Consider the following 72,089-nt stretch of genomic DNA (forward strand, 5'->3'; position numbering starts at 1 on the left):
TTGTTGTCATATAACAGCTCTCAGTAATCTTTACTGGAGTGGCCATGTGCCACAATTAATGACATGCATTTTCTACCTCAAGGTCTTTACTATAGCCTCATGTGATTCTCCCTGCATCATGGCATCACAAATAGAAATGAAACTCACATTTTAACACTCATGACTTCTTAGCAAAGATTATGAGTAGCATGAGATCTCAAACTGCACAGAGACACACCTGTCTACTTTCTGTGACACTTAGGTTCTGGGACATGCAACTAAAGTTTATAACTATAAAGGAAGATGAGATGTACTATTAACCTATTATATAGTATAATCCATATCTCCAAAATTTCTTCAGAAACAGCTGCCTACCACATTTTTGCATTGAACAGAAATCCCTGGCTTTGTTTTGATTACTGAGGCTCTAAACACCTCCAAGTATTGACACATCAGTCCCTTCTGCATAAGCAGCACTATCAGAAACATCATCTCTTTGAGGGAAGATTGCCATACTGTTCTGTGCTTCATCAAAAGAAGTGTGGCCACAGGTCAAGGCAGGTGATTCTTAGTGCAGAAAAAAGCCACAAATATGAGTGGAGGGATGGAACACCTCTCCTGTCAGGAAAGGCTGAGAGACTTCGAGTTATTTAGCCTGGCGAAGAGAAGACTCTGGAGAGAACTTCCTTTGTATGTTCTTCAGTACTTAACAGGGGTCTGTAAGAAAGATGGAAAAAGACTTTCCATCAGGGCCTGGTTTTGACCTAGACAAGACATAAGGAAGAAGGCTTTTTGACAGTGAAGACTGTAAAATACTGCAAGGTGGTTGTTCGAGAGGCAGTGGATGCCCCATCTCTGGAAACATTCAAGGTCAGGTTGGATATGGCTCTAAGCAACCTGATCTAGTTGGAGATGTCTCTGCTGATTGCAGGAGGGAGTCTGAACTAGATGAATTTTAAGGGTCATACTCTATAGATCTTACGTATTTTCTTCTCAAAATCTACAGCAATCCTATACTGACAGTGGTGGGCCATGGTCAGAATACAGATAATCTTCAAACAAAGGATAATAACATTCAATACAGGAACTATTAGTATTACAATATTTTTATTCTAATTCTAAGCATTTTAATTCTAAGCATTTAAGAGCTATCATGCCACGTCTGTCAAAATACTCCAGTTAATGTTACTCTTTTCACTCATCATGCTTGCAAAATAAACTATAAATGAATCTCCACTGCTGTAGATGATTATTTATGAAAATTCATTCTGTAACAACTTGACAATGTCTTTCTTCACTGAGAATGCTGCTTCAACTCACCTAACACCTAAAGCATCTTCTTCTATTTTTATGCAATCCCATGGACTTCTGTGATAAAAGAAACATGTTCCACAATGGATCACGTGATAAAACACCTTTCCACATATGCTTGCTGCTACTATTGTCATACACAGACTTTCTTTTATTCAGGTGCTGGACAGGATTTATTTTGGGTAATGATATTAAATCAAATGATGGTTTATTCTCTTGATTGTACAATTAATGCATAGTTTACACTGTTACATTTATTACTTCTGGATTTTATCTCACCTTTCACAGCTGCTAAGTTGTGAGAGAGGTATCATGATGTCTTGTTTATGTTTCTTGATGGCATACTTTATATTCTGGTTGCTGCTACCAAACTGTGTCTTTCAGAGTCATACACTACTTACAGAAATACAGACCAAACAAGCACTCAGTAGTATAAATGTGAACATTGTAGCTAAACTAGTCAGTTGGCAAAATTAATTTAAAAACCTTATATAGACAATGTGACTACACTCCCTGTCAGCTCTGGGGAAAGAAATGTAAAAGGCTCTGCAGTCTTGAATCCAGGATTGTTATGGAACCTGGAGAACGAAGAAAGCAAGAAAAAAATAGCAGTAAGATCTATTTCTCATAAAAAGAATCAAAGTTTTGTCTCCTTAACCCTTTAGAGGTACAAGGCAATAGCAGATTAAAATAATATGTTCTACCTGGTCAGAGAAAAGGTAGCTAGGAAGTACAAATATTAGGCCAGGTAAAATTAAGGATAGACTGATAATAGACATATCACTGGATAAAAAATAAGCTTAATTGAAACCTACAGTTTAAAAGGTTAATCAGAGATAACCAGAGCATTGTGTAGTAAGAACAAAAAATATGAAAGATGTACCTGAATTTATTCCAGATTTGTGTGTATTCCAAATGCAATTAAACAAGCTACAGACCTACACTGAGAACTACACTAGTGCCAACTGTGCACATTTAATACTGGCCTTCTAAACTCAAGGAAAGAAAATTTCACCAAGGTGAAATGTGATGTAAGAAAAAGTGTTCAAGTCTTACACTTTTATTTAATAACCAATTTAAATACAAACTTGTTAGTTACTTATGTTCTTAGGATGTTCTACAAACCTTCAGTTATTTTCTGAGGAGCAAGACTTGCTGCCTCCCATCCCTTCTAAGTTGGCTCTCAAGGATCTTCTTGCCATGCAACCACTCTCACTTTCAAAGAGACCTCACAGGTTTTGCAATCTGCTCCAGATTTAACCAGTTACTACAATTTAAGCTACCACATTAGTCTCCATGACTCAACAATAAATGAAGCACTATTAAACCTAATTGATACTTTTAGGTACTACAGGTAGACAATCAGGAAGAAGACATTGTTTTATAGCGTTTTCTAGCAACTTATTTTCTCTGTTACTCATACTCACATAATTTCCATAAATTGGCTACTGAAACTAAAGACCTTAACCTCGGTTCTAAAAGTTCAAAAGAAGTAATGAATCCAAAATGAGATTAGATGGCTAGTCAATAGCAAGGAGTCAACATGTCAATGTTCTTGTAAGGGGTATTTGCTATTATTTGCTTTAGCTTATTATAATATTGCTTATTATCCCTGTCATTCCAGATTTCTATGTAAGCACGAAACAAAAACGTCACTCTCCTACCAGGATTTGTAGGATTTTGTATTTCTCAATTTTCAACTCATCCAATTCAACAGAATACTTATAGTTTTTCAAAATTCTTGAACTCCTTTCACAGAGATATAGGCCATTGCTTGGAAAATGCTTTTAAAATGTATTACATCAGAGAAGTATTATTACAGACTGCTCACTGAGTGAAATTGGAAAGCAGGAAGACAGAGTAGCCACAAGTAAAATGAACGGACAGGGTACAAATGAGCACAAATGACATATTTTTTGGTCCTGAGCAGACTTGTCTGTGATATAAAAATAACCTTTCTTGATTGCTTCTACTTAGAAATAAAACAATTTGATTAGCTGTTCTAAGAATAATAAATATTATCAGAGTATAAATATTATTCAGATGCCTTCATGATAGTATCACATAAAGCTTCAGCCTAAATAGACTGTAAAAAAAGCTTCCAATTAAGAATCTAATATAATTGATACCCAAAACCAACAGAAAGAGCTACACAAGTTTCTGAGAAACTATTAGACCAATGACACTTGAAATCTACATTAATAAGGAATTTCAAAATTTCTGACAAAACTTTGTATTTTCTTCAGTAACTGTCAGTTTCCAATTAACATTCCAACATTCAAAAGTGTACTTTTATTTACTTAAAACAATTATGGAAATTTAAATGACTCAGCTGTATGTTTAATATTACACATGATGCTACTTTAATCTACTGAAAAACATTTTTATTAAGCTATATTATTTATGATAAAACAGGTAGATGCTGAGACAGTGAATGTCCTAACTTCATTTGATGGCAAATAAGTGAAAATTGACCAGCAAAGCCTGATGGCCAGAAGCACAACAGTGACCATGTTTTTTTTTCACAAAATGTCTTCTAAGGAAATACAAAGTAATGAAGAAAGAAAAACAGTATCAATAAAATTCTAAGTAGAGAACCTTTCAAAATTGTCTAAGAAGCTCTCTTTTAAGCAGACCACAAAAATGACACATCTAAGAATAGGCAGTCATCTATCTTTTATTTCTACACTAGTGCCTTTATGTAAATGAATAACAGGAAGTGAAAAAAGAGAGAGGCAGCCTTCTCCGTACTTTTTGATGTTCTTCTTCCTACTTAGATCTCCAGGAGAAATGATAATACTGTTGCTTCTGAGTGAAAAGTGCATACCTTTAAAAACCTGACGAGTTAATCAAGGTAAGTTAATTTGCAATATTTGCAGTCACATAACTCTACATAATAAGCTCTAAGTTACATGAACATCACAAACTAGTTTTGAACAGAGGTGGATCACAGACATTTACTCAAAATACTCTCTTCAAAGTTTTCTTTCATTTTTATTTGGTTTTAATAATATTGTCAGCCATTGCCAATTAATAAGTACCTTCCTACTGTACTCTTGAGTATTTTTGACCAACTTTTCTGCTAATGAGGAACATTCTAATGCAAATGTGTTAAAATTGAAAAGGCCTTACTTTTACTGGTTTGCCTAGTTTGATCTTCCCAGTATAAAAATTCTTTGCAACTCCGCTAATGGCTTAATTAAATACAGTAAAACAACAGCACTGGAAGAAACTCTTCTAGCCAATGTGGATGTTCAACACCCCAGAATAACACAGTCGTATGTCTACAATTTCTGTAAGGATAGCTAACATGTCTGTAAAGACTAAGCTGCACATTCATCAATGACTTATTCTGTGCTTGTGGTTTATCTTAAAAATCAGTCTAGGAAATGGCAAATGTTTATACCGAGATAATCAGAGCATTGTGTAGTAAGAATAAAAAATATGAAAAATGTACCTGAATTTATTCCAGATTTGTGTGTATTCCAAATGCAATTAAACAAGCTACAGAGCCAACAAAAAACATTAAACATAACCATTGCTGCAAATAAGAACTCCCAGTAAACTCTACTTCTATGTTTAAGACATTAAACATATAGCAACTGCATATGCTCACCTCCTCAAGCAAGTCTGCAAACTCATTTATGTTCTAATTCCTATGCTACAAGGTGTTCAGAACGTATTGTGGCAACTGGATGTTTGTTAACTGGATCCAGGACAAACTGAAGATTTTTCAAGGCTCAAATCAGAAAAACACAGCACAGAATTTGATTTCAAAACTCAAGTCTTAACATTTCTCCCACAGAAAAATCCCACAGAGGGTGCTGTGCTGTTTAATTACCAGCTCTTTCAAAGCTGGCTAATGTAAAAGCCATCCCAAAAAAACAAAGTAATTTATTAGACTTCCAACTGAGCATTCTCTTCCTCCCATCCTCAGTGTCTTTGATCATTCATGGTGGCCAGTAACAGAAAAACAAGTTTTTTAGAGCTTTTTAAGATGAAAAATGAGGACAAAGAAAAGTTAAAATGACATTTCCAAAAATATCTCTTTACCTTGGCACTACAGACAGCTACATTAGCAGGCAGCTGGGAAAACTGCTTCAACTCAAACACATCGTGCACCGCCCATCGGCTCAAGTGATTTTCAGCCTTGCTGGATCCAACCACATTCTGATTTGAATGAATATATGCCACTTCTTGAACGCCATCTGATACATCATGAGAAAAATACAAGGATGTTATTCCAAAACACTGAAGATACACATCTGCACAGAAGGATACTGTAATTTAAAAAAAATTACACTGAAGTTGTAAAATTTCTTACTATTTCACTCAGCACCAAGTTACTCAGTCATGTGAAATTAACAACAATCATTAGACTTATTTGTATTTATCCAGATAGTTTATTACTACTTCAGTTTTAGTGTGGTTATTTTCAGATGGACAAAGACATTCCAAAGCATCTATGACTTAACAGCTGCAACATCAGTGGTTAAAATTAAGTTTAGGAATCAAGTCTTTAAACACATGGTGTTTAAAACTCCCAAACCACATTTTTTTCTGTGCACTTTATTTAATAGGCCTGTCAAGACTTGTAAGATTTTACAAATATTTAGTTTGTGAATTTTTAATAAATCTTCAATCTCAGCATATTTCAAGAGATTGTAAGAGTTTAACCAAGAATTACAAAGCAGCCTATCACCCTGTAAGACAAAAAAGTAAGACTAATAAAGAGAAAGATACACAAAGACATTTCTGAAAAACAACTTAGCAGAGCATTTACTACATCTTATAACAAAAAAAAATGTACAGCAACAAGAACTTAAAATCTGCTGACAATGGTAAATTAGACATATGTTATTACTTTAGCTGAAATAAAATTGAACAAATTAACTTAATAGTTACCTAAATATTTGTCCATTGATTCCATTCTTTCTTCTTGATGCTCAAATACAGTTTTACTTGCGTAAGTGCTATGCACAGCATAATTGCCTGACTTCATTTGTGCAACAGACATGTCTTGAATAGGACACAGCATTTTAGACCCAAACTGAATTCTACTACTCTGTTTACTCCTATAGCTTTTCTTCCTGGCATGAATTTTCTCAACTGGAAAATTATCTTCAGAGGATGAGAATTCATCTATATTCTGGGAATCACTTTCCCTTCCTTTTCTACAGGGCTTCTTTGCTTGTGGTAGAGATTTCTTCCACTTGGGAAAACTTGATTCAGAATTATGGGGAAGTTCAATATCATCAGACTCATCGCTTACATCACTCGTTCCTTTCAAATCTATGTCATTCTTGACATCTTCAAAAGACATGGCGAAGTTTGACTCATTACTGTGGAATCCAAATTGTCTACTGTTTCCCTTAAATACAAACCCAGCTTTCTCTTTTGCTAACTCTTCACAATTTTCAGATGTTGACCTATGTATTTCAATTTCTTTAGTAAGCACTGGTTGCTGGCACACTTGAACTTGGGTAGGAAAGATGACATCATCATCTGCTTCAGAACTACTTTCAGTTTCCATGACTATGTCACATTGCTTTAAAATGCTTTGATTCTCATTTTTTATGTTGCCTTCCTCCTCAGAGCCTGATAAACCAAGCCACTCTGTACTATGCATACTTTCTTTATCACTTCCATTTGGAGACAGAACACCTTTCCCATGCTCCAAAACAGGCACACTGGTTTGACATTTCTGAAAACCATCATGCTTGCTATTTACATTTTTTCTTATAGTGTGAGCATCAGAACTTGAATGATTAGAGTCATAATTGTGATCCCCTTCTCTAGTAGTCTCAATTTCTCTCTGCAACAACTTAGAGAATCCACACTGCATTAAGGAAAGCTGTCCTTTTGTTACATTTTCATTGCATGGCTTCCTTCTGTCAGATTTTTTCACAGAACTCTCCAGAATATCATCATCACTCAAATCATCCCAAAAATCAGTTTCTTCTCTTTTTAAGTGCGCCTGAATGTTTTGGGGATCTCCATCTTCTTGACAGTCTGGTTGTTCATACTAAAAAAAAAAACAAAAACAAAAAAACATCTGCAAAGTTACTTAATATTTATAGTACACTCAACATGCCTAATTTCAAAGCAGTGTAAAACAGTGGATTTTCATTGTTAAGTAAAAAATACACAAAGTAGTATTACAAAATGCAAAATAATTCATAATGAGAAATTATTGAAGTCTTATTTTTAGCAGAAAAACAGTGAAAATAACCAAAGTTTATGTACTTAAGACAATATATGCTGTACACTGCTGAAACAACTTATGCCTTCCCAATCCACATCCATATTTTTTAAGTTTATACTAATCTCATTGCTACTTTTTGTCTTTCAAGGGTGCTTTGGAAGGTGACTTCATGATTCAAGCTTTAATATTGTGTGTAATGACATTCATAATAAAAATAATTCTAAGGTAGTGGTTTACCTCCTTGTATATGAATGCTAGCATTCCACTCTAAAATTCATCAAGGCCTACTGTAATCAAACAAAATTATGCCCAGGCAATCTTAAAATGTTTTTAAGATAAAAGTCCAGAACACCGCTCCAGAACTGCATACTACTGAGGTAAGAATTATGACAGCCTGTAAATTGAAGTCAAAACCATAAATACCAAAATTCTGTACTCAGAGACATTTTAAAATTAATATTTTAATCCTGATATAATTCTGCTCATCAAAAAGCATTTAATATAAGCTTAAAAAGTTGCTGTTTGTCAGCAAGCCATATGTGAGATCATGACCACCCAGTTATGTATTATGAATATGAGACTGAGATTAATGTAAGGGCACATTAAATACTGACATATACTCACAGAAATCTCCAACAGGCATAAGAGACAGTGGCTAATTTGTAATATAATTCAGTGCAATCTAATCTAATGATACCTTTACTCAAAGTATCTGAACATGGCACTCAGTCAAAACATTCCTACAAATGCAATGCTCCTATTAAAACTGGCCTTTGTTGAAAAAAAATTAAAAAAAAAAATCTTATTCCAGAAGGAAACCATTAGATAATTACATACATTAAAAAAAAAAAAACCAAAACAAAAAAAAGACAGTATTGAACAGACCACTGGTTTGGTGGGAATCACTCTGATTGTCTGACTACAATAACTAAATAGCCAACGTCTTCAAGAGTTCCACAAAACCTGAAGCTTTCAATCATCTAAATCCCTAGTACTCCTTTCCACAATTCCCTAAACAAAATCTTCTTAACAACACAGTAAAAGTATCATCAGCCTAATGATACATTGCCCACATTTGCCACTGCAATATTGGGAACTGGAGGCCTGTCATGCTCTGGTCTACAGTCCACAAGGACATCTCACCTTTTCTGAGCTGCACGAATGATTCTCTTCCTTCAGCCATGTAGTTGCTGTCATGACTCCTGCTTCTACCCGTCCTTCCCTCTAAGACAATCAAACAGTTAACATAAACAGTTTCAGTTTTTATTACACACAAAGACAAGCACAGGAAAAAGAAGTTTCCTTTGTTTTCCAGAAGTGTAAGTGTCCCGTTCTCAGCTGTTTTTGAAGGCCTGGAAAGGCTCGGGGAGGCCTTGGGACAGCCCGTGCTCCAAAAGACGAAAAGAGTCTTCAGGTTTTTTCTCGGTCTTCAGTGTTTATTAGTTTTTATCTACAAGATTTTCTCTTGGCCCGTCAGAGGTCTGCACAGGACGTCAGCCATGGACACACTGCCCACTCTCGGGGCGGTCACTTATCTTTATACCCAAAACTACGTATAAGATATTTACCTATTTTCCCTTATTGACAAGTGCACTTTTAGTAAGAACCAATCCCAAAGTGCCACCACCACCACAGAAGATGGAGGCCAAGAAGAAGAAGAAGGACAGGACACGCCCCAATTCCTCCATCTTGCTTCTCTAGACCCCCCTGTACCAAAATCCTAAAACCTGTGTCTCACACTATAATGAACCTATCCCTTCACCCTTCATCCCCGTGTGATCCTCCCATCCTCATACAGGTGTTGTCTCCTGTGCAGGATCAAAGTCCAGCCACCAGACACTTCTGGCAGCATTCCAGGACCTCCGAGCCCCCCAAGGGTTATCTCGGTGTCTCTGCACATCAGGGCTGATGTGCTGAGATCCCACATGTAAGTACCAGAAGTAAAATCAGCATGGTCCAGACTAAATTCTTAGCAGAGGAAAAACAACAAAATAAAGGGAAGCATGGAAAGAAAAAGAAACATGGAATAAAGTTGCAGTAAATTTGAAGATGTAAGCTAGCTGCAGCAAACTTCTTTTAACAGTTATTGACATCTCAAAAAGTACTCTAAAGAGGTTAATGTGGTCATAAAAAATATTTTTATGATACAAATTCTGGCTTAAAAGTTCAATATGAGTTTCTGATGAATAAGAGGTATCTGTGCACAAAGCCGCATGAAAGGATCAAAAAATAAGTTATGTAGTTTTTAATGCAAAAAATATATATAGTAGGAAATTTATAAAAATTATAAACCAAGTTTTACCATTCTTGGATTTAGAGAAATTTATCTGGTCCATATCAGAACAAGAAATTAGCATTTCTATTTCATTTAAGTCATTGCCCAGATAAGTATTGGTTAAGTATCATCATTCTGTTTTATAGTGTTTCCATTCAAAACAATGACCGAGAAGTCTCACAAGAAAGGAAAAATGTACAACTAATATCCAAAAGTAAAAGGGACTTCATACCTCCAGTATGTCTTTGGTAAGACAGGACCCATGAGTCCTAAGTTTGAAAAGGTTATGAATCCCAAAAAGCTCTCCTTGATGTTCCTTTGATCCTTGCACTGCCTCAAAATACCGCCTGGCATTTTCAGTTCCAATCACTGCACAGTGAAGTTGCTAAAAGAGAACAACACAAGAGATTTCAGAAGGGTTTGCTACAACAACACGTCAAAATTTCCAGGCACCCACATTATATACACAGCTTTAGCTGGAACAAGCAGAAATTCCTAAGCAAGGATATTTTAATTTCCCCAGCAGAAGTTGGTATAATAGATTGTGGTATAATATGAACCTGCTTGGCGTTACCGAATTAAAAAAAAAAAAAAAATTTTTGAAGACTTTTACTGCATAGTTGCCTATTATCAGACACCTACTATACATGTTACTGGCACTCCTCTGTATCTTGACAGCTCAGCTTCCACTATACTAAATTATTAGCAATCTTTTCACCTTCCCTTGCACTGTATATTTACTTGCTAAGGGAAAGCAATCCAAGTATAGCTGACAAAAACCCAACCCCTCAGACTTATAATTACTCTTGTTTATTACTGCATATTCAACTTGAAAAATACAAGTCAATTTGAAAAAAAAAGAAAAAGAAAAATATTTATACATCCTTTGAAGACTTATACATGCTTTTTGAAAATCCAAACAGACAATATCCAGGTCTTCTTTTTCTACGAGATCATCAACTTTTCTTCTATAGCATCAGCAAGACTTCTCCTTTCCTTTCTCCAGACTTTCATGAGAAAAAGCTGTGTGAATCAGATTGCTGCAGATACTTACTATAACTATCACAGTTGTACTTCATAAACCTTCAAATAAAAACAGTTCTCTATATAACCTGAATAATGTACATTGCATAATTAAACAGTGAATAGTTAAAGAAAAACACTTGAATAGAAATGTTATTCTGTTCCACTCTTTAACAGCTACTAAGCTTGGCTTAGTATGTTAAGGTAACATCACATACCATAAACACAAAGTAAACTACAGTTTTACTACAGGCTAGATTAGCTTTCAGTCCCTGAAAAAAGATTACCTTTCAATCCCTGAAACTGCTAGGAAGAACTCCCAATTTAAACAGTTTGTGAGCTTTACCTGCTTATAAACTTGTCGCAAGTACATCATCTCTTCCACAGTTCCCAAGGATATCAATCTAAACACTTTAACAGCTCTGTGTTGGCCAATTCTATAAGCTCTGCAAGGACATGGCACATTAAAAACATTTGAAGAAATGAGAGCTCTCAGGGGCAGCAATAAACAGTAAACAAACTAAATATATGAAAGCATTCTAATAAAACAGTACTATTCAAAATCATGTATATGTTGATTGGGCTGTTTTCCTTACCTTTCCGAATTTTCCACAGTAACTGATTTCCTTTTCCTTTACCTTTAATATTTCATATTTCTCCCAGGCCTACCCAGTTTAAAAAGCCTTCTCCTCATTTTATATCACAAGAACTGTCTCCCACCTCTCCACAAAACACATCCACTCTGTTTATCTAGGGTTTGCTGAGGGTTTTTTTCCCCTTTGTGTCTCCACCTACTTTTGCTCAAAGTATTCTCCTATTTCCATTATACAGAATTAATTCATAGATTACTTGGAGCAGTCGGTTCTTTCTTAACTTCATAAATTACTTTACAAGATACAACATCATAAAAACAGCTAATGAACTGGCACTGTGTTCTATTCAAATGGTAAATTCTGAGACGTCTAATAGACTATATTCCACAAAATTCACAGGAGGCTAAAACAATTAATAGTAGTAATGTGATCTTACAAAGATTCTTTAAAGATAGTCCCCAATACATGTTTCTGACGTATTTCTCTAGAACAGGTGCACATAAACACATCCTAATAATCAGAAAGACACTTAAAACCAGATTACATAATTGCATGAGATAACAGAAATAAGTGTATTTCTGCTCATGAAAATATATAAATCTACTGAATTTTTAATATTCTTTTATAGGTTTTTAGTATTCTTTACTTCAGTTACTAAAAGGTCTGCCTTGAACTCCTAGGGAAATACCAAGAGTCAACAAGACTGGAAAGAAAAATCTGCATCACTGTAAATACTCCAACACCATATAATATCAGAGATAGATATAAGTGCTAAAAAGACACTAATCTCCACAATTGTGAAGCAGAAGAGAACATAAGGAGCCCCTGTCTTTTATGGTTTGGGAATTCAAAACACCACTTAAACTGGGGTCAACTGCAATGTATTCTTCAAGAAAAATGTCATCTACACACACATATATATTCTAGGGATCACAAAATAGTTATAATAACCACAAGGAGTTTTTTGTTGAGTGTTTGTTTGGCCTACTGCTGCTGCAAAAAAAAGAAGAAATAAAAGAAAATATATTGTAAAATTTAGGTTAAAATAATCACATCAGCGTTAAAAACTAATTTAGTAGGACTTTTCGTATTGTCTTGTAGATTAATCAGACAAAGTAAAAATTTCTTACTTGAGAAAAAAATTTAGTTGGACAATCATGTTACAGAATCAATGGAAGAGTGCAACATGGATCAAGTTCTGTATTTTGAGAGTGTACCTGTCAATTGCTTGAAGATCATTTGCTGGATTCCATGTAGGATCAAACAGTATAACAACATTGGCACCAACAAAATTAAGACCCAGTCCACCAGCCCTAAAAACATAAAAATGAAAAACCAAAACTCTATGATAGTAAGAAAAAAACGTGCAACTAGATTATTCTGTATTAGGTCCATACTTGCCTACTCTTCCCCAACTTAAAAAAAAGAACACATGAAAGATACTGAAAAAAGTGCAGTACAGCTTTGTGTTACTGTTGTACTAACAACCGCCAAGTACTCAAATAACCACTGCCATTAATTTCCCATTAAGTCCTACACAGGGCAACACCCCCTAATATTATAATGAAATTCACAACCAGTTTAATGCCAGTTAATATTATGGAAGTAGGAAAATTACAGGTGAAATTTTACTTCAGCTAATCCCAGTACATAGTTTTTGACAATAATGCTGCGCAACTTTCACTAAAGTGGTCACAATCTCAGGTAAGCCATACCTGTAAGCATTAACAACTAACACAAGTGTATTTGTACAATAAGTTATTCAGCTGTTAAAAACCCAGTTGGCCACACTGCATATGAGCAACATTCATAACAGTCATTAAAGCGAAAAAAGTCACAGTGAGAAATTTATCTGCTCTGCGGTTTAGAAGTCACAGAGGTACCACCTGCATCATCTCAGAACGCTCAACAGCTAAAGAGTGTTTTCAGGTAAAACTTGCAAGCCGAGAAGAAATTGAGCATACATCTAACCTGATGCAGCTAACTCCTGAACCCGGCAAAACTGCTCAGTTACTCAGAGTTTAGCACGTGCTTAGATGAATGATTTGATAGGAGCAAAAGTGAGGAAAATACCACTTCTCATCCAGTTGCAAAGCAAGCAAATACTGAATTTTTTTTTGACTGGCTCAACCAACTATCATACAAAAGACATACGTTCCTACACAAGCACAAGCTAAATACTATCATTAAATAAACTATTAAAACAATTATTCACATTATCATAGGCATCACTAATTCCAAGTGCGCTATTTTTCTAAAACAGGTACTGCAAAATTGAAAAAGTAAATCCCATTAACTTATCAAGCACCTAGTTTAACAGATTACTTTAAATTTTGCTTGTTTGAAGGAGATAAGAAATACAAGAAAGGTAAAGTTTTCTGGTGTAAGAGTGAATGGAGACAGAAACCAAAAACTTAGGGAGCCCCACCACCTTCTGGTTTTCATGGAATCCATGTCAATGTAAATGCAACTGCAGCCTTTCCTTTCTAAGTATGGTGTAGCTTTGGGTTAGTTGTAACTGGAAAGGGAGGGGATATAGAAACTTGCCAATATTAATGGATGTTTCCACAGAACTCACATTCTCAAACTGTGAATTACTGAATAACAATATTTGGTTGGGTTTTTCTTTCAGAATACATTATGGTATTTTTCAAATTTAGTGCGCTTATTTTTAATGAAAAACCTCTTTTTTCATTAAAACTTTTTTCATTAGTAAGACTTCAGCCTTTCCTGTTTCCGAACCAACCCTGCAGTTGGACTGAAACATAAGTGAAGATGTAAAACCAACTGTCCACAAAAATTAACAAAACAGGATATCTAGATTTATACTAATTTTACCTTTCAGTGTTTTTAGGTATGACCCAAAAATTCAGTTAGTCCAAAACAGAAAAGAATGGCTCTTATATCCTTCATAGACAGAACAAATGCAGAAGTTTGCGCATTGTAAGTTATGTACTCCATTTTACCTCTCATTTTAACTAGCAGCTAGTCATTACTGCAATTTGGTCCACGCAAATTAGTATGATATGGCTTAAATAAAGAGTTTTACTAAGAAGAACAGTTTTCAGAAGATGATCTTACTTAAATCTGCACAACTCAGTACCTCAAAAGGTACAGAACAATACTACATTAGGAAAGGTTTTATAAAAGTTTTGATTATGTAATTCTGTTTACCAAGCTGGGTTTTCTAGGGTTTCTATGCTCTTTGTTGCAGAGAGATTTTTGTGGCTGAAAGTTCTTTGGATGTCATCACAGGCACACTGAAAGTTGTTCAAAACATCGCTGTGAAAAAATTAAAGCTAAATCTAAAAGTAAAAAGTAACTAACAGCAGTCCAGTAATGGACAGTAATAGAGAATGCTGCAGGTAGAATGGAAGTGGATATGTAACCTTACATGATAAAAACTACCTACAAATTTCTCTAGACACTTCTTTTTACATAAAAAGAAAGCTGAGAAGCAGAAATGGATTTTCATTAAGAGTTAATTCTGACAGAACCAATCTAGAGAACGACTAGCACCAAAAAATCCAGAAACAGTGACTTAAAGGCAGACATAGTCATTGCTTTTATTTACTCCAGAAAACTACGATGGAACAGAACTGTGCTGACTTTGGTACTGTACATAAACAGTTTCCCTTCTTTTGGCTAAGCAGCACCACTGGAACTGAAAGCCTTGACATTCACCTATCAAGTTACAGCAACTCCAGCAATTATTTTAATGTTTCTAAGCACACCTAAAAATCCTCTTTTCTAAATAATCACATATTTTCCCAGCAACACCAGTGCAAGACTGAAGTATTCTTACGAAGTATTACTTAATGAGAGTTAGAAGTTCCAACAGGTATATACCTATTTTTCCCTAGTGCTCAATCTGAAATTCATGATCTAATGGCTTGATGAAATGTACAAGCTCTGAAGAAAACAATTACACTCCCTCTCAACACCTATAAAATACATTTATCCATAAAGCTGTATTAGTCACAGCTGACAATAAAAGCATTAGGGATAGCCATGTGACTATGCTTGGTACCAATATTAACTTCAAGATTTGAGGTCAAAGCTACAGATGCACAAAAGTTTATTTTTTATTCTTTATTATTTTATTTTCTTTTTTAAGATCCCATTTCTCAAAAAATTTCAGTGATCAATTAAAACCAGGATTTTCAAAGCTCTATGGGCTATATTATATATTATTTCAGGCAGAAACAGCATTTGAAAGAAAAGGAATATAAAATACAAACACCACAAATGTAATAGTGAAATCATCAGTGCTGCACTGTAATTCTGTGATTGGTGTTTTATGTTTTGTAAGCTGCATATTAATTGTGCCAGTGAACATAATGGCAGTCTCAACATTACTATGTAGAGAATTCATCCGTTGCAGAAAGCACTTACACACCCAAAAGACCAAGCAAGTATTTTCAGTGAAAATCAACATTTGGTTCTCTGAGCAATGAGACCTCCAGAACAGACATATATTGACTACACAGACCAGTCAGCCAGACACTTTGCAAGAAAGTACAGAGAGAAGAGTATGAACCAATTCTGTCAACGTACTCTGCAATGAATAATATAGAATAATATAGAATATACTCTAAATTTACTCTATATTATTACTTTATATGTGCCTGAAATCTGAGTAAGAGGAAAGATCAATCTCTTGTACAGCAGAAAGGATAAATCACTTTCTAATTTCCAAAGCATTACAAATGTAAAGATGCTTCCATTACTGTGCATCAAGCAAGGAAAAATATCACTTCCTGTTATCTGTAATAAACTAGGCAAAAAATTACACCCTCTGTTTCGTTTATAACATACTAGCTATACTGACTGTAATTATGGTTTGTTCCTTCCAGTTGTCTCATAAGATAAGTAAAACTACAAACAGAATCAAGCCTTTTCTCCAGCACCTTCAGCAGGCAGAGTCTCTACACACAAGCTCTCAAAACAGAGAGGAGAAAGCCCATCTCTGTTTAGTTAACCTTCATTCTTATTTTGATTTAAATTAATGAAAGAGAACTAACAGCTCCATGAGTACAGTACCGACTGAAGCAAAAATTAGTCCTTTAGGATGCTACAGCTTCTGAAATTTCCCTCTGTCTTCAGGGACAAGGGCTATGGACTCACAAAGGTCTTAGAGAAGCTCATGTCCGATTTCACAGTTGACAGAGATTACAGGCCAATGGACACGACCAGTATCACAAATCTCTTCAATGACCAGTATCACAAATCTCTTCACAACGCTATACACAAGCACCAGAGTATCTGAAGACTGCTCGGACATCCACTTGCAACAGCCTTTAAAATGATGTCTGCTCTAGTTATACTGAGGTAGTTTGGATCCTCCTAACTCCAACATACCCACTTCCAGTAAAAACTACAGTGAACAGGTACTCATATTTCATTAAGTTTCACTGAGTTTTCCCCTCTGGATAGGAGACAAAAGGAGCAAAGCTTTTCTTTGCTCCTTTTCTGCCCTTCCCCAGTAAAAAATTTCATTCAAGATGAAGCAAGGAAGTAACCTGAATAAAACAAATAAATAGTCATTGTAGTAACAATAACTTTAGTTGAACAAAACAATCTATTTCAAAACAATTTGCTATTCATCATAAATTGATAGGCAAATCTGATAGGTACATTTCAAAAAGACAAAAGATCTTGCTGAAACATTTTAAATAGACATGCTAGCTAATTAACATGATTAATAAATTGCAGTAATAGTGAATTTTTCAGCTCAATATGGCATTTCATGTTCATACTCACTTGTTAGTTCTACTAGTGCAAAACAAGAAAATGAGTGTCTACAATAAAATTAAAAGCCTTTTGTAGATAATGGCATAATAATAATTTTTTTAATAATAGTGTATAAAACTGTGTCTTCAATCCTGCAACAACTTTAAACTAGAATCCAGAAGACCCACTTCCTTCTGATCTTAAAAATCCTCATGAAGCGGGAGGGAGGGAGGCAGGCAGGGAGGCAGGGGCCTAAATATTTTAAGAAGCTTCCGACCAAAGCAACAAGTCTATACTTACTCTCATCTTCTCAAAAAGTAATCCCTCACAAGCTCAGCAAGAGAAATGCAGAGTAACTGATTTACTAACACTAGACAGACATATTGAAACAAGCTACAAGTTAAATTTTCTTACATTGTAGATACAAGACATAAGTTAATTTCCTGAAGGCTGTTGAACTCTCTCACTATTTTGATCCTATCTTCTGATTTTGTATTTCCATCAAGTCTTCGGTAATCTAGCCCAGATGCCATGCAGTACTGTTCTAGCACATCAAGCAACTGCGTGGAAAAATGAAGAAAAAAGGAAAATAAAAAGTTAAGTACTTAATAGTATCTTTTAAATTAAACATGATCACAGGGACCATGTTTATAAAATATATTTTTAGTACACCACCCATTGCTAATTACAGTAAATCTCTGACACTTTGGTATCAACATTCCTGATTCTCTTTAGCCGTGATTCCACAGCACTCAAGGTGTTTAATATTGGTGTGCTGTGGTCTGACTCCATCATCCCACTCTAGCTGCCTGTTTCATCCTGTCACTCAATCCAACCCAGCCAGCAGGCAGTCCATTTAAGCAGCTTCCTCCCATCTTAGCAAGCTGCAATTACTTGAAATACAGTAAATGAGCATTACAGAGGCACAGAGTGCACAGTCAGAGTTCAGGGGTATGGAGTGAAAGACACTGCAATAACCAGCAGTCAGTCTGGTACTGGACACCATAACACATAACCTAAGAGATACATGAGTAATCTACTGCTGCATCTAAACATTAAACTTGCATTCTTTCTTAAAGTCAAAAAAAAAAAAAAGGTATTTAAGACTCCTGAACTACCATTCAAATGACTATGCTTTAAAATACTTTTTAGTGCTATCATTACAAATATTTAAATAAAAGCTCCAATACAACAGAGTGAGCTATTTCAGGAAAGACATTACTCCCTAATAAGGAAACCAAGGAGCAAGTACCTTAAAAGTAAAATGTACATATAAGTCTCACTCCAACTAGAGAGTTTTAACTTCAAACCAACTAGTGCAGCAAGAATTTCAGTTTCATTGCTGATGATGAAAAGTCAGCAGAATGAGGAAACTTAACTTTCAGTGCTAACACAAAGGTTTTATGATATGGCAGTCATACTGAGCTATGACAGTGCTGTAACTCAAGACATACCAGCTGAACTTAGCTATCTGCACCTGAAGTAATACAACTATTTCAAAGAGGTCTAGGGACAGCAGAAGAGCTACACCTGTTTTGCTGTTACCATTTTTATCATGAGGTAACATAATGTTTCAATATCCTTGCGGAGTATGGCACACTGTCCTCGTAATTACTCCTAACAGTAGAAGCAATAAGGAAATGTGGTTGACAAGTTGTCAACTTTCAGATTCACCCTTCAGAACTTACTGCTGCAGTTAATTGATAAAAATCACATGGAGCTCACCTTTGTGGAAAAGGAGAAAAGAAGAACTTTATCCTTATTTTTTCGGAAGTGATTTAAAAGCTGCTGAAGGACCTGTAAATAAAGCACAGCAGAAAAATGAAGACATTTTTATCTAAAATCTAAATTTTTATCAGGTCATCTTACACACACTTAACTCATGTTTTCAACCTCCAAACAGACTACACTGAACTTAATTATTTGCAAAGCCAGCAGAACCATAACAAAAATCATTACTAACATAATAAATGGGCCAAAGGTAACGGAGATGCTGGAACTTTGCATTTTTCAATGATGTACATGGAAATCCTACTGTGACAAGGTCATCAGACCACTAAAAGGTAGATTCAGAAGCTACTTGTGTAAGTGCATAGACTGCAACAAAAAGTTACTTATGTCACACACTAGCTCAGATTCAGAGTTTTTTCATTTAAAAAATGCACACATTTAACCTGAAAACTCCAAGGTCTGCTTAAACTTTCTGTCCTACATCTGAGTTCAGAGCTTCTTGGAACTTGTCTTCTTAAAATAATCAGTGAGATGTATGCCCCTCCCCGCTCCCACTCTCATCTGTTGCTCTGTTTACAGTAGGATCCAGCTTCCCAGACTCTGCGCAGACCTTGAAATGCCAATAATCCGCCCACACACAATGTTCTTCTGGTGGGGAAGCAAATAATCCAGAGCCTTGTGTATAATAGTGATACTGTTATTTTCAAAAGAACTATGTCCACATCTGGCAATGGCAGCTCCAGAGCACTGTGCTGAAGCCATACACAATGGGAAAAGAGGAATTTTCTGCATCGTGACTGAGGCTTTTTTCCACTGGACAATAAATATTTTTGAAATTGTATTTATTCAGTGATAAATAGATAAACTGTTAATCAAGAATTATTTCACTACAAGCCTAAGAAATCTTTGACAATCAAATAAAGATTAATGTTTGTATTAATGTTACAAGTTTGGACAATATCCACAATATAAAATGGTAATAATATGTCACTCCTGAACTCCTTACTAAATGTCAGCCATCTTGTTACAATTGAAAACAGGGTACAAATGACAGATTTTTTTGGCCTCATTTCATTGTACATGAACATATAATCCAGGATTTATTTTACTAGGGAAAAAAATACTCAACAGGCCATTTAGCAGAGCTGTACTATACAAATTTGCATTTTATTTGGCCACATTAAGAAAAGAAACAGAAGTGACATTCTTTTAAACTAGAAGGAATTGGCTTCTGTGTTATTGTTGTTATTATTAAAGTACAGGTCAAATAGTGAATTTCCTATAGGAGAATACAAAAATAAATCCACACAATTCGCTTAAATGAAATGGATCAATTTCATCCCATTGGGAATTTAGGTATTCTGGAGTAAGAAACAACTCTAACAGCGAAAAGCAATGAATGTTTTTGCACCAAAGAGAAGTAAATTCTACACTTGCTCACCAGAATATTGTCCTGTATGTTTTTCGCCCAAAACAGAAACACTCGATCATACTCAAGCAGAAGTCACATGTTCTTTGTAAGAGTCCCCATGGATTTAAACATACATCTCCCCATTGCTACACATTTTGAGTCATCTGTATGTGATGAAATTTTACCTCTTGCTTTTGAGAACTTTTTTCTATAGAGATGTTCAAGCTAGCCTACAGTATTTTTTAAACCTTCAAAGCCAGCCCTGTCTGGATCCGAGTTATGTTTAATGGTAGAGATTACCATTTCTTGCAAAGTACTCCAATAGACTTCCATTTTCTTACTGAATGATAATATCCCAAGCAAAAATAATTAAATCAATACAACAGTTATTCCTAAGATATTTGTATTAAGAACAGTATTCTGAAATGCCACAAATAGCTCTCCGTGGAAATGTATGCAGTTAAAAAATAAATCTTTAAAAAAAAAAATTTCAACTGCACAGACTTTAATAACCCTTTACACCTAGAAAGCTCATAGCGTCTCTGTGGCACAATTTTAACAAAACTGTAGAAATAATCAGACAAGGTAGTCTGAATGAGAATTACTGCAGGATTGTAAATCTATCCTCATTCATCTTCTTCCAACCAGTCCCCAATACTTCCGTGTGGACAATCTGAAATCATTGCATTTCAAAAGCAATGAACCACTAGTCCTTCAACTTTGCAGGTCCCCACTATTTTACATCATCATGATAGAAAAACAGTGGTTTCCAAATAAAGCAGATCACTCCTTTCACTCAGTTCTCATATACTCAACTACTTCTATTTTAAAATCTAAGCATGAAATTTACCATGTAATAAAATATGTCAGCAAAGCTTGCAAACTGTACAATCTGCAGTACAAGTGAAAAGGAGGGGATAATTTCACAAAAAAAGCTGAAGCTTTTAATCACTGCATATTACCCACCTCCCACTCTAACACAGATACATTAGTGTCCTTGTTATACCGGATTAGGTACACCATCAATGACTATACAAGTTGTACATTTGGACTGTAGGAATTGTTTTTTCCAGGCTCTTGGTGTAATTCCAAATTCAGAACAGAAAACCTGGGGTGGCATGTTAATGCTACAGTTTGCAAAACACAGAGAGATGACTCACAACAACAGGTAGGACACAAACACTACATAAAGGCCATTCTTTACCCATTGCATACAAGCAGATCTAGTTTTACTGGTGGAAGTAATTCATATCCCATAACAGAATGTCTTACTATGTGTTTTATCTCTGTTTGGCTGGAGAACAAATAGGCTGAGTAATGGAACCTTTTCAACTCTGCAAAACAGTTACAGCTGCTTAGCTAATAAACTTCATTTAAAAAAAAAAATCACAGCCTTTCCCCCCTCCCTGAATAAATTTTTTAAAAATACCACAAACAATTCCTTTGCAACTATGCTTATCTACAAAAGAATAATCACCTGTACCAAAACTTCTGTGCCGTCTGTAGTGAATTTTAAGTAAAAAGATAAAGTAATGCTTATTCAGTCTACATTACCAGATGAAAGTTACAAAAGAATGTCACTTAGTTTGTAGAATCCATTTATGAAACTAATTATGAATTTATTTATTTAGGAAATGCAAACTACTACAGTGCAACAAGGTTACTAAAAACATTTTACTATCATTTGTCTTAGTTATTTCCAAATAAACACGTTAAAAATTCATAAAGCCATTTCCAAGCTTTAATACTAGTTGACTCATCTGTGATTATTTTCTTATGCTACGACAACTTTCTAAATTACATACTTCCTGAATGATTTTGCTTTCACAGTATAAAATGCAAAATCATCACAAATAGTTTCCATTCTATAATTTAGGAAAAAAAAAAAGAAGCAAGTCATGACACCAAAAAGGTATGAACCAGTTTTTGGCACCATGAAGTCAAGATTAATGGACCCAAAAGCCAGCTTATTTTCAATAATAGCTATATAACCCATTATCTTCTTTCCAGGCACAAAGATTTTCGAATCATACAACAGTTTGGGTTAAAGATCATTTTGTTTCAAACCATGCCACTACGGGTAGGGATGCCACCTACTAGATTAAAAGTTCCATCCTAACTGGTCTGGAACACTTCCAGGGACAGGGCATACACAGCTTCTACAGGCAACCTGCTCCAGTGCCTCGCTACTCTCACAGAGAAGACTTTCATCCTATAATCCAATCTAAACTTACTCTCTTTCATTTTGAAGCCGTTATCCCTTTTCCTATCATTGTAAAAAGTCCCCCTCCAGATTTCTTTAGATTTCCCTCATTAGTGAAAGGCAGCAATAAGATTCCTCAAGAGCCTTCTCCAGATTCAGCAACCTCAATTCCCTCAGCCTTTCCTCAGAGAAGAGGTGTTCCATCCATGTAATAATCTTCATGGCCCCTCTGGACTTGTTCCAAAATATATTTTTTGTGCTGAGAAAGCTGGATACAGTACACTGCATGAGTGGAGCAGAAGAGGAAAATCACCTCCCTTGCCCTGCTGGCCACACCTCCTTCGATGCATTCCAGGACACCTTTGGCTTTCTGGGCTGTACAGAATAATCCTTTAGGCACACCTGCACCACTTCAGGCAGCCACTGGACAAAATAAACTCTGGCCAGAAACAGGACCGCATCTTACCACAACATCATTTCAGGTGGTTGTACAGAGTAATGAGGAGGCCCAGGGGAGACCTTTTTTGCAGGCTAAACAAATCCCAGCTCTCTCAGCTGCTCATCATAAACATGACACTCCAAACCCTTCACCAGCTCCTTCGCCCTTCTCTGAACATGCTCCAGCAGCATCTCAGTGTCCTTCTTGCCAGAGGGGCCCAGAACTGGATACAGCACTCAAGGTGTGGCCTCACTAACGCCAAGCACAGGGGAAGAATCACTTCCCTGATCCTGCTGGACACAAAATTTGATATAAGCCAAGATGCCACTGGTCTTCCTCGCTGTCTGGGCAAATTGCTCTCTCACATCCAGCCACTGCTGACCAGCACCTCCATGTCCTTTCTCACCTGGCAGCTTTCCGGCCACTCTGCCCCAGCCTGTAGTACTGCAGGGTGTTGTTGTGGCCAAATGCAGGACCTGGCACTGGGTCTTGCTGAACCTTATATCATTGGTCTCAGCCCACTGATCCCTCTGCAGAGCCTTCTTAACCTCCAGCAGACCAACAATCCCACCTATCTAAAGTTTACAAATCTACTGAGAATGCACTTGATCCCCTCATCCAGATCATCAGTAAAGATGTTGAACAGGACTGGCCTCAAAACTGAACCCTGGGAGACATCATGGTGAGTGGATGTCAACTGGATGTGGCACCATCCAGCACCCCTCTCTGGGCTCAGCTACCCAGCCAGTTTTGAATCTGGCAAAGGGAAGCCATGGCTGCCAGCTTTTCTAGGACAATGCACTGGAAAAAAATTGAATATAATAAAAGAATAACAAAAATGTAAAATAGGAACGTGAATAATGTCATGGTAAAATAATCAGTAACAGAACTGCTTCATAAGTAATTCTTCAGCTCCTGAAGATGACAGATTTGGTTTTTAAAGCTATGTATTAATTTAACAGCTAAATTCACCTTCTCAAAATAATCAAGTGTATGCAACAAAGTTAATATGCAGGCATTTCATACATATCTAACAATAAAGAACGTTGTTGCTTACATGGTAACAAATCAGTAAAGTGATAACAGCCATTCCTGCTACAGCAACATAATCTTCCCACTGCCACCAGTCCCAAGAAGAAAATGTTAATATTCAGGTTTACAGAGAGCCAAAATTCTGCATAGCTTCTAACCCTCCCAGTCACTCTCAGCTCCAGAGTACTACTAAAACTAGTATGGCTTTCTTTTTAATTAGTTATACTAGACATCTTTTTCATCTACATTAAGCAACATCATAATAATCTATACTATATGTCATCACATCATCTTTTGCTCCTCTCTGAAACAAGAGAAAGACAGTTTCTGACATGAGAGGTTTCACAGATTCATACTACACACATTTATTTTGGTCATCTTCAGCACAACTACTATTATTTTCATTTAATGTCCAAAGGGTTCAAGAAATCAGTAAGCACTTGATACATTTTCACCAGTTCCATGCTATTCCATGATTGTGTAGGTCCCACTCACCCTAAGACACTCCTTACAGTCTGGAGGGTCCCAGCCTACTTGGCTGCTTCTGACACAGTTACTAATCACGCTTGTGGCCCTTCTCTGAACAGTCCTCTGGACCTTTTCGAAGTCTAACATCTCCTTTTTGAGAGGAGAGATTGGAACTTCACACAAAATTGAAGCTGTGCACAAATCATTAAGCCCATAATGATTTTGTTTTGCTTCCTTTTCTTTGCCAAGTATTTCTGACTGTCACCAGAATCCATGGTTTCATGCAACAATAATCCTGTTGACTACAAGGGTCATTTCCATGCCCACCATCAAACACGTGAAGCTAAAGTCTCAGAAAATTTTAGCATCACAGATTATTCTTATCCAGTCTTTACCCAGATAAATACTGATCCATGACCAAAGATTCCTGCTGTTGTATGATGAACAATAAACAGAATAATTAAAACCCCCAAAACTATTAGGTGTATATTTTCTTATATCCATATAATACAGGCCAAATCTATTACTATTAATAAAATTTTTTTTCTTCTAAGGAAGGGGTTTACCTTCATTTTTCCACTATATTTTGGATCTGAAATAGTTTCAAAGGCTGCATCTTTGCTTAACTGCACAAAATCTGGAAAACTGGAAAATACCTGGCTGCAAACTCGTTTGATATGCGCTTCCTGGAAGAAAAGCAGAAAAGTTAAACAGATGTTAAAAGTCAGAGCTATGTTAAGCCATGCAAAGAGTTAAACAGGTTGAAACATGATCTGCCCAAGTATCTCAAGCAGACTAATGTAGTTTTTAATTTAGTTCACTACAAAACTGCTGGATAAACCATTTCCTGTGTGTTTTGCTTTGTTTCATTAAAAAAAAAAAAAAGATTCCTAATCTGAAATCATAGATTGTATTCAGAACGTCTTCTTCTGGCCAGAATTGTCCATTTCAAAAAATCCTCTTGCCTTGACATTTGCACTACCCAAGGGTTCTGCACCAACATTTCTCTTGACTCTTTCAGGCAAGCCAGTATGGGAATTACATATTGTTCCACAACAAAAACTGTACAGGAAATGGACTTAAGGTGTTTTAAAGCCACGTAAAGCTCACTTGCTAAATTTAGCTCTGAACTTAAACACAATCTCACACTTTAAGTCCACTTTTACAGAGAGAAAGAAAAGATTACATCTCCCACCTAAGAATATCACATGTAAGGGCCTTCAATACTCAAGGTACATGCAGTATCCGTGGTAAGAAAAACTACTAAGTATTAGTTTCTTAGTAGATGTTGGTAAAATTAATAATTATGCATGATGCAGAAGACTGTAAGTCACAAAATACCTGCATTCCATTATTTCAGAGGTTATTTAAACATCAGATGTTATTACAACAAAAACTACATTTGCAATACACAAAAAAGCCCACTAAAAACATCTGGCTATATGCTGTGTGTAGTGTGCTGGACACTGAAAGTAACATTTATAAAAAAGCAAAACTGTTTTAATGGAACAAGCTCACAAAATTAACTAGGACATTCCAATATCTCTTCCTTGATAGATTCTAAGAAAAAGTGGTAATGCCCCTAAATCCCTTTCCTCATTCCTGGATCTTAAGGCTCACAAACAAGCATTTCTGAAACTGCTGTTTGTGGGTCTGGTTGCTTGCCATAGTAACAAGATAAGCTGATACTGATCTTCCATTGAGCAATTTTTTCTAAAACATGTTTCTCATTATTTAAACAAACTCAGCTCTTAACATAAAATACTAGAGAAAAAACCCATTCTAATTATCTATTATTTATTTGCACAAAGACATTCCTCTTATAGGCACTCCATAAATGTAACAAAAATTTATGTTTTTGTTACATTTATGAAACCCTATTAGAAATCATGAAAAATTACTCTCTCTCCTAACTTCTTCGATGTTTTATAACCCTTACTTTCAGATATGAATCAACTAAATGAACATGTTGTTTTGTATAACATCTTTATAAGGTATCCATTCTGTATGACTGAATGGAAAAGGAATCTTACAAAATATCTTAATTGCAGTTAGTTATGGCTTATAAGGAGGCCAGCAGCAATTTTCATTCAAGAGTTTTCATCCCATTTATCTTCCAAAAGTCCATTTTTTAGATACTTCTGAAACTAACCTGCAGTTTGCTAGTGTTGTCTGTCTGCAGCAGTGCAGCATGGTTTGCAACCTTCTGTAGGATCATTAGGTAACTGAAGCGTAATGACTTAATCGTTTCACCATGTGCATTTACCTACAAAAAGAAACAGTTTATGCAAACAAATACTACTGAAAATAAGTAATAATCTCAAATAAATGCTATTCTTACCAGGTTTAATGCATTAACAATACTATAACTGATCCCCAAGAGATGAATACTGTATTTCTGCTAAAAATGAACCAAGTTCTGTTTTTTCTTCAGCTTTGTCACCCTATTAATAGAAACATCTTAGTAACTTCTACAGACATCCCATGGAGATAACCAAGAATTCTTTAGTAAACAAGAACATGGTAACTTTGTAACTAATTAAATCAAGCAAGACCAGTTTGAATGCCTTCTTACCTTTCAACTGCTAACTTTATTTTTCTTTCCGGCAAAAGCTTTCCAAGCATCTCAAATAGCAAAATTCAAGCTTTGCATATTCTACAGTGCAACAGCAACTGTGCAACAGCATCAGCTATCTTCCTAGTTATGGCTGGCTGGCTTGACCAATATTTGTTTTCCTTTCCCTTCTCAAGTTACTAAATTTGACAGTTAACTTTGGAATAAAACAGTCCATAAGAGCACTCAACTATCTGCAGGCCTGCCTACTGCCCTTTTGTGAATCAAGTCCACCAGCATTCCTTTTTTCTACAAAACACCACTAGAAACAAAAGTCTGCAAAGAGGGCTAATATCCATGGAATATTAAAAAAAACTGATGAGGGGATTGCTCATAAATAAAGATGCAGGAGACTGAAGAAGCTACATCATTTAGAAAAAACTCAAAACACTCAAAACAAGAATCAGAGCAGGCCAGAGAGATAAAAGGGAGAAACAAGCATGTGACACATGCTTCTAAATGTTTAAAAGATGTGCTTAATCTGAGCCTACTGAGTGAGGTAAGCAAAACAAATACAAAGCTAGACTGATCAAGATTTAAAGAAGTCCGGAGAAGATCAAAGAAATCTGCAAAGCTGTTATTCATGGACGAAATTCGACTAGTGCTCTTCGCTGTTAGATTTCTCCCCTCATGAAGCAAGAGAAAGTGGATGTTTAATGGCACAGAAAGGCATGACTGCAGTTAGAACACAACTAACTACCCAGGCAGCCTGCTGAGCTCATAGGGCCTCCCATTCGCAGGTCCTGCACAAATTGCCTGAGGCACCTGGAAGCAGCATGCCTGACACATACTGAACATCTCAATGCAGTGCTCTTGTCAGTATCAACTAAATCACAGGTGCATCTATTGATACAAAAGATCCAAAATTTACTGCATAGGGAACAATCACCTGCTCAGGGCGTGCAAAGCAGCTTTGCAGTAACCTCAAAGTGCTTAACTCTATCATGCTGGTGATGCAGCTCCCTGTGTTTCCAGCTGGGATGTCCCAAACAGATGAGCTACAACTAGGCAAATATTTCAATCAGCTCTTCATCAGCAGAGAGTCTCTTGAGAAATTCAGAAGACTATGCGCTAAAATCCAAACAGTGCCAAGTTCTTACTTTGTAACAACAGTTCTTCCTCTTACGGCCACTGTTGCAGCTACAGGGCTCTCCCGCTCTTAACACCAAGGTTACATCATCTGTCTCTAGCACAGCTTGGTACACAGCCCTCTGGAATTCAGTGAGGGAACAAAACACCATCTGCCAAAGAGGAAACACAAGAAACACTATCATGTGCATCATACAATGAAAGGCAAAAAACCACTGCATCATAAAAAACAGATCACAGATCACTGAAAATAAAGTAGAAATAAATTTTAGACTTGCTCAAATAGTTAAACAGGAAATTATTCTATCACCAAATGAAAAAAAAAAGTGGATCTTTACACCAAAGTAGCATGAAACTGTAGCAAAAATGTATGCACACTTATTTTATTCCACCCCAAAATTCTACAAAGAATATCAATACCATTCTACAAGAACCTGCTGTTATTTTGCTCAAAACCTTTAAACATGGCTTTTGTGAAGGAATAGGACGAGGAAGGAACAGTGAGAGAAGTAAATGCATAATGTTAATTAGAGATTTCTCTCTGTTTTGCAAGGTGTTTAATTTGCCCTTTCTTTCCCCTTTTTAGGCATTAGCTGTTGTAGGGCACTACCGAAAGCCACAAGCAGGACAAACAGAATTAACAATGAGAAGGCATGGATCTACAAAGTGCTATGGCGAAAACTGATCCCTCTTCTGAAAGACCATGGGTGGCATCTCCATGACATCTTTAGTCTTAAGCAGCAGGAGACAGAAATCCCAAGATCATTCCTTAACCTACGCTATCCACATAGCAGCAGCACCATGCTGAGCTACAATAATACAGCAGTAACCTGAACATATACTCACATTAACAAGATAATGAAAAGAATAAAACCTGCTAGATTCAGAAAGGAGACTGACTGATGTTTGTGTTAATCTTTCCTTCGGAAGACTGCCTAGATGACATTATTATAAACTAAGGATGAAGAAAAACACCAAATTTTGAAAATAAAACCAGATGCAAACTTACATATTTGTCAACTCAGAAGAAAATATTTAGCAGAACTCTTATCTATATCAATAAAGTATAATCATTTCATGTAATATTTACAATTGCATCAGATGAACAGGATTACAGGCCTATCACAGAATCATTTTGTCTGAGATTTTTCTTTTATTTCAGGATTGAAAATGAAGGAGTTAAAAGCATACTGTTCCATACACAAAGTTTCAAGATGCAAATTCAGAAGTTCTGCATAGAATTTCAAGACATACATTTACATACATTGCTTTGGGCTTGCAGAGATAAGGACAAAAACATACATAAAACAGATGTGTAAAACACTAGACAGAAGACTGGCTGAGCATTTTCATGCTTGATTAACTCCATTTCAATGTGCAATCATAGTAATTATGTGAACAAAGCACACTACTTCAAGTGCACTTTTTCCAAGGCTATAGAGTCTTCCCAAGTTAAAAAGATGAAGAGAGAACCATAAACTACAGACATGATGCAAGAGAGAAAATACAACAAGAAAACTAAAGAAGAGATACATTCATTAGCATTGTATTCAAAATGTGCAGGCACTCTTACTCTGTCTTCCTTTTTCGGCAACTGATCACTGATAAGCGCTTTGGTACGTCTCAGAAACCAGCCAGACATTGTTCTTGCTAGCTTCACCATGGCCTTACGACCTGTTGCTAGCTCTCTTTTAGTTGCAGTGTGCCTCTGGCCATGCTCCACTGGATCAGAAAATTTCTTCTTGAAATGCACTCTGCTACCTAAAAGTCCTGGTACAGCCCTATTAAAAAACAAAAGGGGATGGGGGATTGATTCACTGATTTAAACCATACCATAAACTCTTTTTTTTCTGACTAACAGCAAGCTATCTTAAAGTAGCAGTCACTAGATAAACCACTAAAAATTTTAAGTACAAATAGAAACAGATACTATTTTAAGACATGCCACTTTTCCTTTGTTTTCTGTGATTCTCCAATGCTAAGACACACCCCTCAGGAAAAGGGTTCCAATCTCAAGAAAAGAAAAAGTTTAGCAGAACAACAGAAATCACAATTATATAGAAGCTCTAAACTACAAGGCTGCTAGTGTTGAGGAGCCTAAACTGGAAGCTAAACAGTCATGTTTTCAATATTTGCTGGTTTTATGAAATCAGAATATACAGATATTACAAATAACTGAATAAAATCTTGAGAAACCCAATGGTAGAAAGAATTTAGTAACTGTTGGCAGCATTACACATTGGAACAATTTACTAAGCTTAGAATATTCTTCCTGCTATTTCTGTTCTGTATATCCTCATATTTAAAATATATTTAATATATTTGCTTTGTTTCTCCTCTGCGAAGCATTCCCAGAAGATTTAAATTTGTATCTATGGTGAGTTGCACCTCTCCTTGACCATTAAAAGTTTTTCTGCACAAGACTGTTACTTTTCAAATATGTGTACTTGTGCATTTTGGAAAAAAAAAAGCAAAATATTATTATTTTCATCCTCCAAGTACATCAGACTGACCTGCACATACTGGACAGAGCAAAGGGACTATGTTGGTCAAGGTTGTGTAATGATTTCCTATCTACTGGGCAAAGAACAGAAGAAAAAAAGAGTGTCCCTAGGGGAAAAAAAAAAGGAAGAAACAAAAAAGGGTAATATGGGAGGCGGAGGAAGAATAATTCTAACTACTTCCCAAATTCCCCAAAGAAGCCAGCTGGGATGAACTCTAAATGTATGAAGTAACTGTAAAATACCAGGAGCTTACCTCCTCAGTAAGTTATATTCTCAAAAAAAAGCAGGTGTTTTGAGGTTGAGGGCTGTATTTTGTTGTTGTTTTTTCATAACACAGATGGGTCCATACCATCCAGTCCTGCCCCAGCCCCACTGCACAGTCAACACACAGAGATGTTTAAACATAAAAGAAAATATTTACCAGTCCATAACACACCAAAGTTCCTTCATATTGTTTTGAAGAATGGTTCCAGTAAGACCTATGCGAACATGGCATTTTAATGACTTCATGGTTTGAGTTATTTGAGCCTTTGGATTCTTGATTCTGTGTGCTTCATCCACTATCACAGCAGACCACTCTATACTGCAGATCAAAAAAAGATTTCATTAATTGACACTACTTGTCCCATCATCCCACATACATACAAAAAGTGAAGCCAGCCACACGAACAGCTGTGATTATAACACATTATTACTTTTTGATTTCTCTGTTTTGCTACATAATATCACTCCATTTCCTTATATTGTTTGTTTAGTAAATTAAATTAACATAGTTGAACATAATGGCTAAACTACATCATCAAATAAATAACCTCCTGTTTCCTGTATCAAATGCTTTCTGTGAACAAAGAAGCTTTCAATCTGTGGACCAATAATCCAGCATATCTCACTAAAATTAACTCCACTCATAATTAAGATTTATGAAAAATAAGTAAGTCTCTGTAGGTAAACTACCGAAATATACTTAACATAGGTATACTTCATTTTACCAACAAAAATTATCCAAGGCAAATACCAGTGAACTGAAAACATTTCAATCTGCATGGTTTCCTACAGTAAAGTATCACTCAAGAAAACATATACAATACCAATATAGCAAAGGAATTTTAATATTTTGGGATTGTGATGACAAGGAACTTCACTATAAGCAGTAACCAAAAGATATTTTGCAGCCAATTCAAGAATAAAACTTAGGGGTAGAATGACCTGTATACTGAGATAATAATAAAGAAAGACTTCAAGTCCTTAGGAAGAGATTTACTAACTTTATTAATTAAATTTATATATATGAATATTTCAGAACACAACCATATCCAGATTGATATGCTGCAAAAAGCTGAAGCAGACATGTTTAGAGATGTTTAGTAGAAAATATCTCCTGAGCAAGCTGCATTTAGTTCACTAATGAAGGCTATCTTGTAGCATTTTTGCTAATCACTAAATACATTCATTCATGTTCAAGTTCCTACGCTCCCAAAATATGCTAAAAATTGGAGTTTCTGAAAAGCCTAACGGATGTTCATATCCTAGCTCCTTCCACTTAAATCTCTCATACTGATTTACATGCATAACTGAGCATATATATCCTTATTCCTGACAGCTAATTACTTAAGAGCAGCTTTTGAGGCCAATCCATCACTGTATTGAAGCAAGACACAAAGCTTCTCCTGGTGTCAAGATCACAGGCCCATCCAGTCACATCCTGCGCAGAAACAGTTTGATAATCTGCATGTTGAAGAAATGTATTTGTAGTCACATATTAGATCTCCTCCACACATGCACCTATTCCCTGCCCACAGTCCAGTCCATGATCAAGCATGAAGAGTTCTTCAGAAAGAACACAAATCATTTATAACAACTTTATTCTTCTATCTGTACTTCTCTATTCCCTGTACTTCAGACCTGAGCACAGAAATGAAGATCTGATTGTTTTGATGATGGATCTCCAGACAATTAAGGTACCCTCTGGGGCCTGGACCTTTCCCAACACCTGAAATGCCAAGATCTGCAGATCCACTTATATCAGCTGCTGAGGGCAAGGTGCTACCACCAGCCACTGACACAATTCATACCCTACTTTCAAGATGACATAGGGGAAAAGGACGTTTAGGATTGGATAAGAAATGTGTGGGTTTAAATCTCAAAGCTTTTAGGGTTCAATAATCTCATCAAGCTGGTGAAAAGAGCAAATAACAAGGAAAATACCTTTTTGAGCATTTGCTAAAAATTCCAGGTGATTGCTCTCCTTATACTGACAGACAGAAATACTTTCTAAGTATCTTTTAGCAGTCATCAGGTTCCAGGCAGGCAAGTCCAGCATCTTTCAGAGAACATTTCGTAAGTGTGTTACCAGCAACGACTGGTTTCATTCAAACACTTACTGCTACAAGTGTCCCATTACAAAGACAGTTGCATTGAGTCTGTCTGAGATGGAGTTGATTTTCCCACAGCAGCTCTCACTGGTCTGTGGGTAGCTGGAAAGGTGTTGATAACACACCAGTGCTTTGGCTGCTGCTGAGCAGTGCTGGCACAGCATCAGTGCTGTCTCTCAACAATCCCCCCATATCAGCAGACTGGGAATGGGGAAGATCCTGGGAGGGGACAAAACCTGGCCCACTGACCCAAACTGACCAAAGGGATAACTCATCCCATATGGTATCAGCTCAGATACAAAAGCTAGAAAAGGAGGAGGAATGGGGCATTTGTTATTTATGATGTTTACTTTTCAGGGCAACTGCTACAAGTGCAGAAGCACCATTTCCCAGGAAGTGGCTCAACGCTGCTAGCTTATGGGAAACAGAAAACAAACCTCTTCTTCCCCTCTTTGTTTGTGCATGCGTAAACTTTTGCTTTAGTAAACTGCCTTATCTCAACTGAAGAGCTGGTTTTTATCTTAATTTTTCTTCCCTGTCCAGCTGGGAAGAGACTGATAGAGTGGCTTGGTGAGCACCTGGTGTCCAGTCAAGGTCAACCCACCAGAACTCTACAGGTTAAACTCAGAAGTACAGGATAAATTCAGTAGTACAGGGATTCTTCTCTGCCGCGCAGTGAGTCAATGGATTTAACAGCAAATATGTTGTACGGAAAAAAGTCCTTGAAAAGAACAATGCACGATTAGACAGTTAAAATTCAGTGTGTACAAAAACATATTAAAACTATTACCTGTTAAATTCATCCAAATATAGGCGAAGCATCTCATATGTTGTAAGAGCAACTTCAAATTTCCCTTGCTTGATGCGACTCAGGTCATCATCTTTTTTACTGCCATGTAAGACAGAGACTTTAAAGTAGCCCCATGTGTCTAACTCATCCTTCCAGTTGTACAGCACTGAAAGAGGGGCCACTATGAGGAAAGTCTGAAAACAAATATATATTACAGTATCACCAGAAAAAATACAACATAGCAATTTCTCAATAACGGAAGTCAAGATCTTAACTATTTTACTGCTCCGAGCAGTCTGACTGTTTAATTCTGCCATTTCAAAGGATGTAAGGAAAATATCTAAAGTTAATATAAATTCAAAAGTAATCAGTTTACACTGAGCAAGTATACAATGCATCATAAAAATACTGTCATACTAAAATTAAATACTAAAAAACACAATTAAATTATACGCTTAACAAATGCAGTAAGATATGAAACACTATCATTTTGTGTTGTCATAGCATCTGTGTATATATATATATTTGTAAAATGTTTTACAAATGGAGAAAATAAAAGGATGAAGAGGGTAAGCAGCTTCCTCAAATCCGTAAGTCTAGTCATCATGTGACTTGAAAACAGATAGTCCTGAAAAGAGTTAAAAAAATTAGGACAGCTCATACAATTCACTTAGTATCACAGGATAATAAAATCAAAGAGGTAGGAAGTGACCTTGGGACATTTTCAGTCCAACTTTTTAGTCAAAGCAGTGGCAACACTGACTTCAAACCCAAGCTTAGCCAACTGAGGTCTTCAAAATCCCATAAGGATGGATGGGGTCTACAACCTCTCTGTGACCTCATTCAACATTAAATGTCCTCAAAGTGACATTCTTTCCTCACATACAATCAAGAGCCAGAATCATTCCTACTTCTTTGCACATGAAGTGCTATCCCTTTACCCCTTCCTCTCAGCCTGTATTTCCTGAGGAAATGTATCCATTACTCACAGAGCAACAGTCACGTAACCCATTATGCCAGTCAAATTCTCTAACTATTGCAGCAAAATAACAATGGAAAATAGAAATCACATGGTTTCAGTAACGGGTAAAATTAAAATGATCTTCAGATGTGTCTTATTCACATAGAACTTTTACATGTATCTTTTATTTGCTGTCACTGTATTTCATTACCTAGATTACCAGCCAGACTTACTTCCAACATTATGACAGTCAATCAAGAAAACACAAGACATCACAAGGCTATAGGCATTACACTTTCCAAAAATAGGGATTTGTCTTAATTCAATACCCTGTTATTTAGACACACGTTTTTTTTACTTTAAAAATATCATCACAAAACACTAATTTTCTACTCACTGAGTTTTTCAATGTACTCTAGCCACAAATCTAACCCAGACACCTCCAAATGTTTTCCATTCGTGCAGGTGAACAGTAGTAATAGATTAGACAATAACAACTAGAGAGAGAGAGAGGGGCACTATGGCAGTCTGGAAAACAGAAGGCTTCTCAAACACTACTAGGACAGGCATGAAATCCGACTTCAGCAGCTGAATTTTAAAATTTAATGTACATAAACTCCTAGACCAAACAAACAAACAAAAAAACCAAACAAATCCAAGTATTGTCTTTCATCAAAATCCTTAAGTTAGTATCTCTAAAAGTTGTACCTTCTTGGGGTTACAATCTGAGCCCTTTTTCATTGTCCGCAGCAAAAACTCCGGCATATTATTTTCAATATCCTCACGTGTTCCCTTTTTGTGCAATACTGCAGCCAAAAATGAAATGACCTTGAGAAAGAAAACAATTCTCAGTAACTATGTAAAATAAGAAATTGAATGAATTCCACAAAAAATAAACATTTAGGACAAAATCCTGGATGGGGCTCTGGAAGGTGGTTTGGTCTAGCGGGGGCGAAGATTTTTTTCTGGGGGGTGCAGCAGTGGGTGTTTGTTGGCTATAAATAAATCTGGTTTTAAAATGGGACCCCTCCCGCCTCTGGATTCCCAAGAACTCCTTGAACTAATGATAAGAGCAATTAATTGCTCTATCTCAGTCCTTTATTCTTTAAGTGGAAATGTCACAAAAATACACAAGAGACAGAGCCAGGAAAAAACAGATGAGGTTTGTCTTGCAACTCTCCTCCTTTTCAGGGTACTTGAATTTCAGATCAGAAAACAGAAGGAACAGATATCCTCTAACTATCCTCTCAACTTTATTTCTGCAAATGGAAGAAGAGGCTTATCCTACAGGTTTGTTTTTTACTAATACACCTTTTTCTGTATGTTCCATTCTTTCGAATTCCTGTTCTTGACATCAAAACCATGTTCCTCCTTTTGTGTCATATTCTCCCATCTGCTTCAAACCAGTCAAGGTGATTATGAGAACACATTTATTACAATATACCACAGCAAGGACAAACATCCCAGCACAGGCTATTCCAAACTACTCCTATCATGTTCCAAAACAGGAAGAAGGTAGAGGAAGATCTGGCCAGAAAATGCAAATTAAAAATTCACTTGGGATAAACAGTATCCATGGACTAAGTAGCAGCAAAGACCAGGTGCATCATCAGAGAGGTGCCCTTCTTTTGAAATCTCACATTGCTGGCTCATATCCAGCTCTCCACCCACAAGAATCCCCCAGTCCCCCTTCTCAGGGCTGCTCTCTACAACTCCCAGTTTGTATTCATGTCTGGGAGTGTCCTAGCCCAGGTGCAGCACCTTGCAGTTGGACTTATTGAACTTCATAATGTTCTCATGGGCCCAATTTTCAAGTTTCTCCAGGTCCCTTTGGATGGCATCCCATTCTTCTGTTGTGTCAACTGCACTGCTCAGATTTGTGTCATTTGCAAACTTGCTGAGATTGCACTCGATCCCACTGTCTGTGTCATTGAGGTAAACATTGCAGAGCAGTGCTCTCAAAACAGAGCCTGAGGACATCACTCATCACCAGCCTCCACCTTCTTAAAATGAAGCATCAGCTAACAGATGATACAAATCTTCATACAAATCCATGATACACCTCTAAATGCTCTATGCAGAGTTTTGACAGCTTAGTTTACCCGCTCCTCTTGTTAAGTTTGCTACAGGACAACACTTTTGTTGTGCTGAAAGACATCTATCAACATTCTCCTAAAAGGAAAGACAATAGGTACCACAACCAATACCTGTGAGCGAAGAAATGAACTTGCACTGGACACATGGAGCAGGACAAAATAGAGTGGGACAAAAAGTATCTCCCACAGAACTCAAACCACTCACTTTAAATCAGACAGACTGTAGAGAATTTCCACACATAAAATCACCTTAATTATAGCAAAGCAAGTAAAGAGCAAGTAATGAGCAAGTAATGAGCAAGTAATGAGCAAGTAAAGAGCAAGTAAAGAGCAAGTAACTAAAAAAATAAGTAATTTAGGTTGGATGCAAATTCCAGATTCAAAGCATAATGAAAAAAATCCAGCTACACTTTATCCTCTCATCAATCAAGCTGCATTATTAAAAAAGTGATGGAAGTAGCATGGAATACCAAAGCACTATTTCCAGAGATGGGAGTGAAAGTGTCAGTTCTTTTGCATTCCCAGAACAGTGAAACTGTTTGTTTTCAGAAAAAAAGGAAAAAGGTATTTTAAACGCAAGAGTCACATAAGGGTCTCAAGTTCTTTTAGTGTACTCCAGTGCAAATTGCTTTCATGACAGGCAGGTAGCAATCCTCAAAGTAAATACACTACCATTTTAACTATCATAATTACTCGTGCTTATACTAAAAGGAGTCACATCCCAGTTTTATGGCCTGTAAGGAGTGAGTCTTAAATCAGAAACGCACTCCTGGCTCTGAGCGCTGTCCTGGGCATCATGTCCTGCCTCATCCATCTCAGCAACAGCAGAGGGAGGTTTAAATTTCATAAAAACAATGCTTTTAAAAAAAAGATTTACAGATCCCAGAAAATACTACCTCCTCCCTCAGTAACAAACAAAAAGAATACCTGTATTGTCTTTCCAAGGCCCATATCATCTCCAAGAATACACCCTCTTTTATTAGCATAGTGTCTATACAGAAACTGGGCTCCTTCCCTTTGATAATCACGCAGGTATCTGTTAATTGTATACGGGATAAAATCGCCATTGTCAGATAATTTAAAAGCAACTCCAGGAGATGGAAGATTTTGGTCAGGAAAATATGGCTTTTCCAGATCACCTTCATCAAATATTAAGCTTTTCCAGGATCCTCTACTGTCTTTGACTTTACAAAGTTTTGTTATTAGTATTTTCCTTTCTTCAGACTCCAAGAATGATACAACAGCAAATGATTTTCCATTCTTGTCCTTTTCAAGAGAAGTTATTGTTCCTTCATGAAGTTTTCCATTTTCAAAACAAGGGGCAAGGCATTTCTCCCCAATACGCCAATGATCTATAAAAAAACCAAACACACATAGTGACAAGCTGGCCTGATGTACAAAGTATTTAATTTCTTCACAATTAAAACAATGGATATAAATTTAGTTTACAAAATTCATACAACTCTCTAGAAACACTTTATTGAAGGTAGCACTAGAATCAAAACAGCAATTACTGTTTACAGCTAGACATAAAATTACAGTTTGCTCTAACACCACTATTTTAGAAATAACAGAATGTGTATAGGAAAAAAAGCAAAATCCAGGTTCTGATGCATTAAGTTAACACAGTGGCTTCACACAGGCAAACACACAAAGTGGAAAGACCTCACATCGCACTGGCAATGAAAAATAATACAAGATACCTCTACTAAGAAAAACAAGATCTTCACTCTTCACAGTAAAAAGATCTCACAAATAATGGCTCCACACAAAGTTTTCCAAATCCCAACTGATAGAAAAAGGGATGCTCTTTTGAGTTTGCAGAAACAATTTCTAATCTTCCCCCGCTCAGTCATACTAAAACAAAGGGATGATTTGATTCATTTCAGAACCTTTATTGTTTCTTATCTATTTGCTGGAGTGATTTTGATACTTACAAGAAAGTAATTATCAATTATCATGAGATGCACCTTATTTATAGGAAGGAGTGAGCCAGGGAGAATCTTCCACCAGAGCAAGTATTCATCATTCTATGACCAGTGGTGGTATATATTCCTGGACACATCAACCCAGACATTTTTCACAGGTAAGGAAAAAAGTTCTGAAGGCAAGAAACTCCACCTTAGCCTATTTTAATGTCTCTGTGTAAAAACTGCAAGAAGACTCACCAAGTTCAGAGCACCTAGAAGCATACACTTACAGGATAATGTCCACAATGTATTAGTTAAATCAATGATAACCACTAGTCATTTACTAAATTTATTTAATTATATACACTTAGAAAAAACAAAAGCCTCCATATAGCCAAGCCCACTATTCTGCAGCTAGCATTAGCCCTAAGCTGATGTGCAGGTAACAATAAAACTAGTACAAGCCTACAGAACATCCTTATTCCAAAATTCTTTGGCCTCTAAAATATTATTTTAGTTACAGAGATTGCATGGGCCACAGGTAGTTTGTCTGGTTAGCAAATACCAACAGACTCACTCTTTCAAGTAGCTCCACTCCCCTTTCAACACATGCAGATTCCTAGAATTTGGTGACTTCTGACTAAAAATATTGTGGGTCTGCTCTGGATACAGGTCACACTTTTTCCTGATATGAACTTCGATCCAAAGACCTAAATTGATGGCCCACCAGTTCTTACACTAACAAGATCATAAACCAAAGTCTCTCCCTTCAATTCACTATTTTGCAGATCTCTTTAATAATGGCCCCATCATCCCTTTTTGGAGTTCAGCCCCACACCTTGTGACCTGCTACATAAGCTGCTCCAAGACTCTCAGCCATTCCCTCAGACCTTCTCAAAGACTTGAAGCTGAAATGTAACTTTCTGAGGCAAAGGGTGAAATACAGGCTGTGTATTCAACAAATCATACATAATTAATCCTTAAAGTTCATGGTATTTGTACACATCTCTCATCTCAATGTAAAAAAGACGAGTACATTAACTTCTTCCAGTAGTATCTAATTCTTTCTGCAATTTCATGAGAACAGGAACCAAAACTGAAAAACTGAAACCAGCTACGTTCAGCACACTGCTATATATGCAAATCAAAGTGCTACAGAGCACTTCTGTAGTTCCTTTTTTTTACAGCAGTGAAGGGACATGCAACACGTTCAGAAACTCTCAAGTTAAAGCCATTATTTAAGACGACAGAGTTTTTGTTTTTAACAAAGCTTTTACTTGAGGCTAAGGAGTTGCATACGGATCCTCACAACTACAGTTCAGGTGCAGAGTGGAATAAATTACACTGGGCAACAGTACTAGTGTTACTAAACTCCAAACTGTGAGAAGCAGGGAACAGAATGAGAAAAAGGCTGAGACATGAAATGGTATAAAGAACACCATTGCTGCAAAAGGCCAGAAAATAATGCTGTTAAAGCCAAAGCATGAACTGCTTAGTTTAACTAGCCTGATTCACCAAGTTCTTGGCTTCTGAATTAGAACCATAATTTATGTGGATCAGTTTTTAAAAATAAAGACAATTATCTAACACGGCTTCCTAGCATGGGTACAATACATTTGCCACCAATGATGAAAGCTGGTATTTAAGATGCTTACCTGTACTTACGCCTTTTACTACAGGTGGAAAAAATGTGCCACTGTCAACTTTGACTGTACTAAATCATGGTGGTAAAGGCCTCCTGTCATACACTAGCTCCTTTCAACCACTACTCCTCTATGAAACTATGTCGAATGCCTTCTAACTAGTGAGGGCTGACAACCTAATTTAAAATGCAAGGTTTCGTTTTCCTTTCGTTTAATTTTTTTTTTGTTTTTACACTCTAATAAATGACTGTAAAAACAGAATTCGAGGATATTGTAGAGCAAGACACATGGAAGACGCTTACCTGGGACACCATCACCACACATTTTAACTTTTGGCCGTGCAAAGCCCGACGGGGGCCGCGGGCGGAGGCAGCGGGGGCGGAGGGGCACGGGCGCGCTGGGGACCCACCGCCGCCCCTCCGCCGGGGGGGTCACGGCGGTGCAGGCGCCGAGGGAGCGGCCGGGGCGCCTCAGGCGCCGTGGCTGTCCCCGCTGCCCGCACCGCTGCCCGCCCCGCGACCGGCCCCGAGCGCCGCAGCCGCGCAGACCGAGCCCGCGGCCGGGGCCGCACGTCGGCCGCGCATCGCCCCGCCCCGCCTGGCGCCGGCAGCGCCGCGCGGGTATCGCGAGAAGTGCGTTACCATGGTGCTCGGTGCTCAAGGGCGCCGGCGGGAAATATCGCGAGATGTTTCGGCGGGGCGGCGACTGGGTCGCGCTGCCCGACGGAGCCGTGTCGAGTTCTGTCCTCGTCAGGGAAGGGGAGGCTTGGAGCTCTTGGAGTGTATCCAGCACAGGATTAGGAAGCTGATTAGGGGGTTTGGGAGGATTTCTTTTGTGAGGACAGGCTGAGGGAGCTGAGGGAGCTCTCAATGTTGATAAGAGATGGCTGAGGGGACCATATCAATGTGTATAAATACCTGAAGGGAAGGTGTCAGAGGGTGGAACCGGGTTCTTCTCAGTGGTACCTAGCAATAGGACAAGAGGCAACGGGCACAAACTGATGCACAGAAGTTCCACCTTAACATGAGGAAGAACTTCTTTACTGTGGGCAGGTGACCATGCACTGGAACAGGTTGTCCAGAGAAGTTGTGGGGTCTCCTTCACTGGAGATACTCAAGAACTGACTGGACACAATCCTGTGGAATATGCTCAAGGATAACCCTGCTTGAACAGGGAAGTTAGACTAGATGATCCCCTGTGGTCCCATCTAAGTTTAACCATTCTGTGATTCTGGGCAGCAGGGGTAAAGAGATCTAAAGTTATTCTCTGCAAAAAAAAAAAAAAATTGGAGAGGTGAGGAAGCAGGACAAAGAGTCGATGCAATGGAAGGCAGAGCTGGCGCAGTGCAGAGCAGCCAGCTGAGTGGAGATGATGGGTGCTGAGAGCCAAGGATCTGATATTTGGGAAGAATCAAAATCAAGAAAGACCCACTTGTTTACAGCCATTCCACCTCCATCCATGAAAACCGCTCTGCTTTCAGGGGAGCTGAACTGGACACAGTTAGATTTTGCAGATTGTGAAGGCAGTGAGTAGCAATTACCCGGTTCTTTCTGGAAAGAAAAATGGGTCCCACCAAGAAATCTATTCAGATTGACTCATATCTCAGTAGCAATGCAATGGAGTATTACATGAACAGTATGGCTTCCCAGATCCTTGCTATTATTTTGACAAAACGCCTTTACATGCATTTAATTGCACTATACTAATTTCACTTCTGAAAGTTAAATGCTTATGTGTAAGGAGCATGTAAGATCTGTTTTTAAATCAGCTTTGATTTTTAATGCAGAAGACGAGGTATTTTGGATGATTTCTCCATTCCTTTTAATTATCTTTCAGTTTATATAATTTTGGTGAATTTATAGAAGGGATTGAACATCAGCAGTAAAACACCTATATTCTTTCGGCATATGCCACAAAATTCTGTACAATTAAGATGGATAATGAGACTACCTAATCAAAATTCTTCATCCTACAGTATTTTCAGAAGCAGGACAAAGCAGGAGATACAGTCTCCATGCTGTTTCTGCTTGCAGCAAACATGCAAAAGGCTGCCTTGCCTTGTTTGCTCTAGGAGTAATACAGACTTGTGCAGCCTAGGGCAGCATTCATTTGCTTCTTTGTCTGCTATTAGCCAGAATTTTGTTCCAAAAGAGGTTAATGAAAGATGGGTGATGGTTGCTCAGCCACTTAAACTAGACTAATAGGAAAATAGCAAGCATGAAAGCACTATGTTAGTGCTATGTTAGAAAATTCCACTGTGAACTACGTGAGCATTGAGCACCCCATACATTACAGGAGGCTGCTCAGAAATAGAGAATAATATAGTACCAATGCTACATTATTTTTAAAAAGTGTGTAGTCATGCGTTCATTCCAAAGAAAGATGAAGGAAACTATGCCAACCACAAAAATATCCCAAAACTGAAAGGAGTGGCATGCCAGATTTTAAAATTCTCACTGAAGAAACATGTGTAAACTGTACAAGACTTCAGGTACATAACAGACCTTGATCCTGAGAGCATCTTTAAAAAAGGAGCAAGAATATAGGTTCTGATTCTAAGGAAGCTTTAAAAATGTATTGTGTTTGAAGATAAATGTGTGTTTATTCTACAAGGTTGCATTTGGTTCTTATGAAGCTGTTTGTGCTTAATAAGGACTCTGATGCAGGCTTGAGCTGCTGTTTTACAGTGACAAATTTGGTATTCTGCCTTCATGAAATAAAACATAAGAAAAGTTAAATTCTTTCTTAAGCACTGCAATTTCTCTGATAAAAAAGGCAGAAAAATTCTACATACAGTTCAAGGATCCATTGTGCTTCTATGTCAGTGATAAGACCTTGATGGCTTAGCTGGAAACAGCATTTCACCTGAAAATCCTGATGAAGTCATTAGGATGAGTCTTCCTTACGTTTAGGGACACACTTGAAGCTTTTCCATTCAGGAGAGAGAACAAAGGGAGAAAAGCACTCTTAACAGGAACAGCAGGGTGGCTGTATGTCAACAGGTAGTTTTCTTTTTACCTTTAATGTTTCTCTTGCCAGCTACAAGCAGTTTCTGTATCTTTACTTCACTTTGAAGAAGAAGCTAGAAATCAAGCTGACTCACTGAGATTAGGACTTCTTTAGTGCTATCCCGTGTTTGGACTGGGCCCATAATGAAAATGTATCCCAAGGCCAGAGAATATTTAGCTCTGTCACATATCTTTAAAAGTTTTTGGAAAATGTAAGTCTTTTCAGGAATCTTTCTAGCACAAGATAGAAGTTATTTTCTGGGATGTCAAAAAATAACTCACATTGTGTTTCCTCGGGAAAAGATTTGTAAAAGATTTCATTTTGAAAAGCTGTTGCCATTACTGAAAAGTTGAATATATCCAAACTCTATATTAAAATTTGAACTCTCTTCATATCTGACTTAGTTTACATTTCGTAAGAGAAGTGTTAGGCTAAGATAACAACCAAAGCAAATACCATAATGGGGATAAGCACTTTTTAAATATGTGCTATATCCCTGAAAGCATTTCACATGTAACATTGTGGCCTTCCTGTTCACTCTTCTTTGACAGGGAGAGGAGACAAATTAACTGATGTGCATCTGAAAAGGGCAGCTTGGTTACAGCATCCTCCACATCAGTATGTCTGAAAACACAGCAAGACTGATTCTCAGATACACTCAGCATTTGAAAGCCTAATCAAAACCCACAGAAAGTACAGGCACCTAGAATTCTTTTAAATGTCAGTTGTTCAATCCAATATTAGAATATAAAATATAGGAGAAAAAAGAGGTGGTTCAATTAATTGGCATTAACTAAGCTTGATAGTATTAAAAGTGCCACAAAGAGGAACTTCACAATGTGATATTCACCAAATTAAGATATTGGAAAGCCTTTTGCACCTTCAACAGTTTATTAGCCACAGTGTTTTAAACATTACCCATCAACAGTATTCAAGAAGCTCTCAGAGTTCTTCATGAAAATGAGCATGACTGGGTGTTCTGAATCATATCCATACCAAACAAAGAGAAGGCATTAGAGCCCCGGTGTGCAGCTGCAGGGCCACAGTTCCTCCTTGTGATCATAGAGATGTGGAGGGATAGCTCACACAGCTGAATGCCACAGTGGGCTGATGTGGGCAGGATTTAGAAAGGACAGGTCAGGACAGTAGGAGCAGATTTGGCCTTTTATCTCAGACAGCAGCAGGGATATGTGGAGCTCTACGTGGTGGTCTGTAGAGACCACAAGATGTTGGAGTCCAGGGTCTTGAGAGAAGGGAACAAGGCAAATCTAGTAGTAGGATCATGACCCTGAACTTCAGGAGTTTGCTGGCTTAGGCATTAGGGGAAAGCAGTATATGTTGTTCATCTTGATTTCAGCAATGCCTTCATTCTTTTCTCCTGGAGCATCCTTAATATACAGGCTGATGAAAAATGGACTATGTAAATGAGCAGTGAGGTGGTTGAAAGCAGGCTGATCTTGTGGACTTAAACGAGTGTCATCAGCAGCACAAAGTCCAGCTGCACTCCCATTACTAGTGTATTATTTTGGGGTATGATTCTGAGGCTGGTACTGGCCATTAATGACTTGGATGGTGGGACAGAGTGCATCCTCAGCAAGCTAACAGATGACACTCAGTCGAGAAGAGTGGTTAACAAACCAAATACTCGTGGTCTCATGCAAGGTGGGGGGTGACATGCTGGAAAATGGGTAGGTAGTAATCTCATGAAGTTCAACAAAGTCTCATGCCAGCAGTCAAATAACCCTGCACTATAGACTGGAGGTTGACTAGTCGGAAACCAGCTTTGCAGAAAAGGGCTTAAGGGTCCTGGTGGACATCAAATTGTCCATGAACCAGCGGTGCATCCAACAGCATGGAAGGCCAACAGCATCTTGGGCTTTGTTAGGAAGAGCACTGCTCAGCAGCCCAAGGGTAGCTCATATCTCTCCACAACAAGAAAAACTTGAAGATAGTGGAGAAAATCAAGGCCATGAAGTTTAAGAGATTGTAGTTGGAATTGTGTAGGCTTGAGAAAAGTTTTGGGAGGTCTTGTCTGTGCACAAACATTTCATGAGCAGGTAGTAAAAGGATACTTTGCTCAATGGTTCCCACAGCAAGAGGCAGCAGGTGCAAACTGAAACAGGAAATGCCATTTAGAGATAAGGAAAAGCTTTTCAGCTGGGGGAGTGGCCAAACACTGCCACAGTTTGCTGAGAAAGCTAGAATCCACATCCTTGAAGAGAGTCAAAACTCATCTGGACACAAGCCTGAGCAACCTGCTTGAGGTGATCCTACTTGGAGTAGGCATATTTGGGCTAGATGTACTCTAGGGCCTTCCACCCTTGGTCATTCTGTGAGTGAGGAATTGTGCAGGTTAAACTGAGTTCTGGTTAAGTACTTGTGCTATTATTTAAAAATTAAGAGCTGTAGATAGCAGGCAGGTTGCTTAGACAGAATCCAGCTTGTCCTGTTGCACAGTGCTGTTAAGATATGGCACCATTTCTAATCTACTTCTATGTATATTTCTCATCTTATCTTCTGGTTATTCTTAATAACTTTAAGATATTCAAGTCATTCCTCTCTTTTGTACCCTCAATTGTAAAACAAAAGCCTGAAAATGCTGACTAAGGATGTTTGGAAATGCTGCACGCTTAAACATGGGCACAACCCATAAAATAGATAACAGCTTGGGAGTTTAACTTAGTGAGTCAGATATTCCTTGTATTGTTAACTCATTTTCCCTCAAATTATACTCTGGCTAGTCCTAAATCTTACCAACTCTTAGAAGCCAGGGTAGTATAATTCTTATAACTGCTGTGAAGTTGTCCTTTAAAGTTTGTCTGCCAGATGATGTGTTACTCAGCTTGAATAAACCTGAGAGACTGCTTCCACAAGTGTTACAAAGTATTGATTCATTTCCTTTGAGTGTCTGGCTAAAGGGTGACTTGAGGAAAATGTCAAGTTTTGTTCTTAAATAAATATTGTATATAAATGGATCATGTCAGCAACACTCCAATTTCATGATTGCCTGGAGTGGGAACTGTGTAATGAGCCTTGTCAGCTCCACTGGATTTTTAGCAGGTATTTGTATAGAGCAGTTTTGAATGTTTCAGAAAAGTCTGTGAACATTTGAAAGGCTTTTGGACCAGTCTCAGTTACACTCTGGGTATGGTTAAATGAAATCAGCATCATTATTCTTCAGAGAATCTTTTATTATGTGTTTCACTTTACAAATAGAAATTATTTTAGAAAGGGAACAGATCTTTCCATTAGGACTAGTAGTTATAGAAATACTTTATGCTTAATTACAATTTTGTTTGGTTCCCGTAATCTCTTTTTTCCTTGAGGAAAAAATAAAAGTACTTGCTTCCTCAGGTTTAATTTCACTATTTTTTGAGGTCTGATTGACAGCAAAACATGAGGGGAATGATTTAAAAGCAGTGCACACAAAAAGAAAGCAAAAAAGACTAGGGGTCAGGTACGGTGACATGGCAAATTATTCTCAAGAGATAAGAAAATCTTCTTTTAAACCTCCTAAGAAGATGAGATGAAAATGTGGTCTGGTGTGGGAGATTTGAATATCTTTCATAACTAAATTTGTAAAACATGTAATACACAGCCCTTGTAAGCAGCTATCTGGCTCAGTCATAAAGTCAAACCTAGCCAAAATATCTCTAACCAAATGAAAGTATAGGAAATATGAATGCCCACTGTAAATTGCTAGGCTGCCGTGAGGATCCACAAATAAAGAAAAACTGTATAGTGATTTTCTTGAAGATAAATCTTGATTTTGTTTCTTACCTGTTTTAAGCAATTTACATCATTAATTTTGTGAACACCTGATAACCTAATGGGTTATACTTTTGAGGAAACGAGCAGAGACATACATACAAAACACAAAAAAAAAGCATATTAGGAAGCAACTCTGGAGCTCCATTAAGTATAGGACTCCCGTTTAAACACAAAAAATTATATTCCAATACTGTGAGTAGAATACAGTGCTTTTTACAAGTTATTTCCTGTGTTTCTTCTTTGTGCTGTCTATATGTCTAACAAAGTAGGGTAGCTTGATGAAGTGGCAGTTTTTAGGGGAATATTATAGCTGTGTACAAATATGCTAGAGATGTAAACTAGAGACAGGCTAAACTGGGGTCTTGTCAAACAATTCACCAGTCAGCTCCCCTAAAGCATGTAAGAATGGTGGGGTTTTGTGTGGAAGGCAGGGATATTTTTGCTGTATCCCTGAGGGTATTTTTCTCTTACTCTGAAGTCATTTAACCTCTTTTAGTAGGGGAATCAGACTGCTGGTGGTGCCAGAAACCACAAACGTCTGGGACCAGTATGTCAGAGATTATTTCTGCTGAATCAGCTCTCAATATAACAAATGTATTGTCAGTAACCCAAGCACATTTTATAATACAATAGTAACTACACTGTAAAGTATATCTTTGATTTAGACAAATTTTCAGCCTCTGTTCAATGATTTACAAAAGTAAATGTGTTACAAAAGTATGAAACCTTTTGTGACACTGGCAATAGATTATAATATGAGTAAAACTGTGGTAGATTTTTTTCAAGTTTATGCTTATAAATAAAATGGAAGATAAAATAGGAGAAATATCATTATATGATTTCTAAAACATCAAAGGACTTATCAAGCCAGCTACCATAAAAGTTACTTTAACTGATATGAATCAAGAGAAATACATTCTATATTAAAAATTAAGTTGCCATACATACATTTTAATGTATAGATGTAACTTAAAATTGTTGCTAGGTATCTGATCATTTTAATAGATAATATCTCTTTTGGGACTATTCAAAGCAATCTCTTGGCCTGTACATATATGTGCATATGCAGATTGTGTGTTCCTGGCCCAAAACCAGACTGAAACCCTTTCCTAGTTTGAAATTAAGGCTGTTCAAATGCAAGTATCTGTAATTAAAACATAATAAAACCACAAAATAGCACACTTTACCCCTATGCCATAATAGCTAAGTCATAATGTCCAAACCAAAGAAATGTAGCCAGAAAAAAAAGACTAAAATATACAGCATTCTATTGCTTCTGCCTTCTGCACAGGCCCACCAGGGACTTCCCACAACATTCAAGATTATTGCCAATCCAGACCTTACCAGCCTTTCTTCAAATACTTCTGTCTGTTGTGGTTGAACCTGGGGGCTGGTTCTCTCCATGTGGGTCTTTGGGTAAAATGAACTAGTAACTGACTACCTAGGATAAATGTAAAAGGAAGTCCACTGACTTTGACCAAAAAAGGAGATGGTAAAACTCCAGACCTGCAGTCATAGGTTTAATGAACTGGAAAAAATAGCGGAACAAAATGTTCCCAACAACCAGTCACTCATTGCATGGTTTTTTTCTTCTTTTTCTTAAAGATATTAGCTTTGTATCTGTAGGTGTGAGGGAATAATTCTGGTTTAAGACAAATTTGTTGTTATTATGACTTCTTTGATATTTATCATCTAACTACTACAACTATGGAGGCATAAAAATAAACGGAGTAGAAGTTGTTACCATAGATACTGTGGCAAAGAAGTCACCTTCTCAGCCAGATAGTTCAGGTTACATTTCATCTACATGATATAAAAAAAATTAGTTACATTCATGTAAATATTTTCTTAGAATACTTTAGGTAAACTGTAGGAAGATTAAAATGTCTCAATTAGTATGTGGCTGTGTTCGTTACACTTGTGTGCATATAAGGTTTATGTAACTAGTACAAACTATCACAATCAAGTAAGTTTTCTACAGTGTCTGGGGTGTTCATTCACAGCCCCAAATTTGTATAAATATACCGAAGGAAAAAAGTGTTCAAACTTTCGCTTGATGCAATATTTTGGATCACTACCATCCTTTCACAACAAAGACGGAACATCAGATTCTTTTAGCTGAGTGATGCTCCAATTATTTTCTAAACAGAATGAGATTAGTCAGTACTTAGTTGTAGAACAAATGAGACCCTCAGTTTATTATGCCATCTCAGAAAAAAAGCAGAATCCAGAAAGAATTTCACCTTTTTTCTAAGAAGCCATGTAATCTTGATTGCTTAAAAAAAAAAAAGAAGGCAAGCTACTATTAACTCTTGTAGGGTAATAGGTTGTTTTGACAATGATGTCATTATGCAGATTTATGGACCTATCTTTCAGCTTCACTCAAGATCTAATTTGCGTCAATAACTCCCAAGGCTTGAGAATTCAAAAGCTGCTGGAGCCCTTCATGAATTGCCCCTTATCCTCAAGGACATTACAGCAATTACAAAGTAACTTCCAAACACATTTATTTAAACTGCATATCCCACGTTGGAAAGAATAAGCTACAACATTTACACATTTACATATACACAGAACCTTTAAATATGCAACAGATGTTTCATTTTTTGAAGAGCTCTTGAATTCATTGACAGGCCTTTGGCTAAACTGATGAATTAATTTGTTCAGGGCGGATTTCATAAGTCCTCTAATAATTCATACCCTTACACATCTTGACTTGATTTCTGAGGTCTACAGCATGTGTTTTAAATGTTTTAACCTTTACTACTTTAATCAGGTAACATTAATTTCAGGGCTGGATGATGATCAGTCATTGAAAGATACAGTTGACTAGGAAATAAAATTCAATTTGTCAGTTAAACAAACCTCCACATCTGAAATAAGAAATAATCAGTCTGTATTACTGGATCTCTGAAATGCTGAGTGGTTTTGATGTCACTCTCCCTTTCAAGAATGTATAGTGGTGGATTGCTAAGTACAGCTGGATGCAATGCTCATATACAGAAACCACACTTGCCATGGTTATTTATAACCAATTTCTCAGGGTGATTTTAATGTAAGCCTTTAGCTCTGAAATGAGAATTTATTTCTATAATTTTAAGCTATTTTTCTTTAATACTTAGAGGCTAGATACCGATTGAAAAAACAACAAAATCAGTCTGGAAAACAAATTTTGCCTAAGCTATTTGCTTTGCAGACATTTTCAACTTTGTTGCTCTGTTGCCTCTGATGTAATGTACAAAATTATGTAAAATTGGACGGGTTTTTATTGATATGTCTGATCAAGTGCAATAAAATGTTCAAGTAAAACTGTATAAAAAAGGCTTTTCTCTTCCATTGCTAGACAACTGACGTAACAGCCACCCACACACTAAAATACATATTTTCTTACTACACTGGGTCATTAAAAGGTCCAGAAGTCTAAAACCACTCAGTTATTATAAGAATATATTATATTTAGAATGTTTTTATTTCAGATGGAAACCACAAACAGTACAAATGGCCAGTTTTTGCCATTCATCTTCCATGATATTGACTCATAAATTGTGGTTTTGAATATTGAAGTCTGAGTACATCTGTGTTGACTGTGTATTTCTAGTCCCCATCTGTAGGAATGTGCAGAATTATGAGTACTAGAACCTTATTTGAGACACTGATATTCATTCAGTAATGTTTGATACTTTTTTATTCTTACAGATTTCTAAAAAACCTATGTTGCATCAAGTACATTCTTGGACTTGTGAAAGAAACTCAGGATTAGATAGTATATAACAGACCTGCCAATCTTTCAGCCAATTCTTTCAATTCTTTCAGCCTTCTAAAACAAACTGAATACTGCTAAAAATGCATCTAAGTGGTTTACATTTATTTGAAACAGGTTTGCAAATAAGATTTCTTAATCTGGGCTAGTTATGTATATTTGCTTTTTACAGCTGTATTGTAAAATGCTGTCCAGGAAGTCGAACTACATTACATAGGTGACAAAAATAGTTGAAAAATTAAAATTCTGCTTACCATCATGTGTTTGTTAATTTTCCAATATATTCTGAAAACAGGAGAGTAAAAAAAGTTTATTTTTTACCCTTGATGTGTTCACTAGTTTCCTTCTTGATAGTTTCTCTGTGTGCCATAAGAACCTCAGCCATGAGCTAAGTTAACTAGAGAAAGTCAAGCAAAATGTGTATTGTCTTCTATGTGCCTTTTCTTTGACAATGGCACTTTTACTGACCACTCTATCGAGAAGATATGTTTTGTTAAATTTTAGAAATGTAATATAACAAGAGATTTTTTGAGGAAATGGATAATAACTTTTTTAGAAACTTTTAAAACTTGACTGGACAAAATGCCAAGCTTCTAACCTGAAATCAGGCTTCTAGCTTGAAACTGGGTTTCAAGCTTGAAATAAGATTTTGAGCTTGAAGTTCTTCAAGCTTCTCTGTTGAAATTCTAATGCAAAATTAGTCCTGTTTTTAGCAAGAGGGTGAAGGTATAATCACTGAGAAGTTCTTCTCACAAGACTTGTCAAAGATTCTCCTCCTTTTCATTGCAATTGGCTCAAAAATTGAAGAATTACAAGAGGAGACTAGTAGATAATATAATCACATCTAGTTTGCTGAATTACTTGGAAGATTGCAATATATATGATCCAATATCCAATAAAAGATCCAAAGTACAGAGTGTGCATAGCTGAATAACAATTCATCCTGTGAACCACCATGCAGCTCTCATTGGATATTTCAGAATTTATTGTTATCAGAATTCTTTAAATTATGCATTCTGTAGAAGACTGTCAAAATCTCCTGGCTTACAAATTGTTAAATATGTCACATTTGACAATCTGATCACACTTCAGAGATTGTGCAAAATTATTATATCTGAGAAATTAGTTGCTTTCATCTTGTTCACTAGATGGAGTTTTCTGCAGGATAAATGTAGATTACCGTATTCTCAGGGATCAGGATTGATGTTAATCAGGATTGATATTCAGATTGCAGTCAGAAAGCAAACATCTTTTGCCTTTGAGCTGTTCATTACAAACAAACCAAGCCACTGGGGAAAAGGCTAGAAGCATTTTCAGATTGTTGTCAGACACTGTAGCTTGCAAGTGCAAAACAAACTACAGTGTGTTATAGAAACAACTGTGTGATAACATACTAGTGGAAACACAGGTGACAGGATAAACCTGCATCTGAAGAACAAATATTATATAAACTGTGTGAAGTTGTTGCTAATTAATTTTCTTCAAATCTTTTACTTAACAGTAACAATACCTTCTGCCACAACATCTCTGCTACCTAATCAGTAACATATTGCAGCATATACAGAGGACAGCAAAGTATTTCACAGCTAAGCAATCAAAATGAGGAGGTTGAGTGAAAGACTTGCCACAAAGCAAAAAAGAATTCTTACAGTATTCAGGGAAAAACTGCCCTTTGATTTTTAGTTTCTCATTTCTACACTATAGATCTGCACTGCTAAACTAAAATTCTGAGGTCAACTTTTACTGGTACTATGTTGTTTTCTACTTTGAAAAAAAGCAGAAAAGTCACCTCCAGATTTAGCTGCAAAAATGCAAAATATACAAATCTGCAGTGAAACAGCATTGTTCATGCCAAGAAAACAATCTTATATAAACACAGAAGTAATTCTTGTACATCAACTAAAGTGGGTGAGGCCATTTTCTCAGAGTAGCAAGAAAATACTGCCTGGCTCCATACTTGACTTCACACTCTTTACTGAAGTCCAAGCAGACAGGGCCCAAAGTCCTTCTCATGCACCAAGGGGGCCACCTTGTCTTAGAAGGAGATCACGTTGGTCAAGCAGGACCTGCCTCTCAAACCCTTGCTGTCTAGGCCTGGTACCTTTGCTGTCCTGCATGTGCCATGTGGTAGTACTCCAGAAAATCTGCTCCATGACCTTCCCCAGCAGCAAGGTCAAGCTGACAGGCATGCAGTGCCCTGCGTGCTTCTCCCAGTGCTTCTTGTAGTTGGGCTAATTTCAAATGAAATTCAAATGCTTAAGGTACAGGAACTAAACTTTGAAAAGTGTTTTCCAATCACATAGCAAACCAGTATCTTACAAAAGTTTTTTCTAACCTTTGAGTAATATAAACCACTTCAGTGAATTTGGATGAAGACAGAGGTTATGATCTTACTTTGGGGTTTGTTTGGTTTTTTTTTTACCTTACCTTCCCTTTCACTTGTTTTCCTTCTGAAACAAGAAACACAAGAAATCGCTTTCTGGTACTAGAAACCACAAGCCTGATAGATATATACCTATGTATATTTAATGACTCATAAAATTATTTATGTCCAAACATCCTACAGATGGAGCTATAATGCAGTTTGTAAGGGGCTGATTACCTTTACAGAAAGGAAAGGGATGGCATCTTCATGGATGGTTTAGACACCTTATATTGTGTTTCAAATTTACTTGTCTTTTCTAGAGTATTTTTCAAAAAAGGTTCATTTAAAAGGTACTGGTCTGCTAGGTTTAGTTTTATACAAAAAACCCCCAAACTTCTGAGATTAAAGAACTTCATTTTCTAACTATTTAATGCTAACAGATTTAGCTTATTCCATCTTTAAATCCTTTCTTCAACATGACAGTTAATATAGAAGAGAAAAATAATGAAAAGGATATTTGAAGAAAACAATGTTTTCTTGTTATATCATTCTACTCTCGTTGCACGCTTTTTGCCACTTTGCCTTTGCTGTTACCTACTGCAATGTAGACTTTTGGAACTAAAGCTACTTCCTCCATCTGTGGGGTTACGTGGAGGAAGGTTACAAGGTTCTTCAGCCTTTGTTTTAGAAAAAAGATGAATTGCTGCAATTTGAATTTTCATGGGTTCATCCAGGGAGTTAGAGAGGCATTTTAAACTGTGTCTTTTAGACTATTCAGACACTTTCTCTCAAAGTATTCTTGTTTTCGGATCTTCCATTGTGCCACTTAAGTAGCAGATAGAGAGTTAGAAAGAGCCTTGTCTGGCACCATGGACAGAGGCCCCCTATGAAATGGCTGGAGAAGTGGACAGTATATTCCTGACAAATCTTTGTCATGTGTGTAACTAAAATATTTAAAATATTTCATTAGGTAATAGAATTAACTGCATTAGCAGATTTTGAGTGTGGATAATTCTTCACTCAAAACTGGACAGAACCAACAATACCTTTTCTCTGAAATATCTGCAGTTTGAGGGAGTTTGGAAACGAAGGGAAGCTGAAAGATTTGACAGTTGTATTCCATTCCATATAGTCTGAGGCTAATATCAATGGTCTAATCTTATAACATACACTGACAGGCTGCTCTTTAGTAGTGGTCTTTTGCCCTCCAAAATTCATTTTTCCTCCCTGCAGTGTTTTCCTTTGCTTGTATCTAAGAAATACATGAAGCTCTAGCCCTACAAGAACACAATCCAGCCACAAGAACTGTGGCATGTGGAGGCTTCTGTTTCTATTTTCATAATGAGAAATAGATTGAACATAGAAGATTTTTTTCTGTCTGCAAAGGGTATTTTACTTCAAACATAGCTTTTGGAATTTCAGCACTGCATTCTGATTAGCTATTCTGACTAATCAGAAAAACAAGAATGAGGCTGTGTGGTGTGTGTGTCCTAGAATTATTCTTGACGTTTATTTAGTGTTCAAGAGTTTGCCACACATTTATAGCTCCAGGCTCCTTGCTGATATACTGGGACTTCTTGATCTTGTACAGTCCTACATCTGCCACACCTTAAGACTTAGCAAGTGGATTCTCAAGACTGAGTTGAGATGAGGTGCTCCTCAGGCCTCAAACAAAGCACTGCATCCTGACACAGTGCTGTATGCCAAACCTTTTTGCCTAAGAAACTAGTCTCCTTTTGCTTAGTGTTGGCTTTTATTAGCATGTAGCCTTTTTTTTGTTTATTCGTCATATGCAAAGCACAAGCAGAAAAATCCTCTGCCAGAGGCCCTGGGAGTCCATTTTGGGAGACTGATAATTTTGCCTAAAACATAAGGGCTGAGGACAGATATAGGATTGGAAAGGAGATTCTTACTGGTTAAGAATATAAGCAAAGGGCCTCCAGAATACCAGGGAGAATAATTTCTGCTGGAGTTTATGGTCCATAGTCATGGTAATGTTAGGCTGCAGTCCCTATATTTGTTTTATGGTTAATGCTTGTCTTGCTGCAGAAGATGATCTATTTATGACCCATATCTATTCATCTGGCACCCTTCAAAGAATGGAAATGGTCTTTGTCTGGTGAGGTAGGCCTCCAAAGTGTCCAGTGTGACTAAAAGTAACAAAAGTGATTCTCAGTGGGTCATATATGAACCAGTTACATGTATTGGCCTATTAGTTTTCTGCTCATGGAGCTAAACTCAGAAATGTTATGGAATGTGGAAATTATTTTCTTTGCAAAATAAGCTCTTCAAGAAGTGAATCTTAAAAATCTGAATCCCAAGTGGTCATTGATTGAGAGATTCAACTCATAGTTATTACTTTGTATAATGATGACTTTGGAAAACCTCTAGTACTAAGAAGAAAAACCTTGTTTTGTGTATTCCATTCTATTCATCATGAGTTTAGCCAGTTTTTCTTTTGAGAATACACTTGTGGCCAGCACCAGTGGGATTTCTCTGACAGATATTATCAGAAGTATGACTCAAAGACAATTTTATGATAAGAAGAAAATGAAATTTTGCTTCTTGAACGGCAAATTGTGTCAAAAATGCAGCCTTTTCTATTTAAATGATGCTAATATTTTATCCTCCAGTGACATCCTCCTAATGTAAAACTGAGGACACTTTCAAAAATTGATCTCCCAGCTAAACTGAAAACTACCCTGAAAAGGTTTGTGATGCAACTGAGATGCTGTCTTTAGAGTTCCATGTATTTAAGGAATTAAGGAATACTCTTTTTTTTTTCTGTTACAGAAAGTATTGAATATGATGAAGGAAACACACTGTCTGCCTTTCCTTCCCCTGACTGCCCGAGGCATTGTCATTTATCATTTCAGAGTTGTACTCTTCAAGCTCATAGGAAGGCCCCACAGTTCATATCTGAATACCTGCAGGAAATGCATTAGTGACTGTAAGCAGTCATTAGCAGCAGATTACATGTGGCTTCTGTGTATTTTGTGTCCTTCCTCCCACTTTGTTTGGGGACAAGGGCTGCAGCCCTCATCAGGATCCAGACAGTCCTATGTGAGTAGTCTCTTTTGGGGACTCCTTGAAAGTCTATACTCCTTGAAGTATAAACTAAATGGAAAGGTGAGTGCTCTGTAAAGGCACACTGCCACAAAAGCAAAGTCAGAATACAGAGCAGGATGTGCTATGCCATATTCAGCTCTAAAGATTAATTAGGTCCCTGCTTGCTGACCCCTCTAAAACCTAGAACATCCTTTGTCCCAGCAATCTACTGAAGAATTTGTTCACTCTTTAGCTAGACAGATCACTAAAATCACTTCTACGGTAATTTATCTATTTTACTACAGTCTAACTATTACTTTAGTAAATTCTAACCAGTGTAGTTTTTTGTGTCTCTGTTTGTTTCTTGTTCCCTAAAGTATTTTGGTATAACAACCTCATGTCTATGCATAGGTGACCTGGACTAGAAGGCTTGAAGTTGGTCTGTAGTATTAAAATACAAAATTAAAAGCTGCCTGAGAAGGTCTGGTAATTGATAACATTTGTTATCAACATTGTTCCTCTTCCTTACAGTTTCCTTAGTAACTGAGACGGATTTTTATCTGAAGTTTATTGGAAGGCCTAAGGCTGTGTTCTACTCATCTCAGTTAGGCATGTTTCCTTGCCAGGCCCTAGATCTGAAATTTAAACACAGTACTGCCTTGGCTACAGAAGTTTATCAAGGTATGCATTCAAGAATTACAAATCAAGATTTGCTTTCAGATTTAAAGTTCAGTCATACAGTTTGTTTCTGAATCAGATAACCCATCTTTCATATTGAGTCCCACATAGCCTCCAGAAGAATCCAACTCATCAGCCAAAAGAAATCACTCTACACTTGCTTGATATTCAACACCAACATCTGGGAGGGCAGCCTAGGTGTTGAGTGAGAGGAAATGGCAACACCCCATTTAGCCAGACTTCACCATCTGATCTTATGTCTCTTGTCTGCTACTTGTCAAGCAAGTTCCTCATTTTGATTTGAAATATGTGCTCCTTTTCATTAATAAACGACTCTCACTTGTAAGGTGGAATGCTGAAGCACAAGCCTAGGTTCAGGAAGAAAGCCTTCCTATCCACAGTGTGTCAACATGGAAAGCATCCAAGTACAGGAAGATAAGGAGAAAAGGCTTGAAAGCAGTTTCTCAATGGATCCATAACACATTAGTCTTGTAAAGATACTAGATGATAAATAAAACATGAAAATGGGCAGAAAGGAAAAGTGGGAGCTAAAAAAACTTTATCTGGAACAGAAGGTACATGCAGTGAAAGATGGAGAGTTTGCTCAGACATGAATATTCCCTCTATGTTATTCTGTGTTTAAGTCTGATAAAGAAATAAAAGAAAGATATTTTTGTATTAACCTTATTTTAATCTAGCAACCTGCAAAGGCAGGGGGAAAAAAAGTTCATACTTGTATAACTCAAGTCTGGTATCCTTTTTAAATTTTTTTAGCTAAAACTCCTGCTCTTGGCGGGGCTATAATTTTCATTTCACCATGTTCTTCTGATATTTTCTTCAGGAGAATCTTGCACATTTAAAATATTTACTGTTTTCAGACTGTCATCAAAAACTTTGGCGATTCTTATAATAGTAACTGAACGTGCTGAAATATAGTCTCCTTGAAAAGATGTGGTGCTTTTTTACTCTGAAAAAATGACACAGAACTTTAATAATGATGGAATAAAATTGCTGGATTATTTTTACACAAATATTTTGTGAACGCATTTATTATCTATGGAAACAAAATTTACATTGATTTTATATAACCTATGTTAAACATACATACAAACTTAACTACACCTTAATATGTGTTTATGAATGATGCTCTTAAATTAGGATAACATTGTCAAAAGCACTGCTGTGGACTCCAAAGACTATGTCTAAAATGCCATTTGTATTTAACTCCAGTTCAAATAGTTTTAAAACATCATTTTTGATCCATACTTACCCATTAATTCTGGAGAAGAGCAGAATTTGATTCAGTTACATTATACTCATTTGTGGTATAATCCTATTACATATATGCTGCAAAGATGGTACTGTTAGCCACAGAAAGCTTAGAAGGCTGAAGACAGGATCTGCTTCCAGGAAGGATTCACAAGGGATAAAAAGAAAGCATAAACTTGGGTTATTTTGACATACCAGTTTTCAGGACCTTTCCTTGAAACAGAGAAGACAGAAACTTCATCTGAGAATTCCCTTCCATGCAATCTATGAATATCAGATCACAGAAAGATTTCATATGTCTGTCTTTCCTTGATTGTGCTTAGAACTTTGCTTCCAAAATTCTATTGATCAAGAAGTCCGTATTGCATCCAGCTGATTAAATTGAGTAAAATATTCAGAAATTGTGAGATAACAATCCTCTTGACTGGATTTTGGTCAGAAAACCATAGTAGCCATGACAGCTCTTGCAAAAATAAAAATGAAATATGATAGGTCCTTTACTGTAGCTGGTCTTAGTCTCCTGTGTCAGTCTCGTTTGAAAAGTGGTGTCTGCAGTGGCACAATACTAGCAGTATAGACACAGGATGTTGTCAATATTAATTGTAATAGGAAATTATTCAAGTACTGGCAAGGAGCTGCTTTAATCTGTACAAAACCATTCTTTGGCTAAGAATACTCCAAACATATAATTAATTTTAAAACTCGGTTTGGATTTTTTAATAATTATTATTTTTAATTTGGATTCACAGAATACTTTAAAAAAAAAAAGCTATTCTGTAATCAAGACTCATTTGTGATGCACTGTGATTCACAATTACATTACATATAAGGAGCAGCCAACCAGAACTACAGGGTCATTATTTAAACCTCTGTCCATGTTCTGTGTTATTTGAAAAATGTGTGTGTTGTGTGGAAGTAGGGTAACTGGCAAAAATGTTGAATAGTAATGTTTTTGAATTCTCAGATCTTGCTCTGACAATTTCAGTACTTCTTGGTACTGTACCTATCATCACTGAGTTGTCCACCAATCAGAACAAGCATGTGAGGCATTCAGCTGCATTTAAGAATCAACATAATCATAATCATAGTCATAATTTTGTCATAACCAGTGACATAGTAATATGATCTGCAATGGAAACGTCACATCCAATATGTAGTAAGTCTTTCATCAAGCAACAAAATAAACAAACAAAAGATCTATACAATCGAGTGGGGTGTTTTTTCTTTTTTTTTTTTTCCCAACATACATTTTAAATTGGATATGCAGTACTGACAACCTAAAGCAGTGCTCTACGCAATAAATATTGATAGTGAAACATGAGCTTTTTGGGCAAATCAGCACTGTGGTGTTGACAAATGCCAACAAATGGACCTTACTGCGCAGTGGAACTGATGTATGAAATGTTATTCTGCCAGAGTCTGGCATATAGATACAGTTTCCTTCACCACTTTTTTGTGTTAGTTCTAATTTATGGTAGGATTTGAACAGCAATCACAGAATTGTGTATCAAGAAAATCTGACTAGACTGTTGCCTTGGAACCCATCCTCTTACCTGTCAGAGCATTCCTGTCTGTATTTCAGTTAACACCAGCTGTTTGGTTTAATTATTGCCCCCAATTCTTCTTTTTTCTTTCCTTGGTAAAATGAAATATTTGGAATGCCTATACCTCTAGCCTTTTTTGCACATTCTTCCAATATATTTATATAAATGATAGATATAGACAATTGTCAAAATGTGTGGAGACATATGATTACACAGTCTTCATTTTAATCTCTGGTAGAAACATCTTTGTCTTGTAGAAAAAATGGTATCTGATCTTAATTTTTCTTGAGTTGGGCATTACAAATTTCAGACAATTCTAGCAGGATTTGTCAGAACTACATGAGGCATATGGCCATAATTGACATTGGACCAGCTTAAACCAACAGTGAGCTTCTTCAGAAATTCAAAGGGAGAAGCCTAGCACTGGGGTTTGGTTTTGCTTGTTTTCAGGTTTTTTTGCTTTGAGAATGAGAGGAAGTCTTTCCTATCTATTAAAAACAATAGTAAATACAAAGATAGTTTTTCAAAACTTCACAGTAGTAAAATTTTCTGCTGTTAACTCAATATACAGTGGAAATATTTACCCTTTATATTGGTCAAGAATGATGACTTGTCCTGAGCTTTCTGTTTAACATTTAAGTGTTTATTAAGTGTAGCGTTTCAGTAATGTTCCGAGTGGATAATGCTATAATATATTGCCAACACAGTCCTTATCCTCATGGCAGATCTCCTGCCAATATGTGAATTCTATATTTCACCTGCGTTGGTGAGTAATGTTACTGGATTGAATTTGCTACCATTATGCCTCTTCTGCCTTTCTCCAAGGCAGTGGAGCCTGTTCCCTGCTGTGGGGAAGTGGGTAACTGTCTCTAAGTGCTCAACACTTCAAGAAGGTTATATTGCCTAATAACCCCTTATGTCCCTGCAGTAGGAGAACTAAGGTTTTGAGAGTAAAGGACATTTAAAACTAAGCTTCAATTTCAAAAATATTAAGGTGAGGCACTGGAAAATCTTGTGGGTGCCCCATATTTGGAGGTGTTTAAGGCCAGGTTGAATGGAGGTCTGAGCAACCTAATGTAGTGGAAGGTGTCCCTGTCTGTGACAGGGGGAATGGGGACTGTATAATCTTATCTTTAAGGTTCCTTCCAACTCAAACCATTGTATGATTCTATGCTCTGACACAGACAAGGATTGCAATTTGATTCACTTTGCATACAAAAGTGGCAGGGAAGTCAATCTTAGTCACATAGTTAACATTTGAAGTAAAGCCAAAAGCATATCTAAAACATGTAAATACACGGGTAATGACATCTAAAAATAAGATAAATTTTGGGTGGTAATTTAGACTCCCAGCATGATGTCTTATGATTATTTTTAGTATTTATACAAAAATCAGTTGGCCATCTTGAACAAGTTTTAATAATGTCAGGAACATAAACCATGCCTAATGAAAAATGAGTAAGATATGTGCTAAAAAAATATTAAGATCTGGTAAGACGCAAAGCATATTATGTGCTGTATATAAAATTTAGTGTGTGTTTTAAACAGCAAAGAAAATACAACTCATATTTTTAAACTAAAGTTACTTGTCCTTTTTCTGTGACTAGTATTTACTTTGTTTACAGAGTGGATAGGAAGACAGAAGAAAGGAATATTATAATGACCATGCATACATGAAGTATGTGCATCTTAAAAGTTGAATATTTAATTATAAGAAGTATGATCTAGATTTTTAAGAAGGAGAGGATAAAATGTTTTATATTTTGATTTTGCTGCTAAGTGGTGATAAGACTATAGTAAAATGAATGTTTATGTGAGTCCATTAAGACAACATGAACTATTTAGTACTGCCAGGAATTTTGTAAATAATTTTTCTCAATCCTGGATTCAAATTCCCGAGGAGGTAATGGGAATAACGTGAATGTAGACTAAATTATTGTCTGAGGTTCATGTCTTTATATTAGATACTGATCTAAATATTTGTTAACACTAAATGAGGCAGTCAAGACTTCCTTTTCATATCAACAAAGGGTTCTTAGTTCCAAATTATATGCCTAAACTGAAATTATCTGGTAATGTCTGTAAAAAAAGGTCATCTTTATTTTGTTCAGTTTATCTGCCTCCAAAGGGAGTCAATTTTACTGATCTGCACTATCACTGTGAAACTAAAATATTACAAGTAGATTTTTTGTACTTCTAAAGTGGGCTAAAGTCTTTTAACATAAGATATTATTATTATTCTATTAAAATCATACCTAGTCATCTTCAGTTTATACAAACAAAATTTTTAAACTTGAAATCAATTCTCCACTTGCTTTCATTAACATGGAAGGTTTTTACAGAGTTCCAAACTACTGGACATGTGTTCCTCTATTGCTGATGAGGGAGAGCTTATAACTGATGACAGTACAAATTGCAAGGATTTAAAATAAATCTGACATTGGTTTTTGCTATGGTGAGAGGTTTTTTTTCTGTCACAGACAATGTAAAGGTCACGTTAGGCTTTCTTTATTAGCAAAATAGCTCCTTTTGTGTTGAACATTGTTCAAAACAACAAAAGTCAAGGTTAACTGTAATTTCATAGAAAAGAAATTAAGCCATGTTTGAAAACCTCTAACACTGAACATCCAATTCTATTTTCGAGAGATTTTCCACGTTACAAGTGAAATGGGGCTTGACCTATTCTATCAAATATTCAACACATCATTAAAATATTGGAATGTTACATGAGAAATACAAAATTTTTGGGTAGTTGAGACATGAATAGATATTACAGGATGTGGTCATGTCTACAGTAGATAGATTTTTTTCAATCACCTCATTTTTGCATGATAAAATATGAAAGGAGAAAAGAGGAATCTGTGATAAACACCATGAAAACATAAAAGAAGATGATTCAAGGAATACACTTGAGATTATTTCAATTCCTGGTTTAATTTCAATCTTGAAAGATCTTTCTTGTTCTATGCAGATATGTATGATTGAAAGGATTAATGCACGTGATTTTATATTTGTGACATGGAGTCATGTTTCTAATGCTGAGGAATTTTATCCTCCCCTCTTTTTGATATGTGGAAAAGCTGCAAACTGCTGGTTCAGTACAAATAACATCAGTATGGAGCCCATACCCAGGCTGCTGAAGGAGCAGCCTAAGGAGTGGGTAGGGCTGTCAAGAAAAGGGGTGTGACTAGGATGCCTAACAGTGGAGTTGACTTCGAGTCTACTGCCAGCAGAGCTCTCATGAAACAGTCACAACCCCTCCCCAGTGATGAATTACCCCCTCTGGCACAGGAGGAGTGGCTAATATCTGGAAGTGCAAATCACATCTCCCTGTGGTAGCTTGTCTAGATCTGAACCTTTAATTGTAATTAAATGATGAATACATTCCCTTCATTTTTGTTTTGCTGAATTCAGCTCTGATAAAAGTAGCAGGTTAATTGCACTGTGGAATTAAGTAATTGATGATCATAGAATCATAGGACGATTTGGGTTGGAAGGGACCCTAATGATCATCTGGTTCCAATCCTCCCTGCCATGGGACTCCTTTCACTGAACCAAGTTGCTCAGAGCACCATTCAGCCTGGGCTTGAACACTTCCAGAGATCCAAAAGGCATTTATTTAACCTTTTTTATCCATGTTTTATCTAAAAAATGTTTCAGCTAGCTCTAAAGGGCACAGTTTAATAACAGCAGAAGAGTCTTTCCCTTCTACCTGCATTCAGCTATCTGTACCACCCTTTCAAGGGCTGGTTGCTTGTGTAATACAGCTGGATGGAAGCCACTTGGTTGTGTCTGTTCTCCCTTGGACAAGCATTTCAGAACAGTCAGTCAGACGTTCACATTAATATCTCCCTCCAAGATTCACAGGATTTTCCTGTTCTTAAAAAGAGAGATAAAAATCTCAGATTGTTTACAAAAATGAAATTACTAGTAAGTATTGTTGAAGACACAGGTAACTGAGCTTGCAAGCCACAGAAGGTGCAGATGTAAATGCAGATTGACCTCTCAGTAGTAGCCCAAACAAGAGGCTGAGGTGAAGTCCCAGCATTTGGGACAACAAAGGGCACAAAGATGAGTGACACCAGCCAGGTGAATGGACACTGAAGAAGCAGACAGAGCCTGGCATTGCTGACCTTTAGCATAACAAAGGAGATGAAGCCCAGAGGAGGTGATGCCAGCCAGTGAGGTGGATAGAGGGGAGGACAGGAGCCTATGTGGCAGAAGAGTGAGACTTGAGCTTGGTGGGACTGAGAATACAGAGGCCCAGGGATTCCTTTCCTGTGGGCTGTCCTCGGAGGCACCAGCTCAAACCGTCTCTGAATTACTGCACTGTGGATAAATGGCTTTGTGGAATGAGACATCTGAGACTGTGCCATGGGAAACCTGGTCTGATTTTGTGAGAGTGGGGTGTGCAGGGAGTCATGTGGGGCTCCTGTGGGTTCCTGGAGCTGCTGGCTCTGAAGGCGTTGCAATCTCAGCAGTGACAGTCTGTGGTGGTGGCACTGTGACTGCCAGAGGGGTTCCTGGATGGTCAGGAAATTTCTTTAATATATACCCATGTTGGTAGGACTTTACTTGTACCAATAGTTGTAAATGGTATGGCAGAAAAATAATTTCTACAGCCTCTGGTAGTTTAAGTTACATTCCTGCAAAAGCTTGAGAAAGGTCTGGCAAAAACCTGGTGGCTTCCTCCAGGGCCCATCAGAAATCTGACTGCATGATACCAGAAGGTTAATTAATTACTTTATTATACTATATTATTCTATACTATATTACATTATATTACACTACATCTAAACTCAAACTGCACAAGCACTCAACAAAATCCTGTGACTGTCTCCTGACCTAAAATCTGGAGACATGCTTGACCCTGATAGGCCAAGGAAACAAAACAATATCACTTTGGGTAAACAATCTCCATATTGCATTCTACTTTGGCACAACACAGGAGTAGCAAACGAGATAAGAATTGTTTTGATAATTCTTCTCTCCGCTTCTCTCACTGCTTCCCTCAGGTTCAGAGGATGTGAATCCCACAAGGGCCCTCTCTGGAACAAGAATCCTGCATGCAGGCCGGATGCTGCTTCCATTTGCTCATTGAAGATCACGAAAGGAAACTGCCATAGTTTAATTGCTAGACTTTAACTTATTGCACCTTTTGAGGGTTTCTCTGGTGCATAAACTAAGTAGAGCAGGAGACTGAGGAAATGCAAGTGGATAAATCATTATCCAGAAATTGTTGCAGAGCCTCCTCTGGTCTACTAGCATTACTCTGCAGAGGTTGTCTGTAACAAGGAGAGCACTTTTACATGCTAGGACAAACAAGAAAACATCTAGCAAATTGTACCAGGGCTGATAAATAAAGTGATAGCTGATTATATGTGTCCATTTTATTCCATGTGTGTAATGTGAAGAGGCAACTTTCTGCAACGAGGTCGGGATCTTGGTCACAGAAATGTAGTGTTGCTACCAAGCTAATGCTTTGTATAATACAGAGTTCTAGCTCACCACCCAAAGTTTAGAGAAGCGACAAAGGATCAAATCTTTTACAACCAGACATTTCTGCTGATGTGTATTTTCCATCTTATCTACTCAATTTTTTTAAGCAAGTTGTTTTTATTGGACTAGGAGTAGCAAATTCCTACAATTTTATAGCCATGTGACATTGTTGTCATTGCTTTTAGCACAGGAAATGGTACATCTGTTAGTATAGAGACCAAAAGTACTCTCCCATGAGTCACTAAAAATCATCTGCCAAAACTAATTAAACTGATGCCAAATACGACAAGTCAGTTAAAGACCAATAACAATTTATAGTACACTGACTTTGCAGGAAAAGGTAGAATGTGGGGATGAATTTAATGGGAGCTAAGGGTAAAGATCTGAAGAGGTAAAGGTCTCTTATCTGATTTTTTTTTCCAATAATTCACCTATCTATGTTGAACTAGTTGAAAACCTTTTTTCAGGTCCTCTGTTTTGCAGTTTCATTCATTTACCATTAAATTACAGTTAACAAGAGAACTGTTCAGACTATTTGAACTTCCATTTTAAATTTCTCAATGAAATTTTAAGTAGTGTTCTAAGATGAGAATAGGTTTAAAAGAAAATTTAATATATACTTGTATGGAAAGTTTGCTAGAATTTCATGGAACTATCATGAGAATCTCCTAGAGAGATGTTTTGATCTTGATTTTCTAAAGGAAATTCAGAATGAAATGTAAGACCTTTTAAGTGTTAACCTAAATAATAAATTAAGAAGAGCAATGTAAGTTTTGATTATAAAGACTGTAGAAATGGTCTTTATGCATTAGGCATTTTTACCCACAGCATTACATGTCTAGCTAAGGCCTGTGGTCTAATTTTAACTTTAGAAGTGCAGATATACAATGTATCAAAAAAGTTGAAATATCAATAATGATCAATCTAATTTCCACAAGGAGCCCTATATAATACTTAGAAGAATTAGTTCTTCTGAACTAGTTAAATAGTTTGTTTATTGTGTACGTAGAGTTTCTGGGGTTTTTTTTTTTCATTTCTGTAGGAAATATAATTATTAAAGTGCAGCTGTAAGAAAACAGTAAAATTATTTCATCTAGGTGAGCCATTGAATTTGTTTTTATTTTAAAATGTATTATTGTATGGTTGCAGGGTTTGGACTATAATGCAGACAACAAGAGACACAAGGAGTAGCGATGGCTTAACTAGAGAAAAGACCAAGGCCCTATCCCCCTTGACATTTTTCGTTGACAAAGACCTTCCAATGAATCTAGATTGCTTCATCTGCTACACTGTCTTGTATAAATAGAGTGTGGAGAATTGAGCCCCTGCTTTTGTGTTCTAATGCATTTGCCTCCAATGTTTGTCTCACCTGCCAAAATTTCTGTTGACAGTGCTATGAACACGCTATGATATGCTTTCCTTTCGCACTCTCCTGTGACAAACATATTAATATTAGTAATATTTTTATCTCAATTCAGCCCAGTGGTCTACAACAAAAAATCGGAAATCTCTTTACTACTAAGCAGATTGCTTCACTCTTTTGACATTTCAGTGATTCCTGATCTGTATTCCAGAATAACTGTGTGTCCTCAGCCTTCCTGTCCACACTGATTTGTCTGATAAGTTCACTTGAGTGGGTCCAAACAGTTCCTATGAAACAGTTTCTTCCATCTTTCCAGATTAAAACTAGTGTACTAGGTCTTCCTGGTTTCATATCTGTGAGCTTGCACTTTTCACTCAAATGAGGATTTCGTGATATCCAAAAAAGCTATTTTCAGAAAAAAATATTCCCTCTCATCACCACTGCTGTGAGCTTTTGAACCATCTTCAACATTAATCATGATAAATTTCTGGCAGAAGTAGTTGTCATTTGCATGTGTGTCTCTAGCAACTTGTTTAACACTGAGTTTTCTGTAACTTTTCACCCTGTTGCAGAACTGTCCTCCACACAGATTTCCTGTTTGTAAAGTGAACATCTTCTGATAATTTAGCATATTTAGGGTTCCTGAATTAATATCTAATCCCATTATGTGGGAGGAAGTATGTCATACAACTAAATTGAAACATCTGTGGCCCAAAGTTCCCTGGCATGGACTAAATGATCAAAATCTCCATAATCCTTTTGGTGGTTCATGATTTTTCTCTGATAGAAGCCCCTGGTCCTAACATCTCCTGTATGGATTACTATAGTTGTTTTAACCAGGAATAAATTATGACATTCATTTAAGAGATACAGTGAGCTCAAAATAAAGAAATTTTTCCATGACATCAAGTTACTAAGAAGTCCACAGGAATAATGCTGTAGACATAAGTGTTCACATTCACATTAAGTTTACCATATGAAGATTAGAAATTCTAGTTTCTAGCATTAGTTTCTGAAGTTATTCTTGTTCCTTTTTCTAATGTCATAACTTGAAAATACATTATACCTTGTTCCTAAAGGTATTCTAAGCATACTGATTTTTAGGACTGTGGTATACAGATCATCCACTCCCTGAATTTCTCCTGAAAGGGGTGATAAATAAGTTTGGCTTTTATAGCAATGGGAGTCTTTCTCATAGGGAAAGTATAATCTTGCCTACTGCATTTTACCTTTAAATAGAAAAACCTATAGGGAAAGAGGATAGGGAAGATAACTACAGATGCCGAAGCTCTGATACCCACTGTTGCAAAAATAATATTTTCTGTTCAAGGATAAAAATCTACTGTAGTAACAGACAAAGTTATGTAAATAAGGAAATGCAATATTTTAAGCATAAATAAAAGCGTTTGTACTCTAAGAGGAAATGGAGAATAAGTATTATTCTAGTCTGACATTGACAGCTCTTGATTTATGCTTTTCATGTAAATAGAAGAGAACCACAAGATTTCCTTAGAATTCTATGTAACATGTTGGTAGCAGATTGACTGTAGAAGACAGTCATATCAACCACACCATATTTATAGCCTGTACAAAGTCAAAAGTCATGGCAGCCAGGCAAATTCCCAATTACTGGAATTTGGTTTTTTTAACATTGGAAACATCTTATTTATTTTTAAAAAGGGAAGAAAGAAGGACCCTGGGAGTTATTGGCCAGTCATCCTTGCTTCGGTGTCCAGTGGTACATAAAATGAAGCAGATCCTCCTGGAAGTTTTGTCAAGGCATATGAATGAAAGGGGAAGGGGTGGAAGAGACAAGCAACATGGGTTCATAGAGGGAAAATCATGCCTGACTGATCCAATCATGCCCTATTAGGATGGAATAACTACATTGGTGGATAAGGGAAAAGCCATGGATTTTATTTTGACTTCTCTGTAAAAACTACACAGCGCTGTCACTAAGTTGGAGAGGTCTGAGTTTGACGAAGGGACTATTAAATGGCTAAGGAACTGGCTGGCCATATCTGAAGAGTTGTGATCAATGGCTCAATGCCCATATAGAGATCAGTAACCAGTGGTATCCCTCAGAGGTCACTATTTGACTCCTCAGTATCTTTATTTATGACATAGGCAGTGGAATTAAGAGCACTCTCAGCAAGTTTACAAATGAGAGCAAGTTGTGTGGTGCAGTTCTGCACATGAGTGAAGGTTTGCTGTCCAGAGGGACCTTGACAGGCTTGAAGGTTGTGCCAAAGTTAACATTATGAAGTTCAAGAAGGCAAAGTGCAAGGTCCTGCACCTGGGCCAAGGCAACCCCTGCTATTGATAAAGACTGAGAGCAGACCTGTGGAGAAGAATTAGGGTGTTGGTAGATGAAAAATTGCATATGACCCGGCAATGTGCGCTTGTAGCCCAGAAAGCCAAATGTGTCCTGAGCTGAATCCAAAGCAGTGTGGCCAGCAGGGCCAGGGAGGGGATTCTGCCCCTCTGCTCTGCTCTGGTGTGGTGAGACCCCAGCCGGAGCACTGCAGTCAGTCTCCAACCACGGAGTCTCCAGGTGCAGGAAGACGTGGACAGGTTGGAGTGCGCCCAGAGGAAGATCGTGAGAGGGGTGGAGCATGTCTGTTATTCAGACAGGCTGAGACAGTTGGAGGTTATTCAGCCTAGAGAAAAGAAGGCTCCAGGGAGACCTTACTGCGGCCTCATATACATAAAGGGGTTTATAAGAAAGACGAGGGGCGTGTAGTGATAGAACAAGGGGCAAAGGGTTCACACTGAAAGAGGATAGATTTAGATTGGACATAAAAAAGAAATTCTTTACTGTAAGAGTGGGGAGACAGATTGCTCAGAGAACTGGTGGTTGCTCCACCCCTGGCAATATTCAACATCAGTTTGGATCTGACTCTGAGCAGCCTGGCCTGGTGGAAGGTGTCCCTGCCCCTGTAGGGATGTTGGAACTACATGAGCTTTGAAGGTCCCTTCCAACCCAAACCATTCTGTGACTCTATGTTTCTAAACAGAAGCATAGCATAATACAGCAGGCAATTTTATGTGGTAAAGACTCAGTTAAGAAATTAATGCTTTGCTAGTGATTTTGCACAATATTAGGCAGAAATCAATTAGTAATCAAAAAACTGGTGTAGTATTAGATACATGATGGTTTTTTTAGAGGTGAGATTTTTATTAAGGAGGAAAACAGTACCTTATGGAATGATGGACAGCCTAGATGATTTTCTAAATATATGAAAGGCCTTTTAAACAGTTTTGTCAAAACCATAAACTTTTCAACACAAGAATTATAAACTAAAGACTCCAACATAAATCAGGACTAGAGTCAGAGGAAAAACGAACAGTTTCTTTGAAGGGCAAGACACTTCTATTTGTAAATCTTGACTAGGCACAAATCAAGATTTACTCATTACACTTAGATAAAGCTTTATGGGGCATATATATATTAACACTTCAAATATATACTCCATGTTATGAAACATAAACACACATGGATATGGCTTAGCCTGTTATACCTGCAAAATCCGAGAAATTTCACTGAAGGTTTTTGGTACTATATCTCACATATGTAAATATAGGCTTTGGCTAATTTGAATGTATTTTTCAAATTAAAAACTAATTCGGTCTGTGTTAGATGCCATGGAGGCTTGTGTATAATCTTTTTCTCTTTCTTTCAAAACCTGCTAAATAAAATACTATAAAAATACTTAGAATTAAAAAAATAAAATTATTTTTAAAAGCAGAAGCTCTTTTCTCACTATCTGCTTTCCAAAAAACTCCCCAAAGAATATGCTGAAATGAATTAAATCTCCAGTGAATGTTCTGCTTTGTTATAAGAAGAAAACAAAAAAATTACAAAACACTTACCCACTTTTAAAATAAGGTTATAATTTAGCAGAACAAAACCAAAGCTTTTGGCATTGTATTTCTTTATTTGCTTTGGCGCTGGCATAATTTTTCAGTTGTGTGTCAAATACTCAGTTTTGACCAATCTATATTTCTTGCTTGTTCAGTTGTATTTGTAAAACAAGAAATCTCTTGAAAACAGGCTTTGGATGAAGTTTACTAATAAATACAACTGTCTGTGAAAACCAGCTATCAGACAGACATTAAACTGATCTGTTTGCAGTTCCACGACATGCTTGAAATAAAGACAAAAACACGGAAGTTCAGGGCCTTTTTACTCCAGTTACTCTGTTTCCCCTATTCCAGCAGAGTTTAAAGATTCTGAAGTCCTTTATTATGAAAAAAACCAGCACTCAATAGAAATAGGAAAAGTGTAGGGGCTTCTACAACTGTGGTGTTACTGTGTCCTGAAGAGAGAGGTTTAATTCTACATCTTGTTCCATAAAAATATATTTAATTCACCAAATGAAAAGACTGAAGTTCCTGAGACCCTTGTAAATAGACCTTCTGACTGACATTTTCCTTGAACTTTTTTTTTCAGTTATGCTTAAATGTTAAACCTCTTGTGCTTTCCTTGGCAAGGATAATGAAGGGGTGTAGATTCATAAATGGAAAATACAGGCTTACTGGAGTTTTCTTTGCAGTTTTCTTTGTGGGATCAGAGAAATCAGACGTACATCTAACATGCTTGTTAAATTTTGCAGTGCATCATGCTTACCCATCTCTGAAATGCTTAAATGTTGCCTTGTCTTTGTTGCTGGGATTATGGGGAGAGAATCTTTTATACTGTGGGAGACATTCAGACTCCCCATTCTGGGGAGGAAAAGCATTTTCAAGGTACAATCATGTAGGCTGCGTCACCAGCTAGAGAGAAGCAAAAGCCACACACATGTTCTTTTAAGAGCTGTTTTCTCCTTACAGAATCTTTTTGTTTTTAACAATAAAACAAAGAAAATAAAATCTCAATTGAAAACAGAAGTCAGAAGCCTCCCTGCTTTGACCAGCCAGAGGAGGGAAGGGAGAAAAATACATCCATTCTCCAAAGATCCCTACCTCAATTTTCTAATAAAAGCTCAGCTACAGAAGAGCCAGATTGCAGCCTTTCCCATGCCATGTTTTGTTCTCTGATGTGATGCCAATTGATAAGCCATTACATAATTTAAAAAGCTCTGGTGGGTTAGAAACCACTAGAAAAAGAGATGAGGAGCACCTAGATCTGATTGTTTTTTGAGGAGTGAGCAGGGCTGAAGATTAGCCAGTGGATTACTCAAGGAATATTTCACATTCTGCCTCATTTGGTGACACATTTCTGAGGTAGTCTCTTGTGGGAGGCTTGAAACCCTACTATTGTGCCTGGGTCTAAGCTGCAGTACAAATGCAGGTCTGTGAGAGGAAACATCTAATTCTAAAGAGACTGCAGTTTCAGACAGCAGGAACTTCCCACAAGACACAGAAAGAGGTTTGGATAATCAAAGCCATGAGAAGATGC

At 37.0% G+C, this 72,089-nt stretch overlaps 1 protein-coding gene across 3 annotated transcripts; it reads right to left on the minus strand.

Moving 5' to 3' along the window:
* Positions 1-651: 651 nt before the first annotated feature.
* Positions 652-40,778, minus strand: ERCC6L2 (ERCC excision repair 6 like 2). Of its 3 annotated transcripts, XR_008483766.1 has the most exons (19): positions 40,685-40,778; positions 37,757-38,181; positions 35,442-35,561; positions 33,773-33,966; positions 31,032-31,193; positions 29,680-29,887; positions 28,118-28,258; positions 26,556-26,669; positions 24,970-25,089; positions 18,845-18,916; positions 17,534-17,679; positions 12,604-12,699; positions 11,140-11,239; positions 10,003-10,155; positions 8,639-8,719; positions 6,196-7,315; positions 5,344-5,498; positions 1,570-1,868; positions 652-696 (listed from the first exon to the last, which is right to left on the minus strand). XR_008483766.1 is itself a non-coding variant. In XM_054286715.1 (18 exons), the coding sequence occupies exons 1-18, from the start codon at positions 40,704-40,706 to the stop codon at positions 1,860-1,862; spliced, it is 3,438 nt and encodes a 1,145-aa protein (XP_054142690.1). In that variant the 5' UTR covers positions 40,707-40,778; the 3' UTR covers positions 1,486-1,859. The 3 variants fall into 3 exon arrangements, 2 of the variants coding, with proteins under 2 accessions (XP_054142690.1, XP_054142698.1); XM_054286715.1 differs by lacking the exon at positions 652-696 and having other exon boundaries at positions 1,486-1,868; XM_054286723.1 differs by lacking the exons at positions 652-696; positions 1,570-1,868; positions 5,344-5,498; positions 6,196-7,315; positions 8,639-8,719 and having other exon boundaries at positions 9,997-10,155.
* Between the last annotated feature and the right edge of the window lie 31,311 nt (positions 40,779-72,089).

Source organism: Melozone crissalis, unplaced genomic scaffold, assembly GCF_028551555.1.
Source record: "Melozone crissalis strain CALT ecotype California unplaced genomic scaffold, PUWL_Pcris_2 ptg000005l_1, whole genome shotgun sequence".
Lineage (NCBI taxonomy): Eukaryota > Metazoa > Chordata > Aves > Passeriformes > Passerellidae > Melozone > Melozone crissalis.

Excerpts from the sequence above, each read along its gene's own strand:
- ERCC6L2 (XM_054286715.1), bottom strand. The coding sequence starts at position 40,706 with ATGTGTGGTGATGGTGTCCCAG. Across the intron at positions 17,680-18,844 it reads TTTTCTCCTTTTCCACAAAG|TTGCTTGATGTGCTAGAACA; the intron begins GTGAGCTCCATG and ends TTTTCCACGCAG. Across the intron at positions 5,499-6,195 it reads ATCAATGGACAAATATTTAG|ATGGCGTTCAAGAAGTGGCA; the intron begins GTAACTATTAAG and ends ATGATGTATCAG.